Here is a 72,089-nt window from a genome sequence, read left to right as displayed (position 1 = left end):
CACGATGGACCTTCTACAACATCTGGACACTATACTGTGTATTTAAAATGCAAAAAAGGATGGACACATTGTAATGATGCCCATTTGGAATTGAAATGTCGGTTGCCTAATGAATTGCCGAATTCATATCTGATATTTTTGGTGCCAAAGTTTTGAAAACATCATTCGGCCTATTGGGAAAATGTAAAGTTCAATTAACGAATTTATTTTGGATATTTTCAATGCAAATGATTTTGGAAACATCATTCGCCCTATTGGGAAGATGTCAACAATTTCTGTTTGAATTTATGTTTCTGTTTTTTGATAATGCATTTAGAAAATTGTTTTTGAAAGAATCAGTTCATATATTTAACATTGTCTACAATACAAAGATCAATGAGAGTGTTTATTGTTGAAAATATAAAGATAGTTGATTTTGTTGTAAATATTTTGACACAGATTTGTTTTTTTAACAATCTTATTGATTGTATTTTTGTGCCCGCTGTTACATGATGATCAAGATTGAAATTACTGTGTATAGTGAAATTCAATACAATCTGAAAACAGCAAAAAAGGCAAACTGAATATGTTATGTAATTCTAAAACGATGTTGTGTTCTTCAAACTATAATATTATATGCAACAACATTATTTTTTCTTCTCTTTTAGTGAAAGTAATTCTAAAGTTTCAAAATATTTTTAATTTTGTTTATAATAAAACAACTGCAAAATTGTTTCAATGAGTTTCATATCTACTTCAATAAAGAAGGTAAGATATAGTAATGTAATAAGCATAATGTTATGAATTATTATTTACAGTCACTTTTATTGCAGTCATTCATTTTTTAAACTGAATTATCTCATTCATCAAATTACTTTACCAGACCCCATGCTCTTCTTCTATCTCTGAAATATAACCTCTGTACTTTCAAAATCACCTATGCATTACCAATCTACACCTTTACTCAATGTGGTAGTACACATACAGCTCTAAATTCACCCATTACTTGTAGAATGTTGCAATAACCCATCTATTACCTATGCAGTCCTGCAACTATGCAGATATTTCTCCTCTACTTATACAATCACCTGAGCACTAACAATGTATTCATGCAATCATCCAAGCAATACTCATGCACTTAAAAAATCACCCTAGCATTACCCATGTACTCCTCCAATCACCCAGGTACTACCCCATGCAATCCTACAATCACCCAGCCAGTACCATGTACTTACCCAATCACTACGCTGATACCTAAGCACTTATAAAATTGCCATGCACTATCCTTGCGGCCCTTTAACAATCCATGCAGTAGTTATGTACTCATGCAATGACCAAGGCAATAACCATGTATTCAAGCAATCATCCAGACATTACCTATAAACCATGCACATGTAAAATTAACCAAACAATACCCATGCACTTAGAAAATCATGCAGGCACTACACATGTACTCCTGCTATCACCCAAGCACTACCCATCTACTCATGCAATAACAGAAACATTACCCATGCACTCATGCAATCGCCCATGCAATCATCCAGTCACCCAGTTAGTACCCAAGCACTCATGCAATCACTCTGTCACTACCCAAGCACTTATAAAATCACCCAGGCACTACCCATGCATTCATGTAATCACCCAGGCAATACTTATACACTACTCCAATCACTCATGCAACCACCCAGGCACTACTTATACACTACTCCAATCACCCATGCACTACTAATGCACTCCTTCAATCAACCAGCCATTATCCATGCACTCATTCAATCATGCCGCCACTACCCAAACATTCATAAAATAACCACACAGTACCCTTTCACTTCTCCCATCACCCACACAGTGTCCTTGCTCTCATGCAATCACTTTTTCTTTTTTTAACCAATAGATGTGGTTCCGAAAGAACCTTTTTTTTTTTGGAACAATTTTTTTTAAAAATTGTATTTTTTAAACCTTTTTTTCTCTTTTTGTGTTTTTGATTTGTTTTAGAACAGAACAAAATTAAAAACAGCAAACAAGCTGTTTCACAAAAAGAAAAGCTCATTATTAAAAAAAATTAACATTTATGTGCTTTATTGGCAGCTGTGACAACATCGATGCATTGCTCTGCAATGCAGAGTTTGGTGTCGCACATCTTACAGCTGATCGCCACTTCAAAAGTTCAGGGATGATGTGGGGCGGTGGCGCTGGAGGAACTTGCTGGGAAGAGGTAGAAAGGTCTTTTGGGTCTTGTTGTGCCGCCTCATTATGTTCTCTCCTCCTCTCCTCTCTAGCCAGGTGAACCGGGTGCAGAGTCTCCAGGTGCTTCTTCATACTGCTGGTTCCACATGAATATTTTTTTTCAGACCCTCTGGATAAAATGCCTTTGCAGATCGTACAAGTGACCTTACAGGAGTTCACTTTCTTCTCGCCCTCCGATACTGAGAAGAAGGCCCACACAATGCTCTCCTTCCTTTTCTTCACCAGTTCAATAATTTCTTCCTCTTCCATATCAGGTTGGTCGGTGGGTTGCTGATTAGAAGCCATAGTTTTGGAAAAAAATAAAAAAAACACACAATTTGAAAAAAAAGAACAGACTAACAAGAAGCAGGTCTTGTCGCCAAGATAGCCAAATAATATGAGGAATATCACAAGGATGGATCTTCCCTCTTACAGAATGAAAATGATTTAAACCAATCAGAATCTTTTCCTTCTGACACATAGACACGTAGGGTGTGCGCACCCGTCGCTTACGCGTAAAATATTGTATACAAAATTATAAACTATAAATAAATGTTTTTACAATATTTTAAATGGGATATTAGTAAAAGGGTTTATTCCAATATGATATTCTAACTTTCAATAGTAACATTTCAAACTTTGAAAATACGCCAAAGTCACGATTCCGGCGCGTCCCGGCGGGACCCCAGAAATACATGCAGGGAGGGGTCGCGCACCGTACGCGCATACATTGCGCTGTCATAACATTTCGTATCTTTAATAGTACACTGAAAAAAATAGTTTATAAATACTTTTCAAAATTAAATTAGTGCAACACTTTAACCAAAACTTTTATTGTATAATGTCTTTAATGATATTTCATACTATTCAAATTACGCCGGTCACGAACCCAGCGCGACTTCTAAAATGTGCGCTAGAAAGGTGCGCGCACCCATCGAGTAGAGTCGCGTTGGGTGCATGACTTGTTTATAATACATTTTTTTATTATTATTTCGTTTTGCTGAGTATAAATTATTCTTAACCTTTGTTTAATATAGATATATATATATATATATATATAATATATATATATATTCAATCAAAAAAACGATAGGTTTTAGGGACATTATAGTTAGAAATTAACATTTAAAAAACCTTGGAAATTCACTGAAAAAACCATAGGTTTCAGGGACGATATAGTTAGAAATTAGCATTTAAAAATCCTTTGAAATTCACTGAAAAAAACCATAGGTTACAGGGACGTTATAATTAGAAATTATCATTTAAAAAACCTTAGAAATTCACTGAAAAAAACATAGGTTTCAGGGACATTATAGTTAGAAATTAGCATTTAAAAAACTTTAAAATTACAATGAAAAAAATCACAGGTTTCTGGGACGTTATAGTTAGTTGAACATTTCACTCATACAAAACCAGAGAAATTCGGCCGTTATAGTTAGTTGAGCTAAGTATAACTTGCACACCCGCAATGCACTGCTGATGACGTCACATAATACATCATTCATGACATTGTCAGTAACATCATTGATTACATCATCCACGTGATAATCTGATGCACCTACTCACACTCTAATATAACCTTTGATACACCTACTCTAAAATACAGACTACCATTTTCGAAACCATAAACACACCAATACCAGTTACTACATACCTAGTCACTAATTCCTAGGTCTACACACACATCCACTCATTCACCCATACAGTCATTCACAGATGCAGTCGCTCATCAATACAGCACTATCATTTGCACTCATACACCTATACAGACACTCACACACCGCCACTCATCCATAGACTTACTCACACACCTAGTCAGTCATGCAAAGAATCAATCACACTCCCATTTACTCACCTATAGAGTTATACACACACCACCTCACTTATTTACACACATAATAACACATACTCTCATATACAATCAATGATACAAGCACACACTCATCCATACAACCACTCTCGTATTCACTCACTCTCACGTAGTCATTTATATACTCCAGCATTCACATATACTGCCTTTCACATAGGCACTTACTCACACATGTACCACTGAGACATCCATTCACTCACCAAAACACCCATACACACACTCACCCACCCATACAGCCCTTCACAAATGGACTCTTGAACCCATACACCCAGTGAATCACCCACTCACACAACTATGCACAGAGTCACACATCCCCCACCCACCCACACAGACACTCAGGCACCCATACACATACTCAGACAACCAATCAATAACCCATATAGACACTCATGTAGCTACTCACCAACCGATGCAGCCGCTTCTATACCAACTGACAGACTGATACGACAATTACACAGTTTAGTCACTATCCAATGCATTCAGTCAGACACGTTTAATCACTCACTTATGCAGTCAGTCACGCACCTACTAATTCATCCATTCAGACACTTATACACCCACTCATTAGTCAATACATATATGTATTCTGTTTGAGGAATAATATCTTCCTTTTCCAGGACCAACTACTCAAACAGATACACGGTACTGCGATGGGCACGGCATTGCACAGGAAACCGACTGCAGGGAATTCCGTGCTGCATGCAAGTAGTTGCCATCCGGGGAATACAATAACTAGCATCCCGCATGGCGAACTATTAAGAATCAAAAGGAATTGCACGCGCCCTTGTGACTTTTTAACAGCAACTAAGGATAGCATGAGTAGATTTAAGGCTAGGGGTTACCGTAGAGAGACTTTAGAGGAAGCCATGTCAAAAGCAGAAAGGAAACCCTGAAAAGACTTGCCAGTTGGTAGTACATCTAGTACGGAGGAAAAAGAAAAAGCAAAAGACACCAAAACCAACAGCTTGAGGATGGTTACAGACTATTCAGGGGATGCCTTGGAAATTAGGAAGATCTTTGCAAAAAACTGGCATATCTTAAGATCTGACCCATTGATAGGGAAGGACTTGCCCAAAGCACCCCTATTAACTTTTAGGAGAGCAAGATCCCTACGCACTACATTAGTTCAGAACCACTGTGAGAATGATAGTAAAGCACCACCATTTGGAAAACTAATGGGATTCTACCCGTGTCTCAAATGCAGGGCATGTAAAAACAGCAAGAAAGTGCTGGAGTACACAGTACCAGGAATGAGGGAAACGAAGAAAATAAAAAGTCTGATGAATTGTAACACTACCCACACAGTGTACTGTCTGGTGTGTCCGTGTGGGTTGCGTTACATCGGAAGCACTATTCATCCTACAAAGATCAGAATTTTGGAACATCTAAGGGCCATACAGAACAGGGATCCCACCTATCCGGTGGCGAGGCATTTTGAGATGTTTCATCAGAGTAATAGAGATCTTCTGAGCTTCTTCTGTATGGACCAAGTGCCCACGAATGTCAGAGGGGGCAACAGACAATTACAGTTGCGCAGACTGGAGTCACGTTACATTATTGAGAATCAAACTAAGAGGCCAGGTGGTCTCTATAGTGGTGAAGAGATAGCTGTGCACTTACAATGCTTTCTGTATAAATGTGATTCTGGGAGTTCGTACGGTACTGAGATAACAAAGTGATTGAAAACCTGTTGGGGTATTCAGACATAAGGGAAGGTAATGCACCTTTAATATCAGGTGGTATAGACAGAGGACAAGCCCATTCAGGGCGAGAGTGTTGCAGTGTCCAGTTCTTACCATGTTTTATTGTTGCACAATGGGAAAATAACAGAATTTGTGTATTATTCAAGCCAATTCAGGGCAAGATTTCATTATGTTTTATAAGTGTTCTCACCTCTGACTTACAACATTATTGTTTGAATATTGTTTGATTTATGTTTAAACAGTTTCATTTCATCCCTTACTGAATTACCCCCTTAGTAATGGCCGACACCTTGACTGGAGTAAGTCAAGGTGTCCTTTGTCTATGTCAATCAGTACTGCTGTATTTAAATCTGTGTCATGTCGGCGCCGGCCTCTATTGATAAAGGTGGCAAGCCGAAACGCGTCTGGTCGTGTATATATAATTCCAAACAAATCTGGAGTTGGAACGTTCCTGCCAGTGCTGGTGCATCTTTGTGTACCGCGAGCTGTGGAATTTAAATCCGCGCGGTGTCCATCACCGCGCATCAAAGCACCCGATCGCCAGTGCAAGGGAAACAAGATGGAGAGTGAGCGTGATATATATATATATTACCTACTGGCGGTCGCCAGTATATAGTTATAGTTATAACCTAGTTTCCATAGGAAAAGCATTTTTTGATTTGCTGACGAATCTTCCTGAAATTCTCCCCAAAATAATCTATCCAGGTCAGCTCCTATCATGAAAGTTTGGGGGTGATTCGTCAAGCGGGGGCTGAGAAAAAAGGGGGTCTCAAAACTCATTTTCTCCTTGTTAATTTCCATAGGAAATTTAGCGACGAGCTACAGCTTGAACTGCTGAACGGAATTACCTCAAATTTGGCAGAAAGGTAGAACTTGGGTTCAGAAAGCGACCTTTTTTAAAAATGGTGTAAATCCGTTCAGTAGTTTTTGAGAAATTCAAAAAATAAGAGTGAAAAGATCAATTTCCCATAGGAAACTTTGTGCAGGGCTACAGTTGAAACTACTGAACGGAATTTGGCAGAAAGGTAGTGCTTGGGTCAGAAAGCGACCTTTATAAAAATGGTGTAAATCTGTTCAATAGTTGCTGAGAAATTAGAAACATTAAAGTTTCGATATCTGGGCGGAGCCTAAGTCGCGTGCGCGAGCTTCACTGTGATTGGCTGCTAGCACTCCGAACCAGGAAGTGTTGACAGCCATATTGTGGCTCGGTAGAAGCGAGTCACCCGAAAACGGAGAAACAAAGGTATAAAACAAGAGAAGGGGGCAGGGTAGAAAAACCCTGACCCACTAGCTCTGCTCAGGGGGTCCCAGGAGGAACACCAGGGCCCAAAAAATCTTTTTTTTTTATTTTTAAATAAAAAAATAGACAAAAATTTGCGCTGGGGTCGCGGGTTCTCACATTTTATTTTAATGAGGCCCTTGGGTGGGATAGGTTGCGGGGGTATTTCTTAAAAAATAATAGCAGTGGCTCGTATGGGTTGCGGGGGTCCGTGCAGTCCGGGGGCTTCACTTAGGTTGGGAGGGGAGTTGCGCGGCCCCCCTCCTGGAGTCTTCTATGTGCTTGTAACTTTGGCGTCTTTTGAGGAATCTTTATGAAATTATCCAAAAAGTTTCTCTTTTTTGATTAGCTCCTACATTGAAAGTTTGGGGGTGAATGGTGTAGGAGGGGCTGAGAAAAAAAGAGGGTCCTAAAACGTGTTTTCTCCATGGAATTTCCATACGAAACTTTACAGAAGACTACAGGTGAAACTGCTGAACAGAATTACGCCAAATTTGGCAGGGAGAAAGGTGATGGTCCAGAAAGCAAGCTTTTGTTTAAATGGTGTAAATCCGTTCAGTAGTTTTTGAGAAATATCCCATCTCTCCGTGTAGAAGCCATTGGGTCCGCAGTTTCACCTGTGCGAGGCAACACTGGCATCTGCGTCTGTGTGAGATATGCCTTTCACGCTGCCACTCCTCATATCACCAGGTCGCGGGTATGCCTTTAGAAGCCTGTCCGTCAGCTCGGAGCTCTGTGAGTCAGTCTGTCGGCACGACCCTCTACACTACCCAAAGACTACCCAAACACCACTGCACTGTCTTAAACTCTAAAACACTACCCCAGCACGATCCCCTACACTACACAAACACCAATGCACTGTCCTAAACCCTAAATCTACCCCCAGCACGACCCCTACCCAAACACCACTGCACTACCCTAAACCCTAAAATACTACCCCCAGCACAACCTCCACTACCCAAACACCACTGTACTACCCTGAAGCATAAAACAGTAGCAGTCCATTGGCTTGCAGCTGTGTGTCTGCGAGCTGTTGTGTCCCTAGCTGTACAGGTGCGAGTCAGTCCGTCAGGTGATAGGTGTGTCTCTGCTAGCAGGGCCATTGGTGTCCCTTTGCGAGTTAGACCAGAGCTCTCCCTCTGCGAGCCAGCACACTGGTGTGCGTGTGCGAGCCGACAGCCCGTAGCTCACACAGTGCGAGCCGAGCCGACTACCCGTAGCTCTCCCTGTGCGAGCTGAGCCCAGCCCACGGGCCGCATGTGTCCCTCTGCGAGACTGCTCGACGGCCCGCAGGTCTCCCTGTGCTAGCCGGATCACAGCTGTCACTCTGCGAACCGATATTGGGAATATAAGGCGGCTCTAAAAAGAGCCCTTGTGTTTATTAGTTGGAGCTACATATAAGTGCGGATGCACAGCTTCAGGTTATTCAGAAAAACTCGATTTCCCTGTGAAGTGTACTCCATCACTTCTGTAGATATCAGCGATATGAAAATGTATGTTGTTGTTATAGATCGACCCCATTTTATGGTCTCTGAGGTATGCAGACACAATTGGTTTGACCATTTCCACTTCTGTCTTTGGCATATATTGGAATATACCAAGACAGTTTGAGGCAAAAGCAACATTAATTGTCGAAAGGTGTCCTTCATTAGCATTTCCAAACCTACCCCAGTCAATGTGCCTAGGTCGTTTCCACCACAGTGCACAATCATGAGGTCAGGGTGTTGGAGATGAAAACAGGTTTTAACCAAAGGCACCAATTGGTGCCACTTCAATCCTCTCTGTCCAAATTATTTAATGTCCACATTTTGTAAACCTTGGTCTAAGTCAATACTTCTCTGTTCTGCATACCTCTTGCACCAGAAAACATAGCTATCCTTTGATCCACACTAGCATTTTGAAGGTATGGCTGGGAGGAATGGATAGATGTCTGTAGCTCATGCAGTCCGTTAGTAGAATAAGAGATATGTTCAAAGATGGGAACTACTTTTTTTTGCCATGCAAAACGATACCTGATTGGGAGATGAAAAGCATTGTTTTTTTAAAAGTAGTGTGCACATTCGTTTTGTGGAAAACCATCTTTGGATTGGTTAAGAAAAAGCAGTTTAAACGTGGAGTACATATCATAGGATAAAATTTGCTTAACTCCACCACACCTGCTACTTGCATTTGGAAGGCACTGATCGAACTTAAAACAATCGGGAACTTTTAACCTGCACGTGCCATTAAATGTTCGAGAAAATGTTGCAAAAAATGTTGTTAGGTTTTAAAAAATTGATGAACATTTAACCTGCACGTGTTGTAGAATGTTCTAGAAAGTGTGTTGATAGAATACACAATCGAACACAGGACACAAATGCATTCGCCTGTGGCGGATAAGCGTCAGTACGAAACAGGCACATGAGAACGCATAAGTACAAACCCACAGTCCGGACGGGGTAGAAATTCACGTATGGCAGGCAGCCAGAGAGTCCGTGACACACACATTGGCATACAAATGAAGACACAACACATTTGGAGACAAGTGAAAATGTGGAAACTTTATAAAAAAAGTGCGTGTCAGTACCGCCAAGAGTAGTGCCACGATATGCAGAGAAATGCAGCAGCATGCCTGAATAAGGAACGTAGGAAAACGTCCATGTTCACCCCGGGGTAGTCCCATCACCAACACACGTCAGTGTCAAGCAGTGTTGGTTGTCCGCGCCTCGGACATGATTCAACGCCAATGCAGCCATGTCCACTGTTGTTTTGGGACATGTGACCAGATGTACAACGTGCAATGATGCGGGGGGACAAGTGCAATGTGGCACAACGAGTCGTAGTTGCAGGTACCTTGTCACTCGTCAATGAAGGCAAGTGCAGCTGCGTAAGCCACTATCTCTAATGAGTGATAGTTGGCCACAATATTTGACATGGCGTCGACGTAATCCATCAGCTGACCGGGACATATATGCTGACTCCAACCACTGTACCTAATGTGCACCAAAGCAGAATCTAGAAGTGGGTCAATTTGCTCACTGCATACTACGACACGTACAATCTCCCAGGCCCTGTTCCTAACATGCATGCCAAACATCCATGCATGCCATAAACGGACATCACCATGACACTCGTGGTCGTGAGCCAACAGGGGGTGCACACACCCATCGTAATCTAGGTCAGCTACACACTCATTGGAGAGGCACACGTCCATGCACCACTCTGATAGTCACGTGCGAAATTGCAATACAGGTTGAACTCCGGTGACGTCCGCAATGCCGAAGCTCAGCCGGTAAGTGATCCGCAGTACTGCCAAAGGCAGTGCACCCAGGACATGCAGCAGACATGCAAGGTATAGGTGGACGTGAATGGAGTCGACCATGTGTTCGGGATGCTCTGCCATTGTGTCAGTGGCTCTGCTTGTAGCTGCACTGGCTTGCCGTGTGCCAGTCTTGTGGATGAAATGGAACAGCTTGGTGCAATGAGCCGGGTCTGTGTGCAGTAGGTGCAGGGCAGGGTTGTGGTGGGAGTACGTGTGAAGGCCATTTCACGCACGCTAACTACGACAAAGGACTTTTGAGTGTGGGATGTGTACTTGTTGTTCTCAAATTGGGCTGTGCGTAGTGTGGGAGACGGAAGCAAATATTATCGTATCTGTCGGGGGGGCTGGCCACTTGCAAGTTCCTTCTCGGAGCAGCAGATGTGCTGGCGCCAGATAGCTCAGACAAAGAACCTTTCATCCCTACAGTAACTTCTCCAGATGCATTCATACAGGATGTGTACAAAGGCCGGTCGTGGGTGTCGTGGGATGTCTGCGACCCTGGTCATCATGGATGAGATGCCCAGCACGTGGCACATGGGCGGGTTCACTGTGTGTTATGTTGCCAAACAGGTGCTCCTCCCTCCCACAAGCCCCCACACTTTTGTACGGTGCACTGTCATATCCCGTGCACTACTACGGCACACCATTGTAATGCCTATTCGCGCATGTCCTGCGGCATAACAACCATACCATGACACTGCAGTTTGGAGGTGGTGCCTGCCACTTTACAACATCGACTGCTGCGGCCCTTGTGGCGGCCACACCAGAACACAGAGACACACTTACCGCACTTCCTGAACACGGACATGTCCGAGACACCCCGTTCCCCTTGCCGGATAGGCACACCCCTGCGCTGACTTGTGTACGCCGGACCAGCACACACCGCTTGTGCATGCAGGAGGATGCGTGCGTAGCTACATGTCCAGGCTCACTGCCAATGCTGAGGTAACATAATAACGTCCACTGACACAGTGATGTTGAAGGGCCAGTGCCTATCATGCTAACACAATGACTGCACGGACACACTTGCTCAGATGCGGGTTCGGGTGGCGTTGGCGGTCCTGGGGTTGTTGCGATGAGTGTTGTGGACCTCATGGATATCCGTGTATCATGCTCATTGACTCTATGGCACCTGTGGGTGTTTCGGTGTGGCTCTTGGCTGTGTTCCCTTTCGTGCTGCAGGTAGTTGTCTTGCTTAACACCAGCAGAAAGCAGGTGTAAAATCCCAGGTGCTAACGCGGCTTATCGCCTGAATTTGTTTCGCATCGCAGTTGTTGTGATGTGGTTTTTCGTTTACAGAAAAATCAACGAACTGGGCAGTGTATCCCGTCAAGATCCAGCACCTGACCCACTATTCCCAATCAATATAAATACAATGACATTTCTTCATTGATTTTGTGTGTACACTGTAAGTGCACCCACTACTACAGTGCAATTCAATACAGGATTTTAGTATTTAGAATAAATCGCAAATGTGCACCTCGTGTCTTTTTGCACGGGAGCGCCTACTCTGCATTTCATTATCAGCACTTTAATGCAACTAAAGTTGAGATAAATCTAACACAATATTCAGAAGCTGGTGCAAACTGCAGACATCACAGGTATTCCCGTGATAACTGCCCCAAAATTTAACACCATGGTGGACACCACGAAATAACAGTAATGAGAACGAGAAAGAGTCACACAGCACTTAAGTAACAACCAAAAACATTATTGGATTTTTTTTTTCCAAACTTTATTTTTTCGTAAACGTATATATAAAGGATAAACTAAATTTAAAAAAATTAACACAAAACAACAAGGCGGAAGACTCCTGTCGGGACCATGAATGTCGACGACACAGCCTGGAAAATAAAGCACAAAATAAGGATGTGTGTAATGCGCATATCAAAGGAGTGAGACACAGAGAAGGAAAAAAAAGCCAGAGAGAAAAAGAGAGGGAAGGAACAAAGGGAGTGAGAAAGGGAGAAGGGAGATAGAGAAAGAGAAGAAAAGGAAGGAAGAGAGTGAGAGAGAGAGTGAAGAGAGGGATGTGAGAGAGAGAGATACTGCCGCCCCTGCGCATCCATGACCAAATAATTACCTGCTGCCACCAGAGTGTCTACCAGTGGGCACTCCACGTGCTCGTCAAAGCTCTACGGCCCGGTCGATCTCACAGATCTCGCTGAGTCATGAATGGCGGAGACCACATCAGCTTCTCCGCAGCCCAGCAGATCTCACACATGTCGCTGAGTCCTGAGTCATCAATGGCGGAGACCACGTCAGCTTTTGGTGCCGCTAACCCTGTGCAACGCAAGTCAGTGCCACGTGGTGGTAGGCCGCTGACAGCCATACAACTTAGGGTGCGACTAATCCTGTGAAACTCAAGTCCGCACCACGTGGTGGTAGGCCCCTGATGGCCACATTTGCTTCGGGTGGCACTAACCCTGTGCAACTCAAGTCCGCGCCACGTGGTGGTAGGCCCCTGACGGCCACATTAGCTTTGGGTGACACTAACCCTGTGCAACTCAAGTCCGCGCCACTTGGTGGTAGGCCCCTGACGGCCACATCAGCTTCGGGTGATACTAACCCTGTGGAACTCAAGTCCGCGCCACGTGGTAGTAGGCCCCTGACGGCCATACAGCTCAGGGTGCGACTAACCCTCTGCGCAACTTTTCATGGACTCTTTATGATTGAGACTCGTGGAGCGTCTGTCTCCCAGTCACCACCGGCAATAAAGGATGTGATGTTGTCGATCCATTTTATTTGCGTGGTCACATGGCCTGTGACGCATGTGCCGGATGGGTGTGGTGTGTGTGCAAACCTGCCCTCAGGGAGTGGCCGTGACATGTTGACAACTAGACCACTGACCTGCACACCAACAGCGAGTATGCCTGCGACAGGTAGCTATGTGGGAGGTGTGAAAACGTGTTTTCTCAATAGATTTTCCATAGAAAACTTTAGACAAGGCTACAGGTCAAACTGCTGAACGGAATTACGCTAAATTTGGTAGGGAGAAAGGTCTTGGTCCAGGAAGCGCACTTTCTCGCATCGAGTGAAAACATAAAAGAAAGGTCTCGGGGGCAATTTAATATACCGGAGCTCTGTTTCTGCGAGATAACTCTTTCACGCTCCCTCTGCCCAACATCACTACTTTGCAGCTATGCCGTTAGAAGCCAGTCCATCGGCTCGCAGCTCTCTACCTTTGCGAGCTAGTACGCTACTGTGCCTTAACCTCTGCAAGCTACTACGCTGCTGTTCCTTTGGGAGCGGACGGCTCGTAGTACTGCGTCTGTGAGTCGAGCGGATGGGCCGCAGTTGTCCCTCTGCAAGCCTGGATGCAAACTGTTCATAAATCACACTATATAAGCATTGAAAAACCATTTTGTGATTCAGTCCGTCAGCTGGCATCTGTCCGAGGCATTTCTGAAAACATATCGGAGTTCTTTCTGTGAGAGAAACCCCTTTCACACTGCCTCTCCCCACATCAGCAGGTAACACACCCTCTTCCCACATTACAAACATACCCCCGAAAACCTTCTTGGGCGCGGAAGTGTCCCTGTGCGGTTGGACAAACAAGAATCTTACTCATGTATAGGTTTACATATAAAACATTTTATTTAAAGAAAACAACAACAAATAAAACTAAAGGGAGTCTGGTGCTGTGGTCGCTGCCACGAAGTTGGGGTCACTGCCATTCAGGACTCAGGACACAGTTCCACATGTGGGATTGGCTTGTGTTGAACAGGGTTAGTGGCACCACATGTCACCGGCTTGTGTTGAACAGGGTTAGTGGCACCACGTGCCACCGGCCTTGCATATGGGAATATGCCTCACTGATCAAAGGGAGTCTGGTGCTGTGGTCGCTGCCACGGACTTGGGGTCACTGCCATTCAGGACTCAGGACACAGTTCCACATGTGGGATTGGCTTGTGTTGAACAGGGTTAGTGGCACCACGTGTCGCGCCTTGTGTTGTACAGGGTTAGTGGCACCACGTGTCGCCGGCCTTGCATGTGGAATTATGCCTAACTGATCAAAGGGAGTCTGGTGCTGTGGTCACTGCCACGGACTTGGGGTCACTGCCATTCAGGACTCGGGACACAGTTCCACACGTGGGATCGGCTTGTGTTGAACAGGGTTAGTGGCACCACGTGTCTCCGTCTTGTGTTGAACAGGGTTAGTGGCACCACGTGTCGCCGTCCTTGCATATGGAAATATGCCTAAGTGATCAGAGAGAGTCTGGTGCTGTGGTTGCTGCTACGGACTGGAGGTGACTGCCATTCAGGACTCAGGACACTTGTGGTGCAGTGAGTTTGAAGTACCTTTGGTGCTGAGCGTATATGTACCCTGCGATGATGCGTGGTCCGGGGGAGCCGCTCTCAGACCAATGTCTTTTGTCTATTGAATTCTGCCTCAATAAGGCCACGTGGTGTTGACTTGTGGTGCACTGAGTTAGTAGCACCTGAAGCCCTCAGCTTGTGTGCACCCTGCGATGATGCGTGGTCCGAGAGGGCCGCACTGGGACCAATGTCTTTTGTCTATTGAATTCTGCCTCAATTCCATTTTCGAGTGATAGTATGCCTCACTGCTGACATAAAACTGTTCACTCTTCCTTGCGATGACTTATGGTGCACTGAGTTAGTAGTACCTTTGGCGCTCAGCGTGTATGCAGCATGCGATCATGCGTGGTCCGGGCGGGCCGCAGTGGCAGCAATGTGTCTTGCCTATTGGACTGTGCCATCTGCAATCGCCACTGCATCTGAATTGTGAGCCCTGCTGTCCGCAGTGTAGATCGAAGGCAGTAGTCTGTACAGACATAAGTCTGCGATGCTGGGCCGCTGGGTTTGCAGGGGGCCTGTGTCGAGGAGGCCCACGGTCATGGCGGTAGCCACGTGGCAGGGTGAGAGTCGCCGCTCTGGCAGACGCTTTGGCCTTCCCACAAGTGAACCACGCCCAGAGCCCCAGCCTATTTATTCATATTCCTACGCTGGAGTGCCGTACGTTAGACCAGCGCACTCCGCTTACGCTTCCAGGGGGGGCAACACAGCTACGTGACCGAGATCTTCCCCATTGCCTAAGGTAACATGGTGGCGTCCACTGTGCACAACACTACAAGTATCAGTAGTATATGTCCACATGGAGAGGTTTGTGCTATGCATAGTGAGGTCTGTCCAGCACATCACCACTACACTTGGTATTGTGTGCATTATTATTGATGGGTGACTTGCCTCCTTCACACATACTTTGTTCCCACATCTCCCAACATTCAGCTATTGTGCGGCTGTGGGGCCATGGTGTTTTGGGAAGGTCCGTTGTCCTGTTTTGCGCTGCCTCGGTGGTAGTAGGGGGGTGGTCCGAGGGGGAGGTCCTGGTGGTGGTGGGTGTTGTGGCCTTGTTGGGTGTCGGAGCTGCATGATCAGTAGCTGCATCACGTGTTGGTCTTTAGATGTGGCTGTGAGTTGGGTCCAATTCACACTGTAGATAGTCAACCTCCTTACACCAGTTAAAGGCTGATGTTAATTTCTTACTGCTAACTTGGCTTATCGCCTGCTTTTTGGATCACATTGCAGATTTGGCTGGTCATTGAAAATATGTAGAAGTGGTGTTTTAGTTTTTTTTTCCCCACGGGAACGCCTACTTTGCATATCATTAGCGTTAATTGTGGCTCTCATTTGTGGCGATTTTTTTGGCGGAAGGTATCGATGGAAAAGTGGTGAGATTTGCAGTTTTGACCAGGTTGAGGATAGGATGATAATTTAAAAACACAGAAAAAAAAGATAGGTTTAATGAACATTATAATTAGAAATTAGCATTTAAAAAACCTTTTAAATTCACTGAAAATACCATAGGTTTCAGGCACGTTATAGTTAGAAATTAGCATTTAAAAAACCATTGAAATTCACTGAAAAAAACATAGGTTTCAGGCACGTTATAGTTAGAAATTAGCATTTAAAAAACCATTGAAATTCACTGAAAAAACCATAGGTTTCAGGGACGTTATAGCTAGTTGGACATTTCACTCATACAAAACCATAGAAATTCCCCCGTTATAGTTAGCTAACTATAACTCGCGCCCCCGCAATGCACTGCTGATGACGTCACATATTACATCATTCTTGACATGGTCAGTGACATCACTGATGACATCACGGATGACATCTCAAATGACATCACTGATGACATGATCCACGTGAAAATCTGATGCACCTCATCACACCCTAATATAAGCCTTGATACGCCCGCTCTAAAATACAGAGTATCATTTTCAAAACCATCAACACACCAATACCAGTTAGTACATATCCACTCACTAATTCCTAGCTCTACACACACATCCACTCATTCACCCATACAGTCACTCATACATACAGTCAGTCATCAATACAGCATTATCATATGCACTCACATATCTCACACACCGCCTCTCATTCATAGAGTTACTCACACACCTAGTCAGTCATGGAAATAATCAATCACACTTTCATTTACTCACCTGTACAGTTATACACACACCACCTCACTTATTTAAACATATACTAACACATACTTACACTCTAATACATTAACTAATACAAGCACACACTGATCCATACAGCCACTCTCACAATCACTCACTCTCACATATAGTCATTTATACACTCCAACACTAACATATACTGCCTTTCACATATGCAGTTACTCACACATGTACCACTGAGGCATCCATTCACTCACCAACACACCCATACACGCACTCACCCATCCATATAGCTCTTCATAGATGCACTCTTGAACCTATACACCCAGTGAATCATCCACTCATACATTTATGGACAGTTACACCCAACCCCACCTACCCACACAGACACTCAGGCACCCATAGAGATACTCAAACAACTAATCAATAACCCATATAGATCCTCATTTAGGTACTCACCAACCCATGGAACCGCTTACACACCAACTGACAAACTAAACTGTGTGAATGTCTGTATTAGTCACTAACACATGCATTCAGTAAGACACAATTAATCACTCACCTATGCAGTCAGTCACACACCTACTAAATCATCCATCCTGACTCTTATACACCCATTCATTCTTCAATACACCTTGGCATATATATAAAACATATTTACATTTTATAGAAACACATAGTCACTGGATGATGTCATCAGTGATGTCATCAGTGATGTCGTCAGTGATATCACTGACCATGTCATTAATGATGTAATGTGTGAAATATATATATATATGGATTCCAGTTGCAAAGTATAGCGCGCTCCCGGTTAGGGTTTTTCAACAGCAATCTTTATTCCAACGTAACGCGTTTCGAGAGTGAACTCTCTTGATCACACGTTGAACGCTTGTGACACAGTGCATTACATAAACACCAAGGACTCAACATAGAGAAAGGACTCATAATTAGGTAATACCTCTAGGTGCGAGTGGCCGCCATATTGTAACATGTCAAAGTCATATTCAAACCATATAACTGCTCTGAGTCACGAAATAATAGAGCACCATAACATTACGGATAGCCATATTATACATTTTCTTGCAACTGGTCCGAATAGTAATCTGTATTTTAAATCCCATTGCTGCCTAGATGTCTACAAAGCAGTTTGTAATAATACACTCGCTCATGATAATGGAGTACTAGCGCCGAGTGGCGTACATATAAAGTAGTTGAGCCACGGGCTGATGATATCAGATTGTAGTATGTGCGGTCACCTGCTTATACATGCATTGAATGGCATCCATCTATGTTAATATTTTTTAATATAATGAGTCCTGACGATTACAAAATTTGAAATTTGTTACTTGCGCCCAGTGGCATAATAATCGAATCGAGTACCTCGAGCATGCATCAAATGGGCATGCAGGAACATGTGTTAGAACTTCCGTCCCATGTACGAGATACCAAAGATTTTTTATGCAAAATTGACAATATGGTCTGGGAGGAGGGTTACCACTGGATGTCGGTTCACTTTACACCATCATAGAACACAAACAAGGGGTAAGAGCCTGCAACCATTACCTAGAAGGGAGAGATATAAGGTATTTGGAACATACCAAAATGTTGATCAAGATGATGGACATATGCCTCCAAAATAACATATTTATGTTTAATGGGGACCTGTACAAACAAATAACAGGTACTTCCATGGGGACAAGCTTCGCGCCGAGCTTCGCAAATCTCTTCCTGGGGCTCTGGGAGGAGGGAATACAGAATGATGTCATGTATGATGCCCATTTTAGGAAGGTTATCAAATGGTAACGTTACATTGATGACCTTTTTAAAATATGGCAGGGTACCAAACAAGAAGCTGAAGACTTCGTGAACCTTCTTAATGAGAATAACTATAACATCGTGTTAACCCACAAAATAAGTAAAGATGAAATAGAATTTCTTGATGTTAAAGTAAAAGCCACTGCCAACACTTTACAGACGAAACTCTTCAGAAAGGAGACTGCGGGTAACAGTCTCCTTCATGCTCTCAGCGGCCACCCTGATACGCTCAAATGGAGCATTCCGTATGGTGAGTTGCTGAGAGCAAGAAGGAACTGCAGTGACACCAGAGGCTACCAGGAGGAGGAAAGATTAATGATACAAAGATTCAGGGAAAGGGGCTACCCTGAATGGGTCCTGAATAGAGCAGTGAAAAAAATGGAAAACATAACAAGAGAAAAAACTATGGAAGCAAAACCCAGAGAGAATCAGGATGAAAGCTCAGAGACTAGAGTAATTCTTACGTACAACAAAGACTCCCAGAAAGTATATAAGATCCTCAATGAGAATTGGAAGATCTTAAAAAGTGACCCCATCATAGGTCCCCAGATTAGTGATCGACCCAGAATCACATATCGGAAGAGTAGAAGCCTTAGAGATATACTCATGAAGGGTGACATAACTGAACAGACAGGAAGTAGCCGGCATAATTTGAAAGGGTTTTATCCGTGCGGCCACTGCAAGGCGTGCAGGAACAGTAGAATGGTACAGGAATTCATTATACAATACAAAAGTGAGAAATATAAAATAATGCAGTTCCTCACATGTAGCACATCTTATGTCATCTACATCCTGGAGTGTCCCTGCAATAAAAGATATGTGGGGAGCACGACTTTGATGGCAAAAAAGAGGGTCTTGGAACACCTTAGAGCCATTACAAACAAAGATCCCCAATATCCTGTGGCACGCCACTTTGCTGAATCTCATCTATCCAACAGCAGTTTGCTGAGATATTTTGTAATAGAACAGATATCTGTCAAACACAGAGGGGGAAATAGGGAATTGGCCCTCAGAAGAAAGGAGTCCAAATGGATCCTTGACCTCGAAACTAAGCAGCCTAAGGGACATAACCAGGATGAGGAGATGGCGACTCATTTGATAGAAGAGTAATTGGGAAGATGTGATTTCCTGATTTATTGTGCTAAAATCCATGGTGTATAAGAAATTGTATACAAATGTAGAATTTGTGATTTTAATGGTTTTAGAACACAGGAGTGCTCTAATTTTAATTGAATTATTATAATTTCTTTCTCTTTATTTGCAGGAGAGAAGGAAGGGGCCCAATATAGCAACACGAGCACAATCACGGGCCACCTACCCTTTTCTTCAATGTCACAAGGAGAGCACCGATGAAGAAACTAGATAAGAATTTTCACTTTTTATTATTTCACTATAGCTCATCACTGTAAGGTCAAGTTTGCCTAGTACTCACCTGTGCGATTTGATTTAATTTAGAAGAGTTATGCCCATTTGATACATGCTCGAGGTACTCGATTCGATTATTATGCCACTGGGCGCAAGTAACAAATTTTGAATTTTGTAATCGTCAGGACTCATGTTAAAAAATATTAACATAGATAGATGCCATTCAATGCATGTATAAGAAGGTGACCGCACATACTACAATCTGATATCATCAGCCCGTGGCTCAACTACTTTATATGTACGCCACTCGGTGCTAGTACTCCATTATCATGAGCGAGTGTATTATTACAAACTGCTTTGTAGACATCTAGGCAGCAATGGGATTTAAAATACAGATTACTATTCGGACCAGTTGCAAGAAAATGTATAATATGGCTATCCGTAATGTTATGGTGCTCTATTATTTCGTGACTCAGAGCAGTTATATGGTTTGAATATGACTTTGACATGTTACAATATGGCGGCCACTCGCACCTAGAGGTATTACCTAATTATGAGTCCTTTCTCTATGTTGAGTCCTTGGTGTTTATGTAATGCACTGTGTCACAAGCGTTCAACGTGTGATCAAGAGAGTTCACTCTCGAAACGCGTTACGTTGGAATAAAGATTGCTGTTGAAAAACCCTAACCGAGAGCGCGCTATACTTTGCAACTGGAATCCAAATTATTGCCGGCTGTGGCTCTACCGGCTTTTGCGCGCCACCAGACAATGGGCGGATATCCTAGGAGGAGCTGAATTCGTCTGAAAAAAAAAAAATATATATATATATTAATCCTCCTTCATCTCCTTTCGCTGACGTGGCACTCTGTCAGCTGTGTGCTGCCTCACGACTGAGCCTGGCCATAATGAATTATCACACACTTTCCGCAAAGAAAGAAATAGGTTGCACTCTGGCAGTAGTTTCTGTACTTTTGCTGGTTTTAGTTTCAAGGTTTCAATAGTACTCCTGAGACAAAACAAACCAACGCATTTCGGTCTACACCGAGACCTTGTTCGCGGTAAGGCCCCTTCAGAAAATCACATGTTATAAGCTTTTGTGTTTCATTACATCATTTCCTGTGTCACATACTAGGGCATTATGCGATTTGTAGTGAATTATTACTCAAATTGAATCCATTAAACCAAATATATTATAAATAATAACACAATTAAAACAAAATTGAAACGAAAGTTTAAGGTTAAAAATAACCTTTTCTCAACCTTACACTTAATACATTTTTCAGTGTCTGTGAGTGCATGTTTTTATAAAGACTTATATACCTAATTCATCTTATTTTTTTTTTTAACATATTTTAGATTTTTTTATTATTATTTTTAAGTGCCCTTGCAGTAATCAGCAAATATTTTTTAATATCAAAATTTGCATTTTAGACTTATTTTTGTGTTTTTATATATATGCCTCTAGTAGATCTATCAATCATCAACACATATTTTATAACAGTTCCCTAAACAAGCTCTAAAACTTTGCAACTCCTCCAGTGGAGAGTTATTTGTAGTTGTATTTAAGGAACTGAACAAATTAACCATTTCTTACTTGTGGCACCAACTTCATAATTAAGGCAAAGAAAAGTTGAGGAAAGCATTTATAAATTGAAACATATATTCTAAAATTAAAATTAAATGACTAATAAGCTGGTTAAAAATATAGTTAATGGGGGTCGTAGCCGGGCAAGATGGCCGAGCGGTCGTAACTCCTCTCGGCTCCCGGTCCGCGCTACAATCCCTGGCCTACCATAGCGGCAGAACACCATGGAAAACCCAGCGGGGAGGATCCTCTGCAAGCTACAAGCTGGGGGCATGTCGTGAAGCGGTTATTGAGGCACTGCCTTACCGGCTTAGATGAGAGGGGACCTCTGCCGATCGCAAAATACGGCACCCGTCGGATGACTGCTGTAGACCCGACGCCATGAGGACCCTGCTCCTGGACCCTGCGGTCGCGGCCCTGGCGATAACTGGTGGCACCTGGATCCCCCCTCGGCTCCGGACCCATTGTGGAGGCGGCGGAGCTGCTGGGCTGGATATGACGTTGCAATCTGGAGTCTGCATCCCCTGCTGTCGCCGCCGAATCTGCCAGGTGCGTGGGGGGGCATATCGGCAGTGCTGTGCAGCGTACTGTCCCGCATTGTGTGCTGACATCCTTCACCGGGGCCCTCATGGATCGCAGTGGGATTTTGCCAGCTGACGACCCTCCCGCCCTGCCTGACCTCAACATGGCGGATCACATGTGACTCTGGAAGGGGCGATCAGTTCCTCTGCAGCGGAGCTGCCACTCCGTGGGTCTAACTGTGGAGGCTATTGAGGGATCCAGGCTGGCCACGGTGGCACACCTCAACTTCAAGAAGCTCACTGCCATCGCACGCCCTCAAGCGCGACTTCCTGCGCGGTGCTCACTGCAATAGCTGTTTGGCCGAGCTGGAGCCCCGGCACCATGATCCCGGCTGTCCCCGGCCTGTCTGCCTCCCAAGCTCAGGTGACGTATACCTGCTGACCACCTGGATTGAACTCTCCTAGGCGCGACTGGCTCCCGGTGTCCGGGGACTGCGTGGGACATTCGCACCACCAACTGCAACCGGGGAAGACCCGGTGAGGACACCCGACCTACAACGCTGTGCCTGGGCAGGTTGAGTTGGGGCACGGTTTCTGAACAGCTCGGACACCCATCCTAGTGAGCAGGGGCTGGCCTGACGTGTACACCGCAGCATCAGAGGTCAGCGGATTGTTCTATGTCTCATTGCCTTACAAGAGGGCCTACCTCATTGGAGACTTGTTCATGCTGCCTGTGGACTCTGGACCCTCCATCGTGTGACTCTATGCTGTCTAAGAGGTCTCAGCCCAAAGTGAAGACCACCGCCTCCAGTTTCTTTACCCCCTCTGACAAAAGCTCTTCCCGGGGGCCTCAATCCGTCGACATGGTCCTCACCAAAGAGGACCTACTGGACTCGCTGCGTAATTTTAAAGCGGAACTCCGCAGAGAACTCACCCAAGACATTAATGCTTCGATAGCCCAGCTGAAATCCGATCTCACCGAGGGCATTGCTACCATCCAACAAGATGTGGACTCGGTAGGCACTAGGGTGCTTGATCTAGAGGCGCACACCAAGGAAATAGATTCCCGCTCCTCTAAAACTCAGGGCGACCTACAGGCCCTGCACGAACAGCTCCATCAAACCCAACTCAAGGCTGCAGACTTAGAAAACAGGGCCCGGAGGGAGAATCTCCACATTCGTGATCTTGAAGAAGGGGCAGAAGGGCCAGACCCCGAGTCCTTCCTGGTGGGCCTGTTCTCGGATATCCTGGGGCCCAATTCACACAAAATCAAACGTAACCGGGCTCATCGAGTCGGAACTCGAGCGCCGGAAGACCGCAAGCAAACCAGGGACATTCTGGTGAAATTCCATTCTTATAAGGTCAAAGAAGCAGTTTTTGTGGCAGCACGGAAGCTGAGAACGGTCTCCTTTCAGAACTACTCCTGCACTATCTTTCAGGATATAGCTCCTGCCACCTTGGCCAGGCGTCAACAATTCCGCCCCATCACCTCCAAACTTCGTGATGACAGCATCAGGTATTGCTGGACATACCCGCTTGGCCTTAGCTTCGAGTACAAGAACAAACCCTCGCCATGTCTCGGATCTAAAAGAGGGCCTGGAACTCCTGGGTCTTCCCAGGGACTCTCCTGATTTGACTAGTAGCCAGCCTGGCAGCCCTGGAGGGAGGAGTACCACACCACTGCGATGGACGACGTCTACTAAGGGTGGTCACAAATGAAGCACTGGTACTGGAGCCGCTGCCCACCTCCCACGGAGCTGCTTCTGTTTAGTGGACTCCTGCCTAAGACATTGTACTTCTCCACTTGTTCCCCGCCTTGATCAACGTGGAGATCCGCCTACCTGACGGCCCATCCTGGCTGAGTCTTTTTATTCTGCTGGGGCGGCCGGCTAACAGTATGGTCCCTTAACGACTCCGCTACACGGACGTCTGGAACCAATGCTTGGTGTGGCGTGACTCCCCCCCTCTTTGGAGGGACCACTATCCTACACTGCGGCCCTCCACTTGAAGACATCTTCGAGCAGCTTTTTGCCCCTGGTGCCGCCCAATCTTTATTGCCACTTATGGGGGAGCTTACATTAGCTCTGGTCGTTCTGAACGCTGCTCCCAGCAGCAGTCTCATGAGGGGCGTGGGGTCCGCTTAACAGTGAGAGCGGGGGTCCCGGGATTGGCTCCACGAGATGCTCGCTCTGCCTCTGGCGATGGTGACTCTGAACAAGACTGGGGATGGGCACGGACGGGGACTTCTGTCTCGTCGTCCCCCCACCACCCCCAGGCGGGTTCCTCAACCCTCAGGGGGACACTTTCGGCGTACCTACAAACGTCGATTTTGACAATGTTTTTTCTTGTCACTCTTTGGTATACTCTGATTTTCCTGTTTTTGTTGGGGTTTCTTTTCTTCTTAGGTGCGGGTAGGGGTGGGTTTAGGGATAGGTGGCGTCTTGTTCCTCCTGCGTTGTGTACAGAGGTCTCTTATAGGAGCCCCCCACTTGGTCTGTTCCTCTCACGGTCTCTCGGTCCCTGGTCGAGCCTATCTGGTCCACTGTGCCTTCATCTTAGGTCCCAGAAAGAGGGGGGGGGGGTGGTACCCATAGCCCGATGATACTTACAGTCGGTTCCTGGAATGTTAAGGGTCTCAACTCTCCCCAAAAGCGACAGAAGATCTGGAAATACCTTTCCGATCATCATCTTGATGTATTTGCACTTCAGGAAACCCACTTGGCCAGGGCAGACGACGCACGACTTTGCCACAAACATTACCCACTGATTTACCGTTCCTCTGCGCTGACTAAGCATAGGGGGGTTGCCATCCTTTTTCATAGCTCTACGAAATTCTAACCTAGTGACACTCAATCAGATAAAGATGGGATACTGGTTATGGTCAAGGGCATCCTACAGGGCATCCAATGCACGTTTATTGCTATTCACTCCCCTAACACAGGGCAGGCACCCTTTTTACATAGGATGCTAGGGAAAATTAGGGACTTTGCGGAAGGGAAAACGATCTTGCTGGGCGACTTTAACTTGACGTGGCAAGCGGATATCGACAGCACTCACACACATAGGGCGGACTCCACCTCTTTCTCAGGCGATACCAAACGTCAATTCCAAGACATGGACTTTCTAGAAGTGTTGTGCGCCCTCTACCCACAAACAAGAGACTATACCTTCTATCCCCATGTCCACCGCTCATACTCACGACTTGACTACATCTTCATTAGCCAAACCTTACAGGGGTCCCTGCGGGACGCTAAGATTTTCCCCCTTTCCATACCAGATCACTGCTTAATCTCAATCTGTCTGACCTGGTCTCACATAGCACCCACCACACCCAAATGGTACTTCCCCTACTCCCTCTCACGGGACAAAGTGTATTGCAATGCATTGGGAGAGTCTATCACCGATTTCTTTAAACTCAATATACCCGATGACACCAATATTTTTAATAATTGGGATGCCTTCAAGGAGGTGTTTCAGGGGCAGTGCATTGCCCTTAACTCTTCCCTGAACAAGCAGAGAGCCAAAGAACGAGTAGATCTCGATGCTGAACTAGAATCGGCCGAAGCCCGACAAAAGGCCACACCCACCCGAGAATCTTTGCACACTCTCACTGCCATACGGGTGAAGCTGAAAGCGATTTACAGCAACAGAGCTGAATTCACTCTCTTAAAACTTTGTCAACTCTCTTATTCCCAGGACAACAAGATAGGCAAACATTTGGCCAGGCAATTAAAATAGAAACGTGAGCGAGAGTACATCGGGGGAATACTGAACGGGGGAGATGGGGTGACACACAAAGACACTGAGAAAGCTTCCATCTTTGGGTCTTTCTATCAAGCTTTATATCAGGGGGACCCGAAGGATTCGGAGCTACAAGAGAGCTACCTACGGTCATTGGCCTTTCCACGGGTGTTCCAAGAGCAGAATGCTGCCCTTACGGTGCCCATTACCTCCGAAGAGATAGCTACCGCCATAAAAGTCCTCATTTTTATAAAACGTTCGCCCCGGATATCTTGCCCCACCTTACACACCTTTATAACAAAATGGCCACAGATGGCCTCGCTCCCCACTCGCTAACCGAAGCACTTATCTCGATCATTCCCAAGCCAGGGAAAAATCCGCAGCTGTGCTGCTCGTACCGCCCCATAGCACTATTAAACCTTGACGCAAAAATCTACTCTGCCATTCTGGCTGCCAGGTTAAATGACCTTATGCCCTTTCTCATTCATCCCGACCAATCTGGATTTATCAAGGGCTGCCAGACCCACGATAATACCAGACGCATCATTCATCTGATAGAGAAGGCCACCAAACGGAAAGTACCGGCGGTACTCGTGGGTCCGGAAGCTGAGAAGGCCTTTGATCGGGTGGACTGGCCCTTCCTTTTTAAAACACTCACTCACTTCAGCTTCACCGATGATTTCCTTACCATGCTTCGGGCCAACTACACTCAGCCCCGCTCCAGAGTCCAGGTGAATGGGATAGTGTCCTCTCCCTTCCCTCACACCAGAGGAACACGCCAGGGATGCCCACTATCCCCCTTATTGTTTGCCCTCAGCATTGAGCCCTTGGCAATGGCTATATGGAACGCATCGGAGATCGAGGGGCTCCCCTTTAGTGGGGATAGGTATAAAATATCACTGTTTGCGGACGATGTGCTTCTGTCCCTCACAGAACCATACTGTTCACTTCCCCAACTCCAGGCAGAACTAATACGGTTTGAGGCAGTAACTGGTTTCAAAATTAATCTAGATAAATCATATATCCTTAATTTAACCGTCCCAGAACACGAGCTCTGTGAGCTGCAATGACACACCCGGCTCCGGTGGCCATCCCGTTCCCTTCAATACCTGGGAATTCAATTAACACCTCGAATGGAGGGCCTCTTCCAAGCTAATTTCCCGCCTGCCCTCTGCAAACTCCGAGTGGAGCTTGCCCGTTGGAAGCCCCTCTTTATCTCATGGTTGGGCCGCGTCCATGCGGTCAAAATGACCGCACTCCCCAAGCTCCTTTACCTGTTCCAAGCCCTCCCTATAGAACTTGATAGGGATTTTCTCCCGACAGTCAAATCCAGTATACTGAAATTTATCTGGAAGGGTGGCCGGGCGTGTTTTTCGTACTCCACTCTACAGCGTTTGAGAGCTGAGGGCGGGGTAGGCCTACCAGACTTTGGTCTGTACTATAAGGCGGCACAATTACGCGTGATACCTGAGTGGTCCCAGCGTGAATCTGCGAAACATTGCCTGCATATGGACCGCTCTGTTACAGGTCGGTCTATTTGGGATCTCATATGGCGTCCTAAACAGCACAGACTGGAGAACACCTACAGTAGTACCCCCACCCGCACAACTTTGAAAGTCTGGGACACCATCTCTAACAATGTTCAATGGACCTCCTTCCCGTCACCCTTTACTCCTCTCCACTTCAACCCAGAAATCCCGCCAGCGCTCCATGAAGGCCCCTTTGATGCATGGAGGGAGGGGGGGCTGTCGGGCTTTAACGCATCTCTTCCACAACTCTGCTATACTCACCTTTGACAATTGTAGATGAGTCTACGGCCTGGAACCCTTAGAACATTTCCGCTACCTGCAATTACAACACTGGGCCACCTCTCCCCACATATATGATGCAGCTACGCGGCCTCTTACCAAATTTGAGTCCTTTGTCCTGTCGACCAACTCCATGAAGGGGGTGATATCCTTCCTCTACAAATACTTACTAAACACCGCGCTCGCCCCAAGACCCCGGTACTTAACCATGTGGGAAGACATCCTTCAACGCCCGATATCTGACAAGGAGTGGGGCGGACTATGGTCAGACATTACGAAATTTAATCACTCTGTGGAACTGAGGGAGGCTCACCGTAAAACGATGATGGATTGGTATCTATATCATCTAAGCTTAAACGCATCTTTCCCACTACATCGGTCTTATGCTGGAGGGGTTGTGGCCTTGTGGGCGACTTTCGCCATATCTGGTGGGATTGCCTGACCATCCGACCCTTTTGGGAGGAGATCCTTGCGCACATCAAGGACACTCTAAGTTACCCTGTCCCGACTACCATGACTGAGACCCTGCTGGGCTTGCGCGACCAGTCCCTAGAACATCAAACCAAGGCTGATAAGACCATTATGTGGACTTGCATTTGAGCGGCGAAGGTGGCCATAGCGGCTGCCTGGAAGAAGAAGGAGGCTCCTGCTGTTTCACTCTGGTATTCTAGACTATGGAGACTACTCAGTCTTGAGAGGATGTCTGATATCTTCCGAGGCGACTACAAAAATTTCGAATATAAGTGGGGCCCCTTAGTCACCTTCCTCACGTGGGGCTACCGCAGGCGGTTTGCCCCTCTACCATCAGGGGCATGCACCTCTTTCAATTCTAAGGGCCTTCACATCATACCTTCACCTGTGATTCCTTACTGGCAGATTGACACCACCGTCCCTTTTATTTGGAGGGTTTTTAAGTTCAAAACGTTTTTATTGAAACAAAACAAACCATGGGGGAGGGGGATAGGAGGTTAGGATACATATAATACAATAAAGGAAAAAGGTGCAACTCAATAGGGTTGGCGAAGGATAGCCCGGTGGTCCAGAGGAAAGGCACAGTAAATGAAAGGCAAGAAATGCAATCTGTGGGATCCCTGCGTGCATTTCCAACACCCCAAATCTGAGCAATGAGAGCCAGCAGCAACTCAACGAGGCACAATCCACCCCCTCCATCCCCCATCCCCCCAGTAAAGAAAGGAGGGAAAGAAAAAACAATACCCCAACCCCCCCGTCCTATGGTCCCGCGCCAGATTTATGCGCCCCAAAAAGCCCCGCACCCCCCCCCCCCGAGGACCCCATCTCACATGTGATCTAGTCCGCCGGGATCACCGGCGGCGTCAGCCTAAGAAGCCTAAGATACCTCGGACAGGTGAGCTCCCGGAATTCGGTGGACAGCAGCGCTAGAAAGGGTTGCCACAGCTCTTCAAATTGGTCTATCTCCCCCGCCACCGTAAGCGACAACTTCTCCATTCCCAGCACATGCCAGAGCCTATGCAACCAACCCGTGATGGAGGGGACAGTGGCGGTGTGCCAGTGGATAAGGATGTTCTGGACCGCAGACCCCAGCGCAATCGCGATCTGCCTACCCCTGCGGGACTTCAGTGGGTACATTAGGTCATTGGGGAGGCCCAGCAGGACATACGCCGGGAAGCGCGGCAGCTCTATCCCAAAGTGCTTATCCACCTCGTCCAAAACTTCCTTCCAGTAAGCGGTCAGCACGGGGCAATCCCAGAGAATGTGTGAGAGGGTACCCTCCTGCCCGCAGCCCCGCCAGCACCCCTTGTCAGTGTGTTTATGCATTTCATACAATCTCTCCGGGGTGTAGTACCAATAAGTGGACACCTTAGTAAAGGTCTCCGTAAGGCCCGTATGATATGCAGAGTGCCGCGCCCGATACGCAATTTTGTCCCATTCCTTGTGGCTGAGTGTCCTACCCAATTCTCTGTGCCAGCGCTCCCTCCCCGGGTTATAATAGTGAGACGGCGGGGGTTGTAGATACTTGTACAGATCGGTAATGAGCTTAGCGTCGGAGGTCCGGGTAGCCAGCCACCTCTCATACGGTGTAATTTGACGAGCAGCGGTGTCACGCACCTGGGGCTGGAGGGCCCAATGCCGAACCTGCATGTAGCGTAATCTGTCCAGCTCCGTCAGGCCGAATTCCTGGCGAAGTTGCTGAAAAGGAATCACGCCCTCCGGTCCATAGATCTGGAAGAGCACCCTGCAGCCCGCCTGCACCCAATGGGAAAAAACTCCCGGCTCCATCCCTGGGGAGAAGTCCGGGTTGCCCACTATGGGTGTGAACGGCGAAGGGAAGGTGGTCAGGCCCCGAGCCTCACAGACTGCATCCCACACCCTCAGGGGGACCCGCGTAACAAAAGAGGCGTAAAGGTTAGGGGGGCGATGCGCGCGGCGCAAGAATGGAACCTCTTGTAAGGTGCGGCCCGCCACTGCCTGGTCTTGAAAGAGCCAGTGTTTGTCGGACTCCCACCGGCTCCACTCCACCAGATATCGCAGCTGTGCCGCCTGAAAGTACTTACGGAGGTCCGGAATACCGAGACCCCCCGCCTCCGGAGCAAGCGTGGAGAGGACCCTCTTCATCCGTGGCTTGCGGCCCTGCCAGACAAAGCGGGAGATGTCAGCCTGCATCTGTCGTATCCAGCCCACTGGGGGCTGGAGAGGTAGGGCCCGGAAAAGATACAGTATCTGGGGCAACACCGTCATCTTAACCGCCGCGATTCGCCCCAGCCAGGACAGTAGGCCCTTGCTCCAGCGGCCAAGCTCCTCCTTGATCTTCCGGCTGAGGGAGGTATAATTGGCCGTAACCATCTCCGGTAATGTGGGCGCCAGCAGAATCCCCAGGTATGGCACCGTGGACGAGGACCACTGCATGGGGAAGAGTCGCTGAAGGTCCCTCCTGGTGTCCGCAGCCAGGGACACGTCTAACGCCACCGACTTGCTCATATTCATTTTGAAGCCGGCCACACGTGCAAAGGCGTCCAGTTCCTGGAGGCAAGCAGGCAGCGACCTCCTAGGGTCGTCCAAGGTCAACAGGACATCGTCCGCATAGAGACTAACCGTGTGGACATACTGGCCCATCTGGACCCCAATAGCATCCGGGTTGTTGCGAATCCTCTGAGCAAACGGCTCCATGTAGAGGGCAAACAAAAGTGGCGAGAGGGGGCAGCCCTGCCTCGTGCCGCGTTCGATAGCAAATCCACCGGAGCTACACCCGTTGACCCGCACCGATGCTGAAGGATGCTTATAACAGTTGAATACCATGGTGCGGAACTTATCACCGATTCCCAATTTCTTGAGAACCAGCTCGAGATACGGCCAGTGAACTCTGTCGAAGGCCTTCTCCGCATCAACGGACAGCAACATCCGCTCCCCCGGGATCCGCGAGGCCTTCTCCAGAACATGCGTCACCCGCTTGGTATTGTCAACCGTCTGTCTACCGGGTACAAAGCCAGCCTGGTCCGCCTCCACCAATCCGGGGAGGTGTGGACCCAGCCTGGACGCTAGAATCGCCGTATACAACTTGAGGTCGACATTTAAAAGCGAGATGGGTCGATACGAACCGCAAAAGGCCCGGTCCTTCCCAGGTTTCGGGATTACCGAGACCGTCGCCCTCAGGAGATCCGGTGGGATGGCTCCCGGTTCGGAGAAGGAATTAAATAGCCGAGTAAGGACAGGGGCCACAGCCGTGCAAAAAGTCCTGTAAAACAGAGACGTGTACCCGTCCGGGCCCGGGGCCTTACCATGCTTCAGCCGCGCGATAGCGGAAATCACTTCCTCAACATGGATATCCCGCTCCAGGTGGTCCGCCTGAGCAGGATCCAGCACCGGAAGGGTCACCGACTCCAAATAGCCTTCGGCATCCCGCGGCGAGGAGGGCTCCTCAGCATACAGCGCCTCGTAGAAGCCGCGGAAAGATTCCGCTACCTCTGCGTCCCCGGAGACAACCACCCCGTCCGTACCCACCAGCTCCCTCACGACGCCACGCTGCTGCATGACCCGGAGCCGGTGTGCTAGGAGCTTGCCACATTTGTCCCCCCCAGTGTAGAAGGCGTGTTTCAAGCGCAAGGCGGCATACTCCGCCCTATCAAGATCCAGTGCCGACAGGAGCTTCCTCGCAGCCTTCAACTGCCTCCACACCCTTGGCGCCCCCGTGCGGCGGTGGACCCGCTCAAGCTCCCGGACCTGAGCGGTCAGCTCGTCCCTTTTCCGATGCCGCTCCCTATTTTCGGCGGAGGAGATGGAAATAAATTCCCCCCGGAGGACTGCCTTCAATGCCGCCCACTGTGTCGCTTGTGAAGTGTCGGTGTTGCTATTGTGAGTTAGGTAATCCTGTATGACCTCCCCAATGCGCTTCACTACAGACTTTTGGTGTAAAAGGGTATCCCGAAGGCGCCACACCCCCCTAGAGGGGGAGGCCGCCGGCCACTTAAAAACGCCGGCGACTGGTGAATGGTCAGAAAGGGTTAGGACCCCAATGTCCGCCGCCGTGGCGGCGGCGCGCATCGGTCCACTCACCAGAAGATAGTCCAGCTGTGAGTAGGTTCGGTGTGCGTGTGAAAAGTAAGAGTAGTCCCTATCAGTGGGGTGCGTGGAGCGCCAAAGGTCGTGTAAGTCCATTTCCGCAATCCGGGCCTTCACAGCCTGGGACAGTTCCCCCGTCTGCGGGGAGCGCTGCGCCGATCTGTCCATCACAGAATCGAAAACAATATTAAGGTCTCCCCCCAAAATGACGTGGCGGTCGGGAGAAGCAGTGACATCCACCAACACGGAGTCCAGGAAACGCTCTTGGTGGTCATTTGGGCTATAAACAGAGCCGACTGTAAACGCTATGCCTCCTAAGCGCATGCGATACGCAAGAAGCCTCCCCTTCTGTTCAGCACACTTATACAAAACCTCCCCCCTAAAGGAGCTCGCTAGAAGAATGGCTACCCCCGCCGTCTTGTTCGCTGCCGAGGAGAAGAACTGGGTAGGGAACTTAGCAGAGCGCAGCCTATGGCAATCCCGGGACAATAAGTGGGTCTCCTGCAAGAGGCAAATGTCCGCCTGCGTCCCCTCCAGCAAAGATAAGATCGCTCTGCGCTTCACAGGGTTATTCAGACCCTGAACATTAAGGGTCACTACCTTTAGGGCTGACATTCCTCTCGGGGATCAGGAACGCCGTGCAATGGGCAGGGGATCAGCGGGTGGGGCGCGCGGGGCAGGTGCGCGGGACAAGCCAAAACGGACCAAGCGTGGGCATGGACGACATCGGACGGGACCTCCCCAACCCCAGAACAACCCCTACACCCACCCAAAACACAACCCTGGCAACTAGCCAAACGCAAACTCAAACACCCCATTGTCCCAGTCAAGCCCCAAAATGGGCAAGTCCGTAGAAAAAAAACGAAGTGGACGTCCAGCCACTCACCTCCATCCGCTCCCCCCCGCCCCAAACCCAGCATTTAAAGAAGCTAGAGGCATCTCCCCCCGGAGTGAGTGTTAGGCCATCAAGGCCACGCCGGTGGAGCCGGCCGAGTCCCTGGCCGCCGCCCTCAAAGCGTCGGCCATGTCCGCCCTGATGGTAGGGGAATCAGGACGCCCTGCGCTGGCCGCTGATCGTCGCCTCGTCGACCTCCGCCGGCTCCGTCTCTCCGAGGGCCTCCACGACGGTGTAGCCCCTTCCTCCTCCGCCGCCGTAAGCCCCAGGACCCCACAAATGTCCTGCAAGGAGCGTAGCTGATGTAGCACCCCATTCCACCGGAAGATCAGGCGGAAGGGATGTCCCCAAGAGTACGGCGTCTCGTGTTCGCGCAAAAAGTCAGTGGCAATCCTGAAGGACCTGCGTTTCTGCAGCGTGATGGCGGAGAGGTCCTGATAGAGCGCCACCGGCCGCTCCCGGAAAGTCAGGGGCTGTTTCCTGCGGGCCTCAGTCATGATGCGTTCCTTCAGCGGGAAGTCGGGTAGGAAAGCCAAAATATCCGGTGGAGGTGCCGATGACTGGCGCTGCCGGCCAACCCTATGTGCCCTATCAATGCGAATAGGGAAGTCCGCAGCTTCCCCCAGGACCTCTCGGAACAGGTCCCGCAGGTAGCCCCCCAGATCGGACCCCTCGTCTGCGGACGGCACACCACGCACTCGAATGTTGTTCCTCCGTGACCTGTTCTCAAGGTCCTCAGAGTGGGCCTGGAGCTCAACACACTGCTCCCGGAGGCGGAGAACGTCCTGTTGAAGATGGACTATCTCCTCATCCCGGCGTTGGGCCTCCGTCTCCACCGTTTCAACGCGCTCGCCAAGGCCCTCCACTTCCCTGCGCACTTCCCGGACCTCGCTGGCCACTTCCCGCTTCAGTGTCTGGAAGTCCTCTTTGAGGGAGCTAAACAGTTCTTCCATAAAGGACCTCGTGACCGGTGGCTCCCCCCCAGGCACATCTGCCGAGGCCCGGGAGGACCCCGGCGAGGGCTGTGTTCTGTCCCGCAGTTGCTGGGCCCTGCCAAGCATGTCCGGTAGGGTGCGGTCCCCCTTCTTCGAACCGCCTCTTCCAGTCATCGCAAACACTGCGGTCGACGGGTGGGCACAGGTCCAGCCGCCCCAGGGATGCCCAGCCGCTGGCAAGCGCTCGACGTGGGGGTCCCCCGACAAGCAGAATCGCTGCGTCACAGGCGACAAGATGACGGTCCAGTCCGGTCACCGCCAGCCGCGGGTGCCCATTCGAGACAGCAATGAAAGCTACAGTGGGGGGCTCCTCATCAGCACGTCCCTCAGAGAGCCAACCCGGCTGCAGCGACGGTCACATACATCCACCAGCAAGGGCTCCGGTGAAGGCCAACACCACTAATCCCGCGGGGACAAAATGGTGGCGGGGCGGGGCAGAACGAACAGGCCCGGCGACACCACCGGGGCCCCCTAAACGCACAGCAGTCAGATAGGTTCCACCGCCGGTTTCAGTCTGTCACACGCAAGGGCCAAGATGGGCCGACCCCAACAGAGAGTCCGCCGTACCTCGGCCAAGGGACAGGGGCCCACACAGTGCGAAGTGTCGCCGACACAAGTCTGAGTGCCAAAGCACCCGTCCTAAGTCTTCCGCACCGCCGGGTCCCAGCCCGCAGAGCTCCTTCACCCTCCGCCGAGCGACGGGTCAGACTTCCTCCAGATCGCAGCTTTCAGCACCAGGCCCAGCCGAGGCGCCCGGACAGCACTCCGATGCGCTCCGCCTCCCAGGCCCTCTGTCGCTCCTCGAACTCGATCGGACTTTTGGGGGACTTCCCTCGAGGCGATCCGAACCAAAGCGACAACAACGTGCGCGCCAGGTGCTCCGCCGCACTCCTCTCACACGCTGAGCCTCAGCGGGGGGAGAAAAGCGTAAGAAAAGGGCTCAAGCTTGGCCGGGCCGGAGGAGCTACGGGAGGAAGCGTCCGCTCACCCCGCCATCTTGGCCACGCCCCTTTGGAGGGTTTTTGGGGTGGGTTTTTCTTTTTGTTTTTTTTTTGCTGTTTGGTCAGGGACTTCGAACTGCCCTCTAGGACACCTCCCCGTTAGTTAATGCCCTCTGACACCCTCGTCGCAAAAGAAAGATGGGCTGGTGACCTGCGTCACATCACTTTGAACCACTCTGGGCTTTTACCTTTCTGAAAGCTGTCCTTACTTTTAGATTTTATGGATCGAACTGGCTTGGAGTGTTTTCTTTGCACTGGAGGACAACCCTTACTATGCTTCTTGATATTGACTTGTTTTCCATGTTCCAACACATCTGCTTCCCGTTTTTGCATGACTTGCAATCACTCCACTGCAATTATGCTCACTAGGGTTGGGCCCATGGAAGGTTGAAAGGTTGCGGTTCGGGGGAGGGTTCTTTCCTGTTATTATTTTTACTTTCAAAAGATATATATATATTGCAACTGTGTTGATAGCACCTGTGCAATTATAGTCTACAGTGATAGCATTTTCGGGGTCTATCTACAAATCTACATTTGGTCCTTCTTTGCAAATTTAGTGCAGATCCACAAAGTGGGATCCCAAGAAAAACAGTGGTGGGTCCCAAAAGTGTTCCCTTTTTCTTTCTCAAAGGAATCTTTGCTCTTGAATACAGAACAATTGCTGACTGAAATTGCACCAAACTCGATACAATGTTGGAACTTTACTCAATTATTGTGCTTTTATTGGTTTATTGTGAACATGTTAAGTAGTTTTTGAGAAACTAGCGTATAAAGAGGTTTTTGGTTAGGGCATAAAAATGATACAATTTAGAGATATTGTGACAGTTGGAAAGCTGTGCTTTTTCATTTGCAAATAACTTGTGTGCTTTTTGATGAAATTGCACAAGATTTGGCAGATGCTTAGCATGCTTAGCTTACTTTTTGTATTTTTAAATTTGTGATGATTGGTCAAGGGGGGATATTTTAAAAGGGGGTTATAAATGGGTACATTTACTAAAAACTATTGCATCATTTGGGGAATCAACCTGAAATCTGGCAAACACTTAAGATGTTTTATCTTCTGTGGGCATGGCAAGTTTCTTGCAGATCCATCAAGGGGGAATAAAACTATTTCATATGCTAATAACCATGGTGCTCTGTAATCTGCATGAAATTTGGCAGGTTCTTAGCAAGTTTACCTCAGTTCAGGAATCCCAAGTTACATGAAGATCTGAGACGGGGGCAAAATTAAATGGTGGGTAAAAAAAAAACATTACTGTGCAAATAACGTTCAAATAAAGAAGAAACGACAAATCCACTAAACATAGGAACCAGGGAAAGTATAAGTTTCAAACAAATGTAAATGCCTTCATTACGTCCAAAAGTGATATGGGGGACCTCAAAGACTTCCAGAATAACACCTTATGCCTAAATGTGCTCCAGGTGAAGCTGTGGTACAGTGGATAGTAAGAGAAATCATTGGTGCACACATACAATGAGTCTTCTGTGAAGATGGAGCGGCCAGAAGACCTGGATGCGTTGTTGCACCTATGAAGTGCCCTGATTTATTAAGACAGCCTTCACGCATCTTGAAGTGTCCTTTGTTTTCAGGCCTCAATAGGACTTTTGCTACATATGATTCAGATCCAATATTAAAAAACAGATGTGAGTACCAGCCTGTTAGTCCTGAAGAAGCCCCATTCCAAGTTTTGCTTTGGGTTGAAACATCAGCAACCTTCTACTTGGTCATGCATTCATTGTGATCAGCATACCCCTGCCCTGAACCAATAGCATGTCTGGGACCTAATCTGTTTGCCTTTGTGACCAGTGTATATATTTTCTATTTGAGTCAATCACTTTTTCTCACTAGTCACTGCACTGCGCTTTCACCTCGAGTACCTTCTGCCAAATGTCTATGTTGGGTTTCATATCTAATGATTGTCAGTTGTTTGTTTTAGCACAATGTTATACATCTGCACTACACCTGGCAGATAACTATCATGTTTAGCTTACTTGTGATAGTTTGAGTTTCTTGCAAACCCACTTAAAAGAGTGATCAGAGACCAGCAGTTCCCATTTTAGCTCCCATAGGCATCTTTGCTCTCTGCTACTAAAAAAACCCCTCTTTTTCCCACCCCCTTTCAGCATCCACCTAGACGTCCTCCATCTGGCTGTATCTCTTGCAGGTCATTTAGCAACCTCTTAAGCACAGTTGAAGCAAGTGACTTGCATATCACGGCCTGTCACATCTGTCCTCCCCCATCAGACAGGACCACCGACCTCACAAATGACTGGCTCTTATCCTTACTTAAATTAAAATTCCTGCCGCTCTGAGTGTTGTTGTATGATCACAGTACTCTTTGAGAAGTAATCTTGGTGGCAATATATTAGTTCCTGCTAAAATCGCCCTGACAGACAGGTCTGCCTACTGCTTTGTTTGTATGCGGGTGAAAGATTTCTTTTTCACCGAGATTGCAGGCGACACCTTCAAGTGGTGGTATCTTGACAGGTATGGGCGGAGTTCCCACACTAGCATTAGAGAGGGGATGTCTGTTCCCCTTTGCCCAAGCTTGATGGAGTGTGAGGTGTACGTTGTATCATCTTGTGACCCGACACTGCATCTGCTCACATCTGCTAACAGTGCAAGGTAGCATATGTGCTCGAACTGTGACCCCAGAGTGGTTTTAAATTCTATCCTACTGGCAGCATCATATACAGCATAGAGAGGCATAAACAGCCGCAGCCCGTGCAGGTAAGAGCGGTGGCCCGGCTGGGAGGGGTGGGGGGGTGGTGAAGATTTCGATGGGCGATGACGACGGAAAAATAACTAAATAATTAATTTTCCTTTGTCATCGTCTGATGAAAGCCCCCCCCCCCCCCAAGCCTGCCGTACTGCTCTTACCTTACCTGCACAGGCCGCGGCTGGGCATAAACAGCAATATTTACTCAGTAAATGCAGTATAAAAGCAAGTTCTAGAGGTCTGTTTAGAAATGTTCCAACTTTGTCATTACAGGTGGAAAACGGACACGTAAATTATAAAAAGTAAAGCTATAAATAAAAAAGTTATTTTCGCAATTAGATTAATCTGATGCTTTTTATAAAACACGCACACGGTCAGGAGGCCAACTCAGAGTGCTGATAAAACATGCATATGATAGCAAACTTTTGGAACATATTCGATTTTTAATGTCACACAAACGTTGGTAACTTTGGGCCCAATTTATATATTTGCGGCATGCACCGGTGACGGAGTATACACACCACCAACATAATGGTCCGCCTGCCCAAATTAATTACGGGTGGACCTTAGGGTTTGGCTACTGTGGTGACTACTCCAACTCCGCCATTGCCAAACTTCTCTGACGGAGCCCTGTACCAAACAGCACGATGAATTGACAAAAACCGCTGTGACATAATTTACTCCATTCCAATGGCGAAATGCCGGGCTGTCCACCAATATATCATAGTGACCACACCGTCATCCGCTCCACTCAACACGTATGCACAGACATCACCCAATGATTACACTGACACATTAGTTATGGGTGAAGAACTGCTGCAGGTTTATTTTCATACAACTTAAGTATGACGATAGAGTGGGTTATCTTACGGGCGATCCAGGGCAAGCAGCCCCTCGCTGCTCCGCCCGCTTTGCGAGCCAGCACGCACGGTGGGTCGATGCCCGGCAGTGCGGCACATTTTTCAGATCCTCCTTTGGATCACGTGATCTGTCTAATACTCCCGCCCCTTTTAACGGGGGCGGAGCGTGTTATGGCACACCCCCGGTTGGTCAGGCCCCCCAACCGCCCGATGGACTAACGGGGCGCCGTCGCGGTCTTCCCAGAACCTCCTTCGGCTCCCGGACCTTGGCTCGGGCACCCTTACTGTGCCGGACAGGGGTACCCTTACTGTACCGACTGTCGCAGAGGTACCCTTACTGTACCCTTCTGCCTCCAGATCGCCCTGTAACTCCGCCTGCAACACAAGAAAAAACATTATAACATTCCAGTTGCGCACTGCCTACGCCGCGCAGGGTAAGCGGAAAGGGTGGGATCTCGCGCGGCCAGGGGTGTACCACAGGAAGCAGAGGGCGATCTGCGGTGGCAGGAGGCATAAATAGGGCCTGGCCCCGCCCAGCCCAGCAGCCCGCCTCCCCCAGCGTATGCCCATTGGGGCCTCCCCTCCCCAAGGCGCGGCCTCTCGAGAGAGGTGGAACAGGGGGGGCGGGGGGGAGGCTCCGACGGGTGGCCACTAGAGAGCTGCCCTGCTGATGTCCCCCTGCGTGGGACGCGGGCAGCGGCATAGTGACCACACCGTCATCCGCTCCACTCAACACGTATGCACAGACATCACCCAATGATTAAACTGACACATTAGTTATGGGTGAAGAACTGCTGCAGGTTTATTTTCATACAACTTAAGTATGACAATAGAGTGGGTTATCTTACGGGCGATCCAGGGCAAGCAGCCCCTCGCTGCTCCGCCCGCCTTGCGAGCCAGCACGCACGGTGGGTCGATGCCCGGCAGTGCGGCACATTTTTCAGATCCTCCTTTGGATCACGTGATCTGTCTAATACTCCCGCCCCTTTTAACGGGGGCGGAGCGTGTTATGGCACACCCCCGGTTGGTCAGGCCCCCCAACCGCCCGAAGGACTAACGGGGCGCCGTCGCGGTCTTCCCAGAACCTCCTTCGGCTCCCGGACCTTGGCTCGGGCACCCTTACTGTGCCGGACAGGGGTACCCTTACTGTACCGACTGTCGCAGAGGTACCCTTACTGTACACTTCTGCCTCCAGATCGCCCTGTAACTCCGCCTGCAACACAAGAAAAAACATTATAACATTCCAGTTGCGCACTGCCTACGCCGCGCAGGGTAAGCGGAAAGGGTGGGATCTCGCGCGGCCAGGGGTGTACCACAGGAAGCAGAGGGTGATCTGCGGTGGCAGGAGGCATAAATAGGGCCTGGCCCCGCCCAGCCCAGCAGCCCGCCTCCCCCAGCGTATGCCCATTGGGGCCTCCCCTCCCCAAGGCGCGGCCTCTCGAGAGAGGTGGAACAGGGGGGGAGGGGGGGAGGCTCCGACGGGTGGCCACTAGAGAGCTGCCCTGCTGATGTCCCCCTGCGTGGGACGCGGGCAGCGGCATAGTGACCACACCGTCATCCGCTCCACTCAACACGTATGCACAGACATCACCCAATGATTACACTGACACATTAGTTATGGGTGAAGAACTGCTGCAGGTTTATTTTCATACAACATAAGTATGACGATAGAGTGGGTTATCTTACGGGCGATCCAGGACAAGCAGCCCCTCGCTGCTCCAGCCGCCTTGCGAGCCAGCACGCACGGTGGGTCGATGCCCGGCAGTGCGGCACATTTTTCAGATCCTCCTTTGGATCACGTGATCTGTCTAATACTCCCGTCCCTTTTAACGGGGGCGGAGCGTGTTATGGCACAACCCCGGTTGGTCAGGCCCCCCAACCGCCCGAAGGACTAACGGGGCGCCGTCGCGGTCTTCCCAGAACCTCCTTCGGCTCCCGGAGCTTGGCTCGGGCACCCTTACTGTGCCGGACAGGGGTACCCTTACTGTACCGACTGTCGCAGAGGTACCCTTACTGTACCCTTCTGCCTCCAGATCGCCCTGTAACTCCGCCACAGGTCTGGGGAGGCTCCCGTCGCTGCCAGAGCCCCCCCTTCCTCCCTTCGCTGTTATAGGTGCCCTGCCCCTGCGAGCTGGCTTTAGTGGGCTAAATTATGGGTCCTGTTCTGTCACCCGTAAATAACAGCAACAATTTGCAACTTTACTCAGAAGCCCAGGGCAGACTCACAAAGGAGAGTTCTACAAGAAGCAAATTGACTTCAATCCATCTGTACCCTTCATTCCTTGACTTAATTTATGTTCTCTGCGGGTAAAGGTGGATGTATTCTTTGGAATACAGAGTTTGTTTCCTAGCACGAAGAAGGTTTCCTTCTCAACTTTGTCTAAAAAGGTGCTGTATTGATAGTGTTTATGGTCCCCGAATTACTGCTGCTTCGAAGTTTGCATGATTTCTAGGCAGGGCAAAATATTTAAAGCCGACTGCTTATATGGACGCTTTTTTCATGACTCCGGATAAAGCCAATATGACTGGCTGACTAAAAGTTGAGAATTTACTTCTGAAGGATACAGTATCTTTCAGCTCGAGGACCAAACTTTGTGAACGTTTCAAACTCCCTCGGCTACAAGGAAAGACTGAGCGAAGAAGAGCAACACCTACATTTTTTTTGTTTTTGGGCTGGGAAATATGGCATGGGTAACAAGGCATTGGTGAAATTGGCGTTTATGGACATGAAATCCTATTGTCATTTTTCAATTGGGCCAAATTAGGGTCCTTACTGGTTTAGAAGTGTGTTTCCAACAGCTACCACACAATAAAGCAAGGTGAAGGTACGTGTGAGTTAACTGCCTTCCCTACGTTTATAAAAACACAAGCTGACATCACGGGTATCTACTGATGGGATGGGCACGTAAAAGCTGTGAACATCAGACAGTATGGGGGCAACAGCCTCTGTCTTTGTACTCTCACCCAGCACACGGAAAACATGTGCTCACTGTCCCTGGCTGCTTCATGTCGTTGTCTCAGAATGGTTAATGCCACAACCTTAGCTAGTGACAGCATTATTGGCAAATGATTCGTTGAGACAATCTCACCTTCCTACAGCATGCTAATACAAATTAATGAAAATCGATAAAACTGCTAACTCTGCCGTATTTACCTTTTCGGCCATTAACTCCCTACATTTTGCTTCCTTTCACATTGTATTAATATCCTATTGTTTACTTCAAAATGACCAATATCCCAGCAACATCTCCTTGTTTTAGCCTTTCTACTGCCAGAAATGACCTAGCAATCTGGGGATCAATCTTAACTAACCAGATAATACCGGTTTTATTGAATATTTTTGCAAATTAAGTTACATTAAATTAGATGATGGAGTCTTAATCTAGCCTCGTTGTTCAATAGTTCATATAAACTCAAACTGAGATAAGTATTGCAATATTTCGGTTCATTCCTACTGTTTAATTTACTTAAAATCAAAGTTTATTTCCTGAAGACGACATGTAATTTGAACTAATATTTGTAGAAAACAACTCAGTTTCAATAATTAAATTAACTCAGCACCTCCTTCCCTAATTCAAAACCTAATGCTAACCACAACAATTATGAACCTATGTGCAAACGCCTTTTTTTTTTTTTAATACAAGCACTGAAATTATTTATCGTTTGTTTAATGTTTGTTATATATTGTTGTTAGTTAATGTTATTGACTGATGCCAATTGAACTGCAATTTCTTAGAATTGATTTCGTAAAACGAGGTAACCTTATCTCACCAAAATATCGTTAAACTAGTTGACTTCTGAAATTAATTTCAAAATAGTGTAATTTTTTTTTTTTTTTTAATTGTTTATTACAACAGTATGGCTTGCTGTCACCTTGTGAAACATCCTGTGTGGTTCCACAAGCTCTGTTTTCGAATCTCTCAGTAGTGCATAAACACATTATGTTCTGCTCCTAAAAGCTTATGAAATCCAATCCCACATTTGTTATGTTATGTTATACTAAATTTGTAGGGCACACGTATCAGATTGGTTTCCTGGCGCTACTCTGAAACCGGTTGGCGTGGTATGTTACTCATATACCTGTCTAACTAGCCATGTTGTAGGAGTTTGCGGGAAGTCATGAGGTCTGTGCAGGACCTAATCTCTGGAGGTGGGGGGTTCCAATATCTGAGACCTAGAGTGATAAACCTTGTTCCACCAAAGTGTTTCCATTTACCGGATCCCTGAGGAACACCGCATGTAGTTTAATCTTGGGGTCGTGACCTGGCCAAGGTGAACATATCTCGTCAACCCATTTTTTTTTTTTTTTTTTTTTGATTCCAAAACAATTACTTTCAAGATTTTCACCATAACCACTTGATGTGCCATTGGCTTGACTATTTGGCAATGTCCTTTTCGAAGGAGCACAGCTCTCAGATATCATTCACCCAACACAGGGCATCTATGAGCGACACCAAATATTTACCGCTCCTTGTGCTTACTAAAATGGACCCGCTCCTTAGTAACACAATGCACTTAAATGCCATCCGGCCCTGGTGCCTATCAAACAACTGTGACAGCATCTGTCACCATCATAAAATCAATAAACGAACTTCAAGGTCGCAGAAGAGGCAAGCCAGGCTAAGTCTCGGTAGACCATGTCACTCTGGGCTTTACCTTGCCTCCCTGTGGAACAGGGAGAATAACCTTAAAGATGTTATGTATGACACACAAACCCAGGCCTTCAGCTTGTCTCAAAGCAGCTCAGGCTGCTGACTTTTCTGTATAGACTTAGCTGCCACTATGACTGTGAGGTAAAGAAAACATTACACCAGCTGTTATCGAATAGAAAGGCTAAAGATGAAAGGCAGCAGCATCTCTTGACTTAAGCGTGGAACTCACAATAATAAATACCTTCAAGATGTTATGTATGACCCACAAACCCAGGCCTTCAGCTTGTCTCAAGACAGCTCAGGCTGCTGACTTTTCTGTATAGACTAAGCTGCCACTATGACTGTGATTTGAAAGAAAACATTACACCAGCTGTTTTCGAATAGCAAGGCAAAGATGAAAGACAGCAGCACCTCTTGACTCAAGCGTGGAACTCACGATAATAACATCGGTATTCCAAATCCAAAAATTTAACCAATATTTGATCACATGTGACTATCTTAATCACCATCAGCCTAGGCCTACTTCCTTATTAAAATGGCGGGTGGCCCGCAAAAGAGTACATTTGAAATATAAAGCCATGCATTTTCCACATGAAGCCAGGAATCGAAGGAAAGCTTGGGGACAATAGTGTGAATAGTGATGGTGGCCTCTGGTTCAGGGCTTTCAGGAATGAAACATCCTTCAAGTTAAGAGAGACCACTAACTCAACTCGAGCTAAGGAAACTGCCCCATAGGTTGCTTGCATGGATTGTAGTTCCACCAGCGTGTAGGCTGCAATAAGAATTACATTACAGGGACCAATATGAGCATGGTGTTTGGACAACAATGCCTATATATCTTACATCAGACTCTGAAAACCATGCTGTTTTGGAAAGCCGTTATGTTCGACGAAAGTGGTAGTAAAAGTAGCCAGTTCACTGTACCTGCAAATAACAACATGTATCTATACCAATACTTGTCTCATTCAGAATGTTTCCAATAAAACCCTTCCACAAAGGAAAACATATTACAGCCTTATAGCCCGCCGTAGCGGGCTATACCAGCTGTTAGTAGGCCCGCTGCAGCGTTAAAGGCCCGACAGTAAAGACTATTCCATACTCCCACCGCTAATAGAACAGCCTGGGCAGCAGGCAATAGCAATCTTAATGAGATTGAAGTCCTCAATGCATGCTGTAGTGGTACGCTCAAAATTAAACCGACAGTGCTAACTGGAAGCCTGTTACCAGCGCCGGAGCTGAACAATAAGAGGTGGTGCCACGCACCAAGAACCACCCACTCACACTTAGCTTAGTGCGCCAGGGCCCTCCCTGACACACCCGTCTCCAACTTTGATCTAGTAAGAACCAAGCTCGCTACCCCCGCGCATTTCGGCCAGCACCGAAAGTCACCGAAAATACAATACTGCCGCCAAACACCTATGGCTGGCACAGAGGGGATGCTCATACTGAAACTATGTGTGAGTCATATCTTGTTACGGACCCCAAATATCAGAAATAGGTAAAGCGCATGCTGCAGATTTCGAATGACAAAGCCAGATCACAGACGTCCACACTATGTAAAACAGCTTATCTTGCTAAAAAGTAACTAGTGAGCTGCAGATTACCCTAATATGTCTGCAACACACCCTCATGCTAGACTATTTGGTACCATATATGTTTTTCAGTTTATGGTAGTGCTGCACAGCCAGAAAGGTATCGAGTGTTTGCGCGCTTTATCTGCGCACCAAATAACGCTACACCAAGGACACACTCCTTTGTTATTAGGCACGGGGAGATTAAGTGATTTTCCCAGAATCACTGCATCTTGATAAGGCGCTGAGACATCGGGCCTGGTTCTCTCCAGCATATCGTAATGGGCCATGCACTGGCTAGTTGTGCACGGAAAGCATACGTTTCAGTAGCTAAAGTTTGAAATCTGTTATTTTCTGCCCGATAAACAAGTTTCCTTGGGTAGCCCTGGTAAATTATTCTTAGTTGCCGGAAATAATTTGGTTTGTATCCTGCGCTATGCTGGTTATGATTAATGTAATTCAGCACGCCCCTAAAAGTGTTGTAGAACTCACGCACTCTCGCGGTAAACGGCGATGCCAGCCTTGGCGATGATGACGCCCTGTGCAAGAATGTTGTTGGCACCCCCAAATGCCGCCTCCACCACAGGTTCTCTCACTAGCCCCCTTTAACAGTTGACCAAGTTTCCCTAACCACACTCTCAGATGCATTGAATTAGTTATATAGCGCCACTCCTACCAGTGTAGGGTGTCCGCGAACTTTGCATCTCACACAAAAATCGCCGAGCCCATCAATCACATGCATGTGAATCAGTGTATGGGAAATGTTACCTGAGCCAAAGGACTCAAAGTGTAGGAAACTCATGTCATCCCTACTGGCAGGCAGTATAGTTTAAGGCTGCTTGGTGTGGAGAAGCACAAGCTCAGTCGATTTCTAGCCAAATTAACCCTCTTTGCAACATTAATCAATGTTCTAATAATGTATGCTTAGCGGTGTGTATGCAGCTCTAGGATGAGCGTTCCTAGCTCACTGTTGACTTTTAGGGCTATAAGAAATACATTGCAAGTAACAAAGGATGCCTCTTTGAACACAGTAACCTGCTGACCTATTTACATCATACGCACTCTGAAATCTACTTGGCCCACGTTCTTTGCAGCGGGCATATTAACCCTCTGCACTAACTACACCGAAGTCAAAACCTCCACTATACCAAATTCCTGATCTCTCTCCAGGAAGACAACGAATCACACGAGTTATCTTGACATTTATGTGAGGCCTGGAATTGCCGCGGAAAGAAACGCAGCATCCGGTGCTTTAAAGCATAATAAACTTCCAAACCCGGCAGGAGGAGACGGCAGGGAACCACGACAGAGGACAAGATATCGGAACATGGTGGCGTGTCAAGCGCAGTCCTATCCATCGGGCAGGGCAGCGCTTCATCCAGTACGCGCCCGACCGCCTGCCGTACCCATCCAAGGCTACCCTACCACACCTGAAACCAAGAAACCGCGGGCCGGGGATCAGCTGCCGCAGTCCAGGCAGTCCCACCCCGGAACGCTCCCCCGTCTTGAGCCGCGCGCGACTGCACATCCACGTCTTCCCGCATCCAGACCTCTGCAGTATACCTTACAATAGGGCCACCCATCCCGGTGATCCCTCCAGACAGCAAACCCGACAATGTGGCCATCACCAGCGCCCAAACCCCTTAGCAGGCAACAGTGTACCCCAAACTCAGAGCGGCGACCCGCGGCAGTTGGTCCGCATGCCCCCAGACAGATCCGGACCTCCGCGGTGAAACGACGGGCCGGGCCAAACAAAGGGGGAGTTCTGTAAACGCAGTGAATAATGGGAACCCCCATTCATGGGCACTGCTAACCCTTTGGCAGCCCCAGCAAACTCTATTCTGTGCCGTTGATTGGGGAGGACAATACGCCGAGGCTCCCTCTGAATGACTGATACCACCAACAGTGTCCCCATTCACTGGCTTTTGGGAACCACGGGGCACCATTGTCCGCAGTGACTCCTTCAGACAGTAGGGAAGGGGAAAGTGAGAGCATCTATGGCAGCACAAGTGTTATAATCTCCCTTTAAAGCGCCCCAGCTCGACATTTCCCGCTGAGCAACAGGAACTATGCGGTGTCAGAGGAACACAGAGCAGAGGGGCTCAAAGCCGGGCCTTCCAATCCCCTTATCGCCCTGCGCTGCTGATACCGCAGAGATGGCGCAGTGGAAAACACAGGAGGGCTGGCCCTGTGCGGATCAGGCCTTTCAACTGCCGAGGACCGTTTAGCGACAAAGCAGTCAAACATGGCGGACAATGCTGAGAGGAAAAACAGTTTAATGAGTTAAAGATTTGGTGAATGAAAGCGGGCCGCCGTCCCACACTCGGCGCGGCCGCTGCAGGAGCAGGGTCAGGGACTGCGGCCCCGTGTGCAAAGGGTGTGAAGTCGAGCTGCTTCCCCGAGAAAAAGTGTATGCGCTTCTTCTGTTCGAGGCTACTTTTCATTAGAAACTTTTGCGAAACAGTGAAACTGGAACACAAAATTGTTCTGACTTTTAAAATTTCTAACTGTTCAATTGGAACCTGCGGTAGCCATGGAAATTGAGTGATTTGCTCAGAATCACAGGATGTGGACTCGACCTCGAGGCTCGAACCCTGGTTTCCTGCACCCAAGTCGGCAGTTTATCCGACGGACAATCCTCTCCCCTCACATTCGCGAGGCCGTTATGTCTGCCCTCACTATGCACCATACGTGTTCGCTGTGCTCGCATATATTTCTCGCGCGCACAACTGATCCCAAGGCGGTAAGTTCAAAAACCCTTGCTCGACTGATGCCGCCGGTACACTTTTTTCAGCGTTGCTGCCTAACTCCCCAACGCAACTCTGCTCCGGCTGCCGCGCCTAACACCCGCTGGTCCCTAGATGCAGTCGGAAGAATGGCTCGAGCCCCCGAGCTGCTCCTCAGGCAGCCCCCGAGGATCGACTGCGCACTACCCAAGTAAGGATTCCTGGGTCAAAATTCGCACGCTCCACCCCACGGGGGCTGCCCATCAGACCCGCCCGAGCCCCGACACCTCACCTCCGTCCACACGGGGACCAGCCTGCTAACCCCAGCACCGCACGGCTCTTCTCCCGGGCTGACTACGCAAGGTCCCGCGGCGAGTCCTGTCCTTTTGCACCGACGCGCTGTGCGCGAACTCCTGTCGACGCTGTCCCACAGAAATGCTGTACTCAAAATGGCGACGTCAGCATCTAAAAGTTAACAAACAGCGATGTTCCCGTCGCGCAGCCAGGGGTGTACCACAGGAAGCAGAGGGCGATCTGCGGTGGCGGGAGGCATAAATAGGGCCCCGCCCAGCCCAGCAGCCCGCCTCCCCCAGCGTATGCCCATTGGGGCCTCCCCTCCCCAAGGCGCGGCCTCTCGAGAGAGGTGGAACAGGGAGGGGGAGGCTCCGACGGGTGGCCACTAGAGAGCTGCCCTGCTGATGTCCCCCTGCGTGGGACGCGTGCAGTGGCATTCTGGCCCTTTTTCAGGAGTCTAAGGGCAGACAGAGGTTATTGTATTCCATTTGAAACAATCAAAGCATTTCCACATTGGTGTCCTGGGACTTTTACCTGCTATTGAGCTCAACGGTAAGCACCAAATGCATCTCCTTTTGCACTTGACCCTCGGTGTAGCGAGGTTGTACACTCCTGGGCTTACTCAGGGAGTTGGTTTACCAGTCAGTAAAATAGGGTGCGGCCAGTGCCTTAATTTAATCTATGCTAAAAATTGGATCCAAGGGGACTTTGTGCAATAAGATACTTGTAAACAGAGTGTCAGGCTTTCCAGTCCGCGCTGCCCGCAGCAGAGCTCCTGGCCCCGCCCGCGACCTCAGAGGCGAGCCTGCCTGCCGATTTCCATCAGCTGGTGAAGGGGGCACCTGAGGCATACAAAAGGGAGGGGTCCGCGGGAAAATGCTCTTCGCGTTCCATTCCGGACCCCGCCAGGCCCCCAGTGCGTTTTCCTGCTACATTGCTGCCTTACCTGCATATCTAAGCCGGGGAGTTTTTGAAGTCCTTGCGTTCCTCTCCGGCCGTCTGTTTGGTTCTTTCCATTTCCGGGTTGCATAGTGTCCTTCCGGGGCTCAGATTAACCTCGGAGTTCCCTCGTCAACTGGCAACTTTGTTTCTCTCGGATTCTGCTGCTCAGTTCAACTCTTTGTTTCCTGATATTTAGATTCTGTTCGTAAAGGAAAATAAGGCATTTAAAGAATCTTTGTTTAGAGTGCTTGTAGGATACGTTGTTCCTTGGTATCCTGTAGCACTCTCATACTTTTCTGATTGCTATGCTCCTTTGATTGTTAAGAAGTGTGTTTCCAGTTCCGTACTTGTTTTGTTTTCATGATTGCTTCACGTCTATCCTCAATGAAATTTAAAGAGACTCTTTCAGAACCACATCTTGCTCACATTATTTTCTTAGTTGACCATGCACCTTTATGCCTTTTTTTAAATCTTCGTTTCCCCCTGAATAGGGGAATGAGTGTTTTTGTTTTTCCCTAGTTCAGGCGAAATAGATGATTTTTATGGGTCTATTGATCTCCAAAGGTGGTTCCTATTAAGGTTGGTATGTTTCATATTTATCCTTGTTGTGGTGAAACTCCTGCAGTCCTTATGAATAATAAGTGTGTGTTTATTCTTTAGATACCTAGTGTGGGTTCTACGTTCTAGTTGTGTATATCCTCTATATATGACTAGTGGAATATTTCAACAGGTAAAATAATCTAGTTATATATCTATACAACAGGCCACTAGTATAATAAGACCGTACTTACCGTGTGTCTTTTCCATTAGGAGCCTTGGCGATACTTCATTGGATGATCCAGTGGATTCAACCCCTTCTCCCTTTCCTTGTTTTGTCTCTCTTTCTTCCCCACCTTTCCTCGTTTGCTTTGACCTTGTTGATCTAAGGAGGTGGGTGAGGGAAGTTGGGACCTAGCTTCTGTTCCGTCCATTTCGCCCCTGCAGAAAACCCAGGTGAGCCTAGCACAGAGGGCTGAAGCAAGGATGTGTCCTGGCTCTGATTCTGTTAAACCTGTTCGTTGAAACCTGTTATAGAGTTGATGGTTGCATATCCAGGAGCATGTCCGTCCTGGATCAATGGTCATTCATTATGTGTTTTGCAATTTGCTTTTGATACAGTCACCCTAGATTATACTGCTCTGTCTCCAGCAGTCCCTTAACAACCTATATACGTATTCCATATCCAAGAAACTTGAAATAAATGAAGAAAATACCACAGTGCTAACTTTAAAAACAAATTCCCAGCACTAAACAAAGTTAGGCCACCACTTCATTTGCAGCACAACATCTTATAAATATCTAAGGGTGGAATTTCAAGCTTCAAGGCATCACAGACTACACATGCAGGTGCTGGAAAGTAAAACTGTGAGGGTAAGATTCACTCTTCCCAAGACAGAACAGCACCTCACAGATCAATTATTAAAACTGCTGTTCGGAGTATAAATGGAAAGTTTTCACTAACTTTAACCTATGGTTGGAAGCAGTGCCCGGTCAACTAAACTGCTGGTTCAATCAGGAATAGACTAAACTTTATAAAGTAATATTAAGTTTGTCGAACTCAGTCAGGCAAGACCATGTTCGATTAGAATTTAATTTTGTAGAGCAAACACTGGCGCTAAACGTGACACTGCTAAGGTTTTGGTTTAAAGTACAACAAACAGAAAAGGGCTTTTTCAAAGGCCAACTTTAACAAGAACGTGAGCGTGGGAAAAGCACCCAATGGCATTTATTCATTGACACTAAATTAACGTAACTCCAAATGATATCCCTCTGGATTGCCATATATCCTACGGTACCTTCAATCAGATACTGCAGAAGGCAGAAGGCATTATATCTAGAGACACTGACTTGGAATCTTTTAAAACTACGTAGTTGGCCTAATGGCTAGGGCGGTCTAACGGCGAGGGCGGTCGACCTCCGCCCTCGAACCTGAGAAACCGAGTTCGAGTCTCGGCAAAGGTACTGAACATCCTGTGATTCTGGGCAAATCACTTAGGGGCATATTTACAAGGGCTTTATCTCCGCTTTTTTGGCTTTTAAAGATAAAACTATCGCCCTATTAACAACAGGGTGCTAACATGCATTAGCGCATGTTAGCACCCTTTTACCCAACACCTCCCTTTGCATCTCTAATGAGATGCAAAGTGGGCGTCACTGGGCAGGACAATCTTGTAAATATCGCTGATGTGCACATCGCGATATTTACAAGGCTACCCCAGCATTTTAGCACACGTTAGTTTTTGGATAATACCACTGTTTTCTCCAAATACTAACGTCTGCTAAAATGCAGACTTACCTATCCCTAACATTGGGGTGGATTATGCTGATACGACCCTGTGGGTCGTATCAGCAAGGTTATCCCCATTTTGCAGGGAACATCGCTGGAAAACCAGCGATGTTCCCTGCAAAACGGCGATAACCTCGCTATCTCTGGAATTTTTATCGCCCTGGAGAAACGCGTTTATTAATAACGCGCTACCAGGGCGATAAATTCCAGAGATAGCCTGCGATAACAAATTTATCGCTAAGCACGGCCAGCGATAATTATCACTGGCCGTTGATAATATGCCCGCAGATCTCCCTGTGCCTAACAAAAAAAATGAATGAGTCCTCATATAACGAAACTGGTGCTATGTAAAGCGCTCTGATAACCGATACCTTCGGGTCAAGTTCGCGCTATATAAAACTCTGTAAACAAAACCACACAACTCACTTATAGCAAGAACTTATGAAAAACCACCACAGCAAACTTATTTTGACCTTGTGCTTTCATGAGGGACAAAAGTTCAGTTTTTAAGAATGCTTTATGGACTATTTGATGAGGGAGAGGCAGCACAGAGGTGGAAACATTAAGAGAGTACATACAGCCCTTCCTATTAGAAAGAGCCCTTTGCACACATACTCTGTAGTTTGAAACCAAAATTACGAGAAAAGAACTTAAGAAACCGTTTATCTGCTACATGTTTTTGTACTCCTGCCGGTTTTAATAAGTAAATGTATAAAATATAGGAATGTCATTTCAAAATGCGTCGACTAACTTTATGCCACAGAATGAATTTGACTTCAAAAGGTACGATTTTAATGTATGCGGTTGAATATTTCAGGGTGTAATGATTGACTGGTTTAAGAACTATCAGTAATCGTGTTTACTAGAGGGCCTTTACTTAGAACAGAAGTGCTTTACTCTTTCTGACACTGAATACAATATTGTACATAATCACAGGGGAGCACCTCATTGCTGTCACACAATTTACCCCAGTTGTATTATGGTAAATGCAGTGCAAATTAGTCACTTTAAATCACTCACAGGTATGGAAGTGTCCACTAATGTTGGTGCAACCACTGCCGGGTATCACATCCTTGTGAATGAGTGTCCTTTCATCAACAGAAAGTAACATTCTGATTTGGGGGTGCCTGGAAATGCTGCTTAAGGTCTTTGGAGGTTTCTTTTTACCACTGCTAGGGTGTAGGTGCCCCGACAAGTACTCCCGCATGCTCACCTGACGGATTATGCAAGCTGCAAACAGGATCCACTCGATAACCCCCTAGGCTTAGAAACAAACAACAAACTCAAACAAACTAACTAAAATAACAAAGACTAGCAAATAGCAAGAGGGGCCTGTTAGTACCCGTGGAGAGCAAACAGACACCATGAGGAAATATACATGTGTGTCCAACCATCATTAGATGCCAGTTAGGTACTGCCACGAGGAGGCTCGGCTGAAGATCTGCTGCATGGAAAGGAAAGAAGGACGCCTGCCCTTTGTGCAGAGTCGGGCCTTCTTCAGGAGCCACAGGACAGACACTGTGCAAGCAGCAGACATAAGAGAGGCCAGTATGAAGCCTGCAACATTCACTGGCTGCTGCCTAGCCAGTGAAGTCTCCTATGAGTGGAAATAGAATGAGTGTCCCCAGCCAGGCTACAGGACTCAAATGGACCCACCCCAGGGTCACTCAACCATGTACTCACAAACCATGCCTGCCTGAAACTTATCAAATCACATGCATATACCATCCAGTACAAGATGGGTGACATATAGTGGGCTATTTACAACCTATGGTAAATGCCTTTACCCCAGAGTGAGATAATTACCACGTGTGGTAAATACCTCCTATTCGGAATGAGGCATAATATACAGAATTAGTATTTAAAAGACCGATTTCTGCATATTTTGTCCTTTTTTCAGACTTTTTCTCCAGATAAAGTTCAGCAGGTTTGACCAGCAGGAATCTTGAGGGGGAAACTGTAAGGGTCCGATTTTTATCATACATTTGTAATTTTGATCACTGTGGCAATTTTGCACATGGGTCAGGATTTAGCCCTTAACTTTAAATAAGGGACTTTGTCTGTGCCTGTTTTTTATACTGCTTTTAAAATCCTGCAGTTTTAGCTGGTGTTTTTAATCGCGTTTATTCAATATATCCACCACTAATTATCGCATCTTACCACTCCACCAAAATTACATTTAAGTGCAGTTTTGATTTCACTAATGCTACATACCCAAAGCGTTTAACACAGTGTTTGCCACAAACGAAGTACTTGAAGGACAGGCCCCAGCTACTCAAGCTGGTTGTGAATTATCTTTAAAATTGTGGTGTGAGAAGTTAAAACTCTGACCACTAAGTTGTGTGGAGTTGGGATCCTTTACAAAAGCATAGGTGCTGAAAGTTGGGGTGCAGGGGGTGCTGCAGTGCCCCCAAATTAACCATGCTGGAGTCCCGCATGTTAATGAGTAATAAAGATGCCTTTAAAGTTTATTTTTGTCACATTTGCCGTGTGTTCAAAGACATAGGTAAAATGTCAGTCTATGTCTCCTGGCAAATTGCTGCTTATTCTTTCAACATGGAGACTGGTGTTTACTCTTTTTTTTCTTTAATTGCAAAGTGAGAGGTTTTTGATTAGTGAACAATGTGGCAGTCTTGCTGGTGTGAAAGAAAAGGCTGAAACCTTTCGTTTTATATCTAACACAACAAAATGTAAATACGTATAACAGAAATTTACACATTTTTTAAAATATGTCAACATTTGGGAAAGCACAAATTAAGCACTTTTTCTGGTAATTTTGAAGTTTGATGAAAACAAAGATTTTAATAGGATCAAAGCAATTCAAGACACTTTACTTGGTGATATCTAAGTGACAAATAGTCAGTGAAATCCAGTTTGTACACTATATAGTTTTATCAGAAAACAATGTCTGTGCAAAGTTAGTCGCCATTGCATGGAAAAATGCGATGTCGGTCTGTAAATGACATTGAGCTACCTTACCATGCTTTAGTAATATATTTGCAACACTGCGCTGCTTTAGGTATATATTTGCAACATTGTGCTCCAAAATTCACCACCAGCTACATACTACACCTTTACCGCTCCCTTGCTGAATGGGCGCAGCTCATTTGCTACACTTCTTTATGCACCACTTGGACTTTTCACAGTCCTTATGAGTTCATTGACGTAATATTGATGGGAGCACCCCCACTCGGAAAATTGTTCCAGCACCACTGTACAAAAGTAGACAAAGGCTCATGACTTTACCCAGGCTGTGGTTAGATCCTATAATAGTGACGATATCCTGATTAAGAATGTTCTGCGGACAGATGGAAAGTCATTCTCTGGAAAGAAATTGAGTGCTGATGCTGGACACTCGCCACCTCGAGAAAGTGTTCTTGGGGATTGACAGGGATCCCAGCAGCCAGCCAGCTGGCAAGCAGTGGCAGTCACCCACTGCTCCTTATAGCCCTCAGCAGCAATGTTTCTCACAATTGTGAAGGGCTGCTGACATTGTTCATTTTGACCCAAAAAAGCTTCACAAGCTTTACATTTCATGATGCTTGCAAAATTTACAAAACACTTTCACGGGCCCCCACTCCTTAGTTTAGAAGTGCATCCCTGTCTTCAGGTGTATGCCCGCCCTCTATCAAACAAAGGTTTTAGAGGGCGAGGACTGGCCGATGATGAAGCATGACACCAGGTGGTGTGTGAGACCAGTCCGTTACTTTTTGTGAGATGTCCCCACTCACAATGGTTTTATAACTGTAGTAGGGTCACACCTCACTAGGAGCAGCTTTCTGTGGTAAACATTTAGCAATGGAGGCCGCTAGCTCCTAGAACCCCACACCTCCTGTTCCCTCCTCCACACATTGTGGAGCCCTCTTGTGATTACAAACAGTGGCAGTCACCCACTGCTCCTTATAGCCCTCAGCAGCAATGTTTCTCACAATTGTGAAGGGCTGCTGACATTGCTCATTTTGACCCAAAAAAGCTTCACAAGCTTTACATTTCATGATGCTTGCAAAATTTACAAAACACTATGCAATGTTGTGTGTCAGTGGACTTTGTAACTGTAAATCCCGTCATGTTGTGATTTTTATTTATTTATCAAATACGTTTCAAAATTAAATTGTTATTTAAAATCCGATCTTACCATAAGGTAGGATTTTTCATTAAAGTTGCAAAGACACCAAACATGAACTGGCTATCTGTTCGCATTTGGAAATTACAGCTTATTAAATGTGTTAAGGCAACTCCAATATTATCCTTTGGCAGAGGTACGCCTTGCAATAGTGAAAAGCAAATTTAAGAGTTTTTCACTACTAGGACATGTGAAACTTAAAAGTACATGTTTAACTTTTTAAATAAACTACACCCTGCCCTCTGGGCTGTCCAGGGCTTACCCTTAGGTTGACTTTTATGTATTAAACCGGAAGGTAGGGGCTGGCAAAAGGTTTATTTTGCCAGGTTGAAATGTCAGTTTCAAACTGCACCCACAGGCTGCAAATGGTAGGCCTGAGGCAGGTTTAATATATAACAATAATATATGATATCACATAATATTTGTAGACAGATTTCCAACTATTCTTTTGAGTGAATTACATCAATGATGAAAAAAGCACCAAAAACATTTCCATAAAAAGGCAATGTACTGCACAATAAAAAAAGTACACAAACTCAAATCACTACTCAAGCTAATATATCATACAGAGATCATGTTCAGGTTATTTATTTGTACTCACTGAAAACACCACTCGGACTGTTTTAGCACCACATCAAACAAATGTTTCTTTTTGCAGATTCACACCCCAGCTCGTAGAATCCAAAACTGTCAAACGCCTTTGATTTGTTAGTCAAATATGAAGCATTTTCATCAAATGACTATCACAGTTCTAGTGTCAACAATTAGGACATATCCAGGCTAAATGTTTGGCCTGTGGCACTAACCTAGAGGATGATTTTTCCCCTTTTCGGCGCTTTGGGATTGTCAGGTGGTTCGGAGTGTTAGCTGGGAGCCAACACTCATCAATAGCATAAAGACCTCCAGGGGCATCTTCAGAATTACATATAGTAAGGAAAATCAACAAAAAAATTGAGTTCACAACCAGCACACCTCATATCCTTTCAATATGAGTGGTGTGTCACAGTGCTGATCAAAGAGGAATTGAACAGAACTTGTTAGTTATTATCCCCAACCTGTGGACAGGCTGGCCTGATTGGTGACAATTTCTGACATCTTCATTGCAACTGATTGTAGGGGCTCAGAAGGATGCAACTGCAAAGCCCAAAGTACTAAAACGAAATCCCACGCAGGGGCTAAAGGGCATCAAGGGAGCGTGAGGGTCTAAAACATTCAGACAGTCTGCTTATTATCACCTCGCCCTCTTTCAAATTTTCCTAAAGGTCCCTAAATATTTCGATTGAAAATACTAGACTCTTAACATTGTTATGGAAACCATCTCACACAAAAACTCTAGAATCCATGAAAGCTGAAAATCCAATAGAGACAAAGAATAATCCTTAATACTTTTTTTTAAATGAGCCCCAGCCTTGTGCATTTACTTTCAAAGTCAATGTTTTTCTTTCATTTTGAATTGCCTCTACAATATGGAAAGAAAAACCTTCCCCTCTAATACTTTGGTTGCACCTTACAAACCGAGAGAGGTAATTGTCCAGTTTTGGCTGGATGATGTAGTGTGATGGGGTTTGTGGGAATCTTTCAGTATTACATTGACAGTCTCTGAAGTAGAGCAAACCCTGACCTCCTTGGCCAAAATGGTACCACTAATATCATGACTGTTTTTAGATGTGGCTTGCTTGGTGTGGTTTTCCGAATAACTTTTTACCTTCAACCCTCCTGTTTTGCCGACTTTGTTTGTGCTGGCTTTAGGATTCTGTGCATTTTGCCACTCCTGACCAATGCTAAAGTGCTTGTGCTCTCTCCTTAAGACATGGAAGAATTGGCTTATACCTAATTGGCATATTTAATGTACTGGTAAGTCCCTAGTAAAGTGGCACTATCTGTGTTCATGGCCTGTAAATTAAATGTTACTGGTGCACCCCATTTAAGTATCACTTTAAACATGTCTCAGAACTACCAATTGCAGCCTGTGGTTGCCGTTTTACACAGCAATTTTTGGCCTGGCAAAATAAACTATTTGCCAGCCCCAACCTTCCTTTTTAATACATATAAGTCACCCCTAGGGTAGGCCCTGGACAGCCCAGATCACAGGGTGCAGTGTATTTAAAAGGTTGGACATGTACTTTTAAGTTTTACATGTCCTAGTAGTGAAAAACCTTTAAATTCGGTTTTCAATACTGCAGGACCTACCTCCTGAAAAGGATAACATTGAAGTTGCCTTATTAAATTTAATAAACTGCATTTTCCAAATGGGAACAGGTAGCCAGATCCTGTTTGGTGTCGTTGGAATTGAAATGAAAAATATTAACTTATGGTGAAATCAGATTTTAAATTACAATTTTGAAAATGCCAGTTTCAGAAAGTTTGAGTTTTTCTGCCCTAGCAATTTGGTGCGTGCAGCCTGTCTCTGGGTCACATGACTGTATGAAGTTGGCAGTTGGGATTTGTGTAGTGCTCATAGACAGTGACAAACAATTGGGAGCTTAAGTGTGTCTGGATGGGTCATCAGTGGCAGGATTGGAGGGAGGAGCTTGGCACAGCCGCACTTACACTTGAATAGGCTTTATCCTGCCTCCACACAAAGGGTTGCATACCCCCTATAGTTAGTCCAGAGCCAGGCCCAGGAAGGCAGGGCATCTGTGCACTTCAAAGGCATGCATCTAGAAGCTTCTCTGCACTTCAGAGGCACAACTGAGTATAAATACTGGACCTCAGACACCAACTCTTCAGTACACTTCTGGACCTTTGGATACTCTGGCAGGAAGAAGGACTGCTGTGCTGCTGAAAGGACTGCCACTCTGCTGGACTGCTGACCTGAAGGAACTGCTGCCCTGCTGTGCTGTCCTGCTAACCTGTCCTGCATTAGGGCAGCCAAGAGGACCTCCTTCAAAGACCGTCTCGACAACAACGGACACAATAGCAAGGAGCTCTTCAACATCGTGAAGGAACTCTCCAACCCCAGCTCCAACACCAACGACATCCCGCCGTCGCAAGCCCTGAGTGACTCGCTCGCCACCTTCTTCCACCACAAGATAGCAGACATCCACGACAGCTTCAACACCCCGACAGCCCCAACAGACAGCAACACAAAGACCCTCCGCACACCATTGACCACGACCCCCTGCTAGCCTGGGCCAGCGTGAGCATCTATGACACCATCAAGACCATGAGCACAATCCACTCCGGGTCTCCGTCAGACCCATTCCCGCACGTCTTCAACAAAGCAAGCAGCTCCATCGCACCCCACCTACCCAACGTCATCAACCTCTCCCTCGAGACCGCGACCTTCCCAGAGAGCTGGAAACACGCCGAGATAAACACCCTCCTCAAAAAACCTAAGGCAGACCCGAGACCTCAAGAACGTCCGGCCCATCTCTCTGCTCCCCTTCCCGGCCAAGGTCATCGAGAAAATTGTCAACAGACAGCTAACCCGATACCTCGAAGAAAACAGAATCCTGGACCCTTACCAGTCAGGGTTCCGCAGCAACCACAGCACTGAGACTGCCCTCATCGCCGCCACTGATGACATCAGGACTCTGCTGGACAACGGTGAGACCGCAGCACTCATCCTCCTAGACCTCTTCGAGGCCTTCGACACCGTCTGCCACCGCACACTACGCGCAGGCCTCCACGCCGCAGGGATCCGAGACAAGGCTCTGGAATGGACCACCTCCTTCCTCTCCGGCAGAACCCAGAGCGTCCGCATCCCCCCATTCTGTTCCAAAGCCTCCGAGATCATCTGCGGCGTACCCCAGGGATCTTCCCTCAGCCTGACACTGTTCAACATTTACATGGCCCCGCTCGCACACGTCGCCCGACAGCATGACCACAACATAATCTCCTACGCCGACGACACTCTCCCACACCAAGGACCCCATCACCGCCAAAGCCAACCTCCATGAAGGAATGAAGGCCGTCGCCGACTGGATGAAGATCAGCCGTCTGAAGCTGAACTCGGACAAGATGGAGGTCCTCATCCTCGGCTCCAACCCTTCAGCCTGGGACGACTCCTGGTGGCCGATGGCACTGGGGGCAGCCCCGACACCCACCAACCACGCACGCAACATGGGAATCATCCTCGACTGAACGCTTTCAATGGCCAAGCAAGTCAACGCCGTCTCCTCCTCCTGCTTCAACACCCTCGGCATGCTCCGCAAGATCTACAGATGGATCCCGACAGATACAAGAAAGACAGTCACCCAGGCCCTCGTCAGCAGCAGACTCGACTACGGAAACGCCCTCTACGCGGGAGCCCCGACCAAGCTCATCAAACAACTACAACGCATCCAAAACACCTCGCACGACTGATCCTCGACGTACCACGACACGGCCACATCACCCCCCACTTGAGAAACCTGCACTGGCTCCCCGTCAACAAGAGGATATCCTTCAAGCTCCTCATCCACGCACACAAAGCACTCCACAAGACTGGCCCAGCCTACCTCAACAGACGTCTCTCCTTCTACATCCCCAACCACCAGCTACACTCCGCCGACCTCTCACTCGCCACCGTCCCGCGCATCCGAAGAACAACCACCGGTAGGAGATCCTTCTCCCACCTCACCGCCAAGACATGGAACACCCTCACACTGAGCCTACGACAGACCCAAGACCTGCCGACCTTCAGGAGGATACTCAAGACCTGGCTGCTCGATCAGTAGTGGCCGCCCCCCACAGCGCCTTGAGACCCTTGCGGATATGTAGTGCGCTTACAAATGATTGATTGATTGATTGCCCTCTTGCCTGGGTGAGAAGGACTGCACCTGCATCTCTGGAACCCAGAACCCCAGAACTCCCAGGGCTAGTTGGCTGGCCTCCTGATCTGAGGCCTCACAAACACAACAGACTTTCATCAACCTTGCACCTACACCTGGACTCTGCAATCTATGAGTCTACCCTGCCAAGTGGTGCCACCCTTGTCCTGGACCCTTGGAAATTGGCTTACGGTGCTTTCCCAGCCTCCCTGGATCTAGTAGAACAAAAGCATCCCCTCTGCTGCGCAACGCAATCCCAAGCAGAACCAACACATCTCCACTGCTTCATGGATTAGAACCGTGGCAAAGACCCGCATTAGGGCCACAGCTGCTTCAAAACCACCGCTTTGCAATCAATCAATCAATCAATCAATTATCTGTAAAGCCCACTACTCACCCGTGAGGGTCTCAAGGCGCTGGCGGGGGATGCTGCTACTGCTCGAACAGCCAGGTCTTGAGAAGTCTCCTGAAGGTTAGCAGGTCCTGGGTCTGCCGCAGGTGGATGGGGAGGGTAATCCAGGTCTTGGCGGCGAGGTGGGAGAACGATCTGCTGCCGGAGGTTGCTCTTTGGATGCAGGGGATGGTGGCGAAGGCGAGGTCGGCGGAGCGGAGCTGGCGGTTCGGGGTATAGAAGGTGAGTCGTCTGTTGAGAAATGTGGGTCCGGTGTTGTGGAGTGCCTTGTGTGCGTGGGTGAGGAGCTTGAAGGTGATCCTCTTGTTGACGGGGAGCCAGTGCAGGACTCTCAGGTGGGGTGTGATGTGGCTGCGGCGAGGGATGTCGAGGATGAGGCATGCAGAGGCGTTCTGTATTCGTTGTAGTCATTTCATGAGTTTGGTCGAGGCTCCTGCGTAGAGGGCGTTGCCATAGTCCAACCTGCTGTTGACGAGGGCCTGGGTGACCGTGCGTCTGGTTTCGGTGGGAATCCATCTGTAGATCTTGCGGAGCATGCGGAGGGTGTTGAAGCAGGAGAATGAGACGACGTCGACTTGCTTGGTCATGGAGAGTGCTGAGTCGAGGATGAACCCCAGGTTGCGTGCATGGTCAGTGGGGGTCGGTGCTGCTCCCAGAGTGGTCGGCCACCAGGATTCGTCCCAGACGGAGGGGGTGGAGCCGAGGATGAGGACCATCTTCGGCGCAGGCCCTCTCATCCAACGTCAACGGCAGCCTTACTGGCGACACCGGACTTCGCCTCGCAGCTCCTCAGAACTGACACATAGCCCTGACTGCACGATACATCCGCGACACCAGACTTTGCATTACTAGGCCCCATCAAGGGGATCCTTGACAACGATGCAGGACCTCACATTGCAGCCTTGCCATACCTTGAAATTGACACATACTTTGACTGCAAAACGCATCTTCGACGCGGATCCTAGCAACGCTCTGCAAGCCAGTATTTAAAGTACTTTGTTTTACGGGCCTACCTGGGTCCCTTTAGCTGGCCGTACTCCATTGCGGTCGGCCTGAACTTGTGACTTTGCCCCAGTCCGCTGTGACCAGATATCCACAGTTGGCGCTTTGCGGTTTTTGGTGCTATTTTCACTAAAATCTTTAAAATAGCATTTCTCCAGTACGAGTGATTGGAATTTTTTCATTTTGGTCTTGTCTTATTCATTAAAAAGAAATGTTATTTTTCTAACTTGGTGTGGGATCCTTTTTGTGGGATGTTTCTGACTTCATTACTGATTGAAGTGTTGCACAAATAGTTGAGTTTAAATTCTCCTTGCCTCAAACCCTAATTCGAGAGGTCCGAAGTAACTAGGCTCCTGTTCACAGACGATGGGGTGGAAGAAAAGAGTGAACCTCTACCAAACCTACTTTCTTCCAAGGACCAGGATGGGGTCAGTAGAGGGTGTCAGCCTCTCCCCTACACTTACCCTAGAGCAGCAGAGAGACTGTTGCCAGTTGTACTGGCAATATGCCTCACTCTTCTCCCTTAACCCAGGACTCACTACATGGTGCACCCATGATATTGATACTGGGGACAGCATGTCTGTGAAGAGTAAAGTCTACATGCTGTCTGATAAGGTGAGAGTCAGCATTAAGGAGGAGGTCTCCAAGATGCTGGAGTTATGTGTTATTGAGCCCTCAAACAGCCCAGAGGTGTTACTCCCCAAGACTGCTCCTCCAGGTGCCACCCCAGAACATAGGTTCTGTGTGGACTACCGGGGGATCAGTGGGTCACCAAGACTGATGCACACCCCATCTCCAGAGCGGATGAGCTCTTAGATCTGTTGAGAGCTGCCAAGTTCCTCAGCATATTTGACTTAACGCCTGGGTACTGGCAGACTGCTTTAACCAAGGGGGCCAAAGAGAGGTCCACGTTCTCTACCCCAGAAAGGAACTTCCAGTTACGGGCGATGCCCCTTAGATTACAGAACACCCCTGCCACCTTCTAGAGGTTGGTCAACCAGGTCCTGGCTCAATTGGAGGGCTTCAGTGTCTCCTATCTAGACGACATTGTAGTCTTCCGTTTTAGTTGAGAGGACTACTTATGCCACCTCAGGGAAGTGCTTCAGGCTCTGCAGAGGGCAGGCTTGACCATCAAGGCAATAAGTGCCAGATAGTACAGGGGTCTGTGGTCTGCTTGGGTCACCAAGTGGGAGGAGGCAAGGTTCATCTTCTCCGGGCCAATATTGAAATCATTCTGGCTTGGGAACCCCCCACAACCTAGACAGAGGGGAGAGCCTTCTTAGGCCTCACTGGTTATTACAGGAGATTCGCTGAGGGATATAGCACCATTGGTGCACCCTTGACAGAGCTGACTTCCAAGAAGCAGTCCAGACAGATGATCTTAACGGAGGCGTGCCAGAACGCTTTTGATACCCTGAAGGAGGCCATGTGCACAGCATCCATGCTGAAGGCTCCAGACTTCTCCAAACAGTTCATTGTCCAGACGGACACCCCAGAGCATGGCATGGCGCATGCTCTCACAGCTGAATGAAGAAGGTTTAGATCAGCCTGTAGCCTTCATCAGTAGGAGGTTACTTCCCCAGGAACAGAGGTGGAGTGGGAAGTCTTTGCCGTGGTCTGGGCACTGAAGAAGCTGAGTGCTCATGTTTGGTGCTCACCTCTGTGTTCAGACAGACCACCGACCCCTCATATGGCTAATGCAGATGAGGGGTGAGAATTCCAAACTGTTGAAGTGGTCTATCTCCTACAGGGAATGGACTTTACGGCGGAACAACGTCCTGGAACACACCACATCAGTGCTAATGGTCTCGCCAGGTTTTTCTGCTTTAGTGGAGAGAACTCCCAAGGGGTTAGATAGCTCTCCTCACCTTCATTTGCATGGAACACGTGTTTGACCTGGCATCCTTGGCATCGTTTTATCCCTAATTTTTGCCTTCAACCCTGGTGGGTTTGTGACTTTGTTTTTGCTGGCCTTGATTTTCGTGCTTTACCACTGCTGACCAGAGCTAAAGTGATTGTGCTCTCTTCTTAAAACATGATAGATTTGGCCAATTCCCAATTTACATATTAGAAAAGTGGCGCTATTTCTGACCAGGTTCTGTAAATTAAATCCTGCTGATGGACCTGCAGCACTGTTTGTGTCAACCACTTAAGTAGCCCACTGTGAGTGCAGTTTTAAACTGGCATTTAAAACTTGACAACTAAACCTTCTGCCTGGCCCAAACATTCCTTTTTTTAATACATATAATTCACCCTAGGGTAGGTCCTGGACAGCCCCGAGGAAAGGGTGCAGTTTGTTAAAAAAGTTGAATATGTACTTTTACGTTTTATATGTCCTGCTAGTGAAAAACTCTTAAATTAATTTTTCACTACTGCAAGGCCTACATCTCCGATTGGATAACAGTGGAGTTACCTTATTATATTTAAATATGATGTAATTTCCAAAGGGGTATAGGTAGACAGTTCATGTTTTGTGCCTTTGGAATTGTAGTAAAAAACCTTAATATATGGTGAAGTTGGGTTTTAAAATAGTTTTGAAAATGGCACTTTTAGAAAGTACAAAAACCAAACAATGCCAATACTGACTGATCTTTCTCAGAAACTAAGTTTTCTTCATGATCACTATAATTAAGAAAAGTGGTCACCATTTATTTTTATAAATCATATCAATTAATTTATCATTAATCATATACAGAAGTACAATACAAACATGTCATGTATTTGCACAATATTATTCCCATCCCACGTACAATTTTTATACAAAACAGTGGATATAAACAACCTATTACAAACATTAAAAAAAAGACAAAAACTCACAATAAAGACAAAAATCAATCAGTTTTGAATATAACATTTCCCAGACAGTAGCTGAAAAAGACCTTTCACATAACACTATAATGAATTAGTTAGCTCCTTATAAATGGTCAATGCACCGTTTACATTGAGATTCACCCCTTACTCATTACTAGACATGGGTGCACATGCATCAAAATTCCGAAAAGCGAGTCCTTATTAGCGATAAATAAGGAATCGCAAATAAGGAATCGCTTTCCGGGATGCATGTACAGATTCGGTAAAAATTACCGTTTCCTTAAACATCGCTAAAACTAACCGAAAACACAATAGCGATTCCTTAAAATATAGAATGGCAATTTCCGAATTCGGTATTACCGAATTCGGTAATTGCGAATTCGGAAATAGCGAATTCGCTAAAAACGGGTCGCACAAGAAGCGGGCTGATGACATCACAACCAGGAAGTCATCCAGCCCATCCCTCATTCACTGCCCTGAGGAGCTCACAGGAGGAGGCAGAGCATACAAGCTGAGCCAAGATACTTCACCCTCAGAACCCATCCAGACTACCTCCATCCAGGATGGACAAGAATGCACCTGCTACATCAGACACGCCCAGAAAGAGGAAGAGAAAGTTCTCTGACAGGGAACTTGAGCATTTGATCAAGAGGGTGAGCAGCAAGCATGATAAGCTGTTTGGGAAGCTGTCACTCAAGGTGCCCGAAGCCGAGAAGCGGAAGATATGGCTTCGCATTAGGGAGAGGGTGAATGCTGTCGGAGTGGCGCACCGCAGCATCGACGACCTTAAGAAGAGGTGGTATGACCTAAGGAAGAGGGCAAAGGAGCGCATTGCCGAAAGGGTCAAGGAAGCAGCTGGCACAGGAGGGGGGGCCATCCAGAGTACCTGCCAACACTGCCCTGGAGGAGCTCGTTGAGGGGACCATTGAGCCAGAGGCAGTCGTCGGAATAACCCAGATGGACACCTCTGGTGCAGCAACCACAGAACAAGGTAAGATGCATGCCTGCACCTATACGCTGCGTATTGTATACCCATGCCCATCCCCCCCAGGTCAATCACAGTGTGCAGGGAGAAGTGCATAACACATATACCCTCACATTAGTATTGCATCATGGGAGTTGTATTCATGTTAGCCAAGTGTGCATGTATGATCAACAATGCACAATAAATGAGATCAGCAGTACAGGCCCAACAGTGTGTCTAAATATGTAATTTATTGTAGGAATTCAATGCAGAATGACAAACAGATATAGTCACAAAATAAACTAAAAATGCACTGTTTCACACACAGATGCATCTCCGGTGGACTCTGATGACAGTGGGCGCCTCATCATCTCCGAGACACCGGCAGATACCGATGGAGAGACTCCGCAGGAAGGTCAATCCACACCACCACCACCGACAATACCACCACCACCACCACCAGCGACAATACCACCACCAACACCACCAGCGATAATACCACCACCACCACCAACACCGACACCACCACCAAGAAGCAGGGCACATGTCCCCTCCCTGCAGGTGATGGATACAGAGCCGAGACCAGCACCCACAAGTGTCCCCAGTCAGACATGTGTCACACTGCCAGCCCCACCACCAGCACGTGGCCGAGTCACACAGAGGCGCAGGTCCAAGCGCAGTATTGCAGAGTGCCACGAACAGCCAAGGAACATCTATGGTGGTGTAGAGGCCCTGATGCTGCGTGTTCAGCGCCTGCAGGGGAGACACATGGGAACAATGAACATCAACATCTCCAAACTGGCAAAACACATGTGCACTCTGACAGACGCTGTGCGGCACATGACCACAGTTGTGGCTGAGGGCAATCGAGACATCAATAAGAACCTACAGGAGCTCACCCGTGCCATCCTAGCAGGACAACACAGCGAGCACAGGCGGCATTGGCAGAACTTGCTCCGTACTACTGCATCTACCAGGGCCATCACAAAGCTCTGCAACAGCACTGCAGTTTTGTCCCACCGCTCAGTGTCACTGCAGGTGGACCTCGGGCATTACTGTGGGGATGTAGCGAAGGCCTTAGGCCAGGTGACCACTGCAGTGGAACACTTACAGTCAGGGACATTTAGTGGCAGAAACTTGGGAGTGGAGGAGGGCAGTGAGGCCGCATCTAGTGTGAGCAGCGTGTCCGTGCCGGAGACCTGCAACAGGAGGCGCAGTTCGCGCAGCTCTACAGCCACAGAGACACAGCGTGGCGAGGTAGAGGAGACACGCGACAGGAGGCTGGGGGTACGAGGGAAGCAGCACTAGACATTCAGTCCCGCATCTCTGTCCATGTTGGTGTAACCATGGGCCACTTGCATTTTGCATTTACACTCCTGTGATGCCAACGGATATGTTTTCCCCACAATGTGCAGAAGCACTGTAATTTATTCTACTCTTGTTACATCATTTTGACAAGTGCTCATGTGAAGTAAACATTAGCACTCCAAAATATATTGTCATGGCTCTTTCTTACCTGGCTCTGAAATAATGTTGTGTGATGTATGTCCGCCTCCTTTGACCTTCAGCTGTGTTTGGCACGTGTGACTGTCGGTGTTGTGCGGGTGGTTGGTCATCCCGATCGTTCTCATTTCTGTCCATCTCTATGGGTATCCCCCTTCTGGTTGCAATGTTGTGCAGCATGGCACATACTGCTACAATCCTGCAGCAGGTCTCTGGGTTATATTGCAAAGCACCACCAGTCTTATGTAAGATCCGGAAGCGACTCTTCAGGATCCCGAATGTTCTCTCAATCACATTTCTGGTGCTAATATGTGCCGCATTGTAGCATTGCTCCTGTGGTGTTGCTGGGTTGATGTAGGGGGTGAGGATATATTCCCGCAAGGCATATGCACTGTCACCTACAGGGGGGAAGCAAAGGTTTAGTGGCAGTAATGCTAATACATGTGTGATACTGATGTAATGAATAGGTATGAGTATGTACCAAGCAGGAGTCCCTCTCCGAATTCTCCATTGAGCATACGCCTGTGGATGCCACTGTGTCTGAATATATATGAGTCGTGTGTGCTCCCTGGAAATTGTGCCACTATGTCCGTGATTATGTGCTTGGCATTGCACACGACCTGCACGTTGTTGGAGTGATAGGACTTCCTATTACGGAAGATGTACTCATTGGCTGAGGGGGGACAGATGGGAACATGCGTGCAGTCAATGCATCCTATGACATGGGGGAATTGGGCCACCTGGTAGAATTTCTGTTTGGGCTGGTCCATCTGCTGTGGGGTTGTGGGGAAGGTGATGTGGGTATGTATCATTGTCAGCATGACAACAATGAATTTACGGAAGAAGCGTGAAAGTGCGCTTTGTGATACGCCTCCCGCTACCGCTACGACCCCCTGTAAACTTCCAGATGCCAGGAGGTGCAGGCTGCATAGGACCTGGACGTGCGCAGGTATGGCATTGGATCCTACGTGTCTGGTGCTGCAGTAGTGGTTCCAGGTCAGCAATTAGGCGCATAATCATGGCACGATTGAGACGGTACTTGTCATATACTTCCTCCTCATTTTGGCCCTGCAATGTAATGCGCACTCTGAATACCCTCTCCTGGATCCTCCTCCTGCGCTGTGCTGCTGCATTTATTCTCATCCTCCTTGCGAGCACGTAGAGGGCTGCCATTTTGTAAAAGGAAACAGGGTCTCCTGGCCCATTTTTGAAGGCTTTCTGATAAATTACACCTGTGGTACACTTTGACTATTTTTTTTTTTGTGTGTGTGTCTGCAACTTTACCTCATGGTTCAGTGTACATTAGAGGAGTATCTATCAGTAAGCATTCGGGCGTCCTCCGCTCCATTAGGAGTAGGCTCTCGACCCTTGAAAGCCAACTGAGTAGACTTGAGGAAGAGGCACTCAATGGGAAAGATTCACAGGTCGCTGAGGCACTGAAAAAACTTTGGAAGAATATCACGAAGAAGCAGACAGTGAAATAAAACATATGGGGAAGTACTCAGTAGCTAAATCTTATGGAGAGGGGGCTAGACCTGGGTCGGTACTGGCGGTTCTGGCTCTGCTCCGTAGAGAATCCGACATGGTGGCAGAACTGGTGGAAGAGGATGGCAGGATGCTGTGTGACCCCTCTGATATTGCCCACAAGTTCAGTAGATACTATGAAGAATTGTATAGTTCTAAGATAGAAATAGACGAAAAAACTATATTAGATTATTTAGAACACGTACAACTGCCCTGGCTCGCTAACGGGCATAGAGAATACTTGATGAGACCTCTGGACTCTGCTGAGATTCAGGTAGCCCTAAATTCTATGCGGGAGGGAAGTGCACCAGCTCAAGACAGGCTTATAGTATCCTTTTATAAGACTTATAAAGAATTATTGGTCCCGCACTTAAGCTATTTGAAGAAATAGGTTAAAATGGGCATAATGCCACATACGATGAGGGAGGCCCTAATTGTTACTCTGTTCAAGCCAGGGAAACCCCCTCAGGTATGCTCAGTCTATAGGCCCCTATCGCTCCGCAGTATGGACACAAAACTATTTGCCAAAATACTAGCTAATGGGCTCGTGCCACTGCTTCCGAGGTATGCCCTGAGCAGGCTGGTTTTGTACCGGGTCGCACAATCTAAGGACAGTGTTCGGAGTTCTACAGCATGTCAGGCCGGATGTAAAAGCAGCTGCAGTTTTTTGGGACACTGAAAAAGCATTCGACCCGGTAGAGTGGCCGTACATGATGGCTGTACTACAGAGACTGGGCGTAGGTGAGGTTTTTATCAGGTTGGTGTCAGTTCTGTACTATCAGCCGATAGCTATGGGGAATGTCGTCACATCTCCCTTCAAAAAGATATCGCCTGGCACCAGACAAGGCTGCCCTTTGTCCCCGCTACTGTACACCAAAGTGGCAGAGTCCTTGGCATGTGCCCTCAGAGAGTACCATGGGCATCGGGGACACTTTCCAAACTACAATCTTAAATCTTATAATGTTGGCATACGCAGATGATATGCTGCTGTATGCTAGGGAGCCTGTCGCCAACATGGCACCGTTAATCCGGGAGGTAATTAGATTTGGTGGGATCTCTGGGCTAAATATTAATTGGAACAAGTTTATCATATTTCCATTAACTTTGGCCATGACACCATTTGACTTAGATTTCCCTCTTCAGTAGACCACTGACCCAGTGCGATATTTGTTAGAAGAAGACATAGATAGGTGGATTAGGCTCCCACTGTCATTAGTAGGCTGCATATCCCTGATTAAAATGATTTTACTGCCTAGATTCTTATTTCTCATTAACAATATCCCAATGATAATTCCTATACATATTTTCAAATGCTGGGAACATTGATGGCAAGACTGGCTTGGGCAGGAAAAATCCTGCACGTTAAAATGGATATTCTCACATTACCGTATTCCATGGGGGGACTGGGGGCTCCAGATCTGGAATTATATTACAGAGCAGCTCGCAGGCCTATTCCTGGTGTCATGGCCCACACACCAGCCCTCTTCCCTCATCATCCCTTATCTCAAAATTGAAAAAATAGCGGTTGGGCCTGACCTGCGCCCTCCACAGCTCTCCCAACCCCCTAATAGATGTTGCGGTGTGCTGGACTCCATAAACTCGATGGTGCATGCCTGGCATGACTTATTACAAAAACAAGCTGGTACACTATTGTACTCTGCTCCACTGCCAGTGGAATGGTGTCAGTGGCTCATCAATGAGTGCAAAGATTGAGGTGGTCCGGTCACTAAAGGCTATCCAAATTCGCAATGTAGGTGATTTATTCCTGGAGGGAAGGGTCCGTACATGAGAAGAGACCACTATAAACGAACAAGGCCTTTCTCCTCTCTCACAATTTCACTATTTTAGAGTCCGACATGCTAGGCGATGAATTCCATGACCCCCAGAACTTCCCTCTTGCACCTATCTTCTACGTTCAAAGTCTCCAAATAAGGTGGTATCCAATATATACGAGATGTCTCAAGAGTTTAGACGCACACAATATTGTAAAGCCAGAATACAGTGGCAAACGGATCTTGCTGTAACGTTATATTATTGCAAATGGAGGTATTGCTGTGAGGATACGCAGAAAGTTTTGCTAAATGGTAAACATAGACTAATACATTTGAAGTTCCTTAGCAGGGTGTATTACACCCCGGAAAGGTTGCACCGATATGGCGTAAGAGAATCGAATTGCTGAGAGCGCTGTGGTGAAGGCGGGCAGGTTTTTTGCATGTTGCTTGGTTATGCCCACCAGATTGCTGTTTATTGGAGGTAAATATTTCTGGAGTTAAATGAAATAAGAGGAGTGTCACTCTCTCCAGACCCACTAATAGCTTTATTAAGATACACAAAGCCCCTACACAAAGTTGTAAGGAAGATTTGGGCTTACTTCTCGCTAAATGCAGAGTGGCGATGCGCTGGTCGTGGGGCCCTCCCCCCTCAAAGGCAAAATGGGAAAAAGACATGCTTATCTGTAATACGCAGTCCGAAACATATAGTGCCATGATGCCCTGCAGTGCTGCTTTTGGGGACTGTATGAACATTACCTAGTGGCAAGAGATGTGGGCGAGCTGGGTAAAGCTTACCGGAATCGCATAGTGATGGGGTACCTAGTTCGCTATGAAGCAGAATGAGTTTACATAGTGTCCAGTGTCAGAATGATAATGTTAATAATTGTAGTATTGATGTACAGGTCAGCGTGGCCGCAAGTTGTGTTGATCCAAACCATGTGACCTCGGTGAAGCAAGCTTTGTAAAGTCTTTGATGTATCCCTTATTCAAACTAATTGCTAAATGTACAATGTAAGCTAAGTATGGTGTATAGCTGTGAAATGTTTAATAAAAGAAAAATAAAAAATAAAAAAAAGTCTTCCAAAGGAGGCTTTTAATTTCAACAACTTGCTTTTAGTTCCACCATTCTGACTTCTCATGTATGCTTCACCTCCCAGGGTACCACTGGTTGTTGTTTCACTTTTAGAAAGTAGGCATTTTCCTGCCTTAGCCACTTGGTGCCTGCAGCCTGTTTCTGGGTCACATAACTGGGTGTAGTTGACAGTTGGGCTTTGTGTATTCCTCCTAGACAACCACACACAATAGGGAGCAAAGGTATGCCTGGATGGGCCATCACTGGTAGGATGGGAGGGAGTAGCTGAGCATAGCCCCACTTACACTGGAGTAGGCTGTGTCCTGCATCCGTACAAAGGGCTGCCTACCCCTTGTAGTAAGTCTGGAGCTAGGACAGGAAGGCAGGGCACCTGTGCACTTTAAAGGCATGCCTCCAGAAGCTTCTCCCCACTTCAGTGGCAGAACTAGGTATACGTACTGGACCTCAGACACCAACTCTTCACTACATTTCTGGACCTGCGGATACTCTTCCAGGAAAAAGGACTGCTGTGCTGCTGAAAGGACTGCCACTCAGCTAGACTGCTGACCTGAAGAAACTTTTGCCCTGCTATGCTGACCTACAGCCTGCTGCCCTCTTGCCTGGGTGAGAAGGACTGGACCTGCATCTCTTGAACCCAGAACCCCAGAGTGACTCCAATGGATAGTTGGCTGGCCTCCTGATTTGAAGCCTCAGAGGCATAACAGGCTTCCAACAACCTTGCACCTGGACTCTGCCATTTGTGAATCTACCCTGTCAGATGGTGCCACCCTAGTCCTGGTGATAAGCCTATCTACTCGCCCACACTACCAAAAAAGAGTGTGTTAGTATTATCTACTTTTGCCTCTATTAACCAATTGGGGACCCACTGGACTCTCTGCACAGTGTACCTCATTTTAGTACACTATATAGAGAGCTCGCTTCCTACATTGGTGGATCAGCGGTGGTGTCTACGACTTCACATTTGCTGAAACCACTTGGTCAATAAG

This window comes from Triturus cristatus, chromosome 6 (assembly GCF_964204655.1).
Source record: "Triturus cristatus chromosome 6, aTriCri1.1, whole genome shotgun sequence".
In the NCBI taxonomy this organism is placed as follows: Eukaryota; Metazoa; Chordata; class Amphibia; order Caudata; family Salamandridae; genus Triturus; species Triturus cristatus.
This window is presented reverse-complemented; position numbering follows the sequence as displayed.